The sequence below is a fragment of the Megascapheus bottae genome, chromosome 2 (genome assembly GCF_031878675.1).
Source record: "Megascapheus bottae isolate mThoBot1 chromosome 2, mThoBot2.hap1, whole genome shotgun sequence".
Classification (NCBI taxonomy): Eukaryota; Metazoa; Chordata; class Mammalia; order Rodentia; family Geomyidae; genus Megascapheus; species Megascapheus bottae.
The window spans coordinates 6,463,633-6,518,326 of NC_143510.1; the positions used below are offsets into that span (position 1 = coordinate 6,463,633).

The window sequence follows — 54,694 nt, forward strand, 5'->3', positions numbered from 1 at the left end:
CTACTTTAAAATGCTGGGGATGAAACTCAGTAGGAGAGAGTGTGCTTTCCATGTGTCAGGTCTTCGGTTTTCTCTGTAGTACTAGAAAAAGTGCATAACACATTAAGTCATATTTTGTTCCTTGCCTAATAACTTTCCTTAAAGTCATTCACAGTGTTTCTCTATATTGTCTGGAATCAGAGTAATCTTTTACCGAATATAGCCTATCACTAATGTTTAGTTAAGGATAGACTATTACATGCCAAGGAAAAGATTAAGAGGAATAAATGTAGTAGGAAATATAAACAAGGCTATCAACTCAAAGAGATAGACAATTGTTACAGGTGAATGATGTACAGAACCTGGGATATAGAAATCAATTTTTTTTCGCCATTCTTGGTGCTTGAACTCAGGGCCTGGCAGTATCCTTGGGCTTTCTCAAGGCTAGGACTCTACCATTTGAGTCACAGTACCATTTCTGGCTTTTTCTGTATATGTGATAGTGAGGAATCGATCCCAGGGTTTCCTGAATGCTAGGCAAGCACTTTACCACTAAGCCACACCCTCAGCCTAGAAATCACTTAGGAAAAATAGTAATAGTATTTTTGGTTGACCCCAGATTCAAAGGGCATTGACTTTGGAATTGACCCCTTCATGTATAGTTTCTGATTACATTGTTATTTGGCACATTATTTTGTCCTTTCATTTTTAATTTCTCTATAATAATAGAGGTTATGCTGTCTTGATGGAGTTCTAATGAAGATAAAGTTAGCAAATGCATGAAAAGCTTCAAATATTGACCCTGGGTCTTCTTTTCTGTGTTTCCTGTAGTTTGCCCTTTCCTCCTGTTTTACTTTTCCTCTCACTGTCTAGATCATTTGCTGTCAATTCCTCCTGGCTCCTTTGTTTCTTTCAATGACTCTTCTGGGTAACAATTAGGATTCTTTTATTCCTTCTAATTTACTGCCACTAGAGGGCGACGTAAGCCGCAGCGTTACTCCCCTGATCACACTGGAAAGTGGAAGATGGGACAATATTCCCTGGGTCAATCAGTTACTCAAAACAGAAGAGACCTTAGAAACACTGCCAGAACTTCTTATTTTAAAAGCTGGAATGATAGACAGTTAAATACTAGCATGTAGTAAACTCATATGCTGAATTGAAAGTTATTTGTGTAACCACTTAAACATAATTTTTAAAAGTCGATTTAAAAATAAGCATGTAGGCCTGACGCCCTGGCTCATGCCTAGAACCATTGGTACATAGGAGTCTGAGATCTGAGGATCATACAAGCTTTGGCAGGAAAGACCCCGGACTCGTAAATCCAAATAACCAGCCAAGAACCAGAAAGAGTGCTGTGGCTCAAGTGGTACAGGGCTAGCCATGAGCAAAGAAGCTTAGGAAAAGCACCTTGGTATTGTGTTCAAGCCACAGGACTGGCATACGTATGCACACAGCAAGCAGGTAATAACGTTTTCTAAATCACTGTCTATTCTCTACAAATCTATACTTAAAAATAGATTTTATTTTCCTTCCCATGATGTGTTTGTTTTGAAAAAAAGATATATAACTACAAAGACTCTGTTTTTACAAAGATTAATTGTGAATATTATAAAATCAAAATGAAATTTACATAGTCATTAAAGTGGCAATACGTTAGGTGCATTCTTTTTACCTTAACTGCCAACAAATTGAATGTTGTCCCAATTAGTCCTCTGAGCTACTTTAAATATTCAATGACTTCACATTAAACAAAGTATATAAACATACACAAAAAGTATGTTTACCTATGAGTAACTAGAAACCATGGAATAGCAATATTTTATAGGATCAAAAGTAGACATATCTATTGTAAACATTTAAAATCGACTTGTAGCACACGATTCAGAAAGAACCTTTATATTTATTAAATTCCCTTTTACACAGATTCTGTATGCTGGGAAGTTTTCTAAGGTTCCTGCTTCTCTTTGCTTCTTGCACTGTTGCGTCATTTGAGCAATGCTGCTGTGATTCCCCTGGGGACCTCCCCACTCCACTGCAGACAGTTACACTTCTGCAGTGCTGCTACTGTGACAGAGCTGTCTATGCCCCAACTATTCAAGAGACAATGGAAGTCTTAGAACAGCACCCTAACATCTCAAAAGTTTGGGAAGGTTCCCCTGTGTTTTCATGTTCAAGTTACACCTTGAGAAAGGCCCATACAATGTTATTTAAGATGCTTAATGTTATTAAGACCTGTGTTTGTGTGTGTGTGTGTGTGTTTGTGTGTGTGTGTGTGTGTGTGTGTGTGTGTGTGTGTGCTGGTTCTGGGGCTTGAGCTTAGCAACTGGGCACTTTCCTTAAACTTTATGTGAAGGCTAGCATTCTACCACTTGAGCCATATCTCCATGTCCAGCTTTGAGTGGTTTATGGGAGATAAAGGTTTCATGAACTTTGCTGGCTGGCTGACTTTGAACCATGATCCGAGCTCAGTCTACAGAGTAGCTAGGATTACAGGTGTGCTCCATGGATTTCCAGCAACATAATTGTGTGTGTGTGTGTGTATGTGTGTGTGTGTCTGTGTGTCTGTGTGTGTGTGTGTGTGTGTCTGTGTGTCTGTGTGTGTGTGTGTGTGTGTGTATGTGTGTGTGTACATAACCAGTGGTGAGGAACAGGTATTGATCAATACAGTTTGGGGTGATAGTATAAAGTGAAAATGGTCAATAAAATTACAATGGTGGTACATGCACATCCTAGTGTTTGCAAGGTTGAGACACGAGGATCATCTACTTGAGATCAGCCTTGTCTATGTAGGGAACCCCTCATTTAGGAAACAAGTGACCCCCATCCCACCCCACAAACACTCATTGCTACAAACACCAATTTTTCATCTCATTCCAAAAAAAAACTTCATCAGACCCAGGTTTCAGATTTCCCTGGGAAATGGAAATTCCCCTGAAAAGTTGAAAGAGTACAGGAAGGAAGAGTGCACACAGCATGAAGAAGTCCTAGGTCTCCAGGACCTACATCCCCTCCTTCCTTAGCATTGTTCTGTCTCCTCTCAAGTCCCCTGTTCTTCTCATGTCCTCTTTCTCTGTCCAGAATGTATGGGGAGGCCTAGTCATGAAGCAGACACTCCACAGTTGTTAGAGCCCTTGGCAGATCTAGATAGTGGTTCAGTTTTTGAATGGTCATCTTCCAGGCAACTTCCCTTTCAGGAACCAGGAGGAAGTGTTGGAACGGCCAAGAGGCCATCATGCCACCTAGCATTTGGGAAGGAGAGCAGTCATCTTAGGTATATGTATGTGGCTCTTTGTCTCTTTCATCTGCTAATACCTCATTTCTTTACTCACTCATTCTGTCATTTATTTCACAAATGTATAATAAGTAAATAGTATTCATAAGAACACTGAGTTCCTTGTCCTCTATCCACTTAGGGTTAGGATCTATAAACGCAAAAAGACATTCCATTCAGAATTATTCTTCCTTCTTCCAGAACCTAACCCAAAAGAGTTGTCTTCTAAGGGATACTGATAAGATTTCATTTATATACTTGATTCTAGTATGTGCATGATTACTGTAACCATATGCCAAGCTTTCTCCTTAACACTTTATAAAAGTAACCTGCTATGAGCTAAGCACTGCTGTTACCTACTAAATCTGTCTGCAGTGAGCTAAGTATTTCTAGTATCTCTGCACTGAAAATAGGAAAAGCCAAACCAGGGTAGCACCTTTGGCTCACACTTGAGTTCCTCACTACTCAGGAAGGTGAGATTTTGAGGATCATCCTTCAAAATCATAGTGTCTGAGAGACTTCACTTTCAGAATAACCAGCAAAAGATGAGCTGGAAGCATAGTTCAAAGTGGTAGAGCACCCACATGTGAAGCCCTGAGATTAAATTGAAGTATAACAGACAAGAAAAGAGAAACCTAAGGTAGAGGGGTAAGGTACAGCACAGTTGAGAAGGCAGCATTCCTAGAAGCCCTCCTCCTCCAGGGCCTGTTTTATAGTGAGTGTGCAAGCCTACATGTGAGGTATGGGGTAGAGGTGCTGCATTTCTTATGTGTTGTATTACTCACTGAGATTGCCTTTTCAATTTGGATTGACCATATTGTTCTTAGCATCAGGACTCAATTGTCATTAGGCTTATTCTGTTAGTACTGAATTTTATACATATCCATTATTGAAACAAAAATAAGTCTGGCAAAGTGGCTTTCCTCTACAATCCCAGCTACTCAGGAGGTAAGGTAGGGGATAAGGTGCAGCCTAGTTCTAGGCAAATGAGGAGAAGCTTACTCTGTAGAATACCCTTAGTACATGTACCCTAATGTTACTTGTGTTATTGTTCACAAAAACCAAGGCATGGAATGAGTGTAAGTGTCTGTTAATATATTTATATATATATATGGATTAAACTATATACACACACACACAAATCCATATATATGGATATGCATAAGCTATGTATAACCACCAAAAATACACATGTACATTTATATTTGCTTTATGTCATATGTAATGATACAAAACATATAACATGTATTATATTAATTACATATATGTATAATATCTATGCACACAAAGAAAGAAATATTTTTTATTGATAAACCCAAAGACATCTTACCATTGACAATAGTGTGGCTGAACCTGGAAGACTTTTTTTAAGTTTTTTTTCTTTTATTTTATCATATTTTATTGTTGGGATAATGTATAGAAGCATTATAGTTACATTTGTCAGGTAGTGGGAGGATTACTTCTCACACACACATTGATACCCCTTCCCCCTTCCTTCCTTCCACCCCTCCCAATCATCTTGTTTGCCCCTTCCCCTCCTTATTTCAAATAAACAAAATACACACACACACACACGCACACACACATATATATATAATATACCAGGTAATAAAGTCAGAAACAGTAACCACATGAGATTAACCAAAAGGAGAAAGAAAGATAAAAGAAATAACTTCACATAGTTTATTAAAGACAATACTCACAAAGATAAACCTCTTGTTTCTATATCCTAGAGGTCATTTCATTTAATGTCATCATGTATGACCATATATACATAGCTTTTGAGCTTTTGTAATCGTTTGCTAAGAGAATTCTAGATGTGTAATTATTACAAATGAGGGAAACCATGGAACCTATGTTCCTTTGAGTCTGGCTTACTTCACTTAATATGTTTTTTTTTTCAAGTCTTTCCATTTCTTTACAAATGGGGCAATGCCATTCTTTCTGATGGCAGCATAGAATTCCATTGTGTATAAATACCACATCATCTTGATCCATTCATCTACTGAGGAACATCTGGGTTGGTTCCATATTGTAGCTATGGTAAATAATGCTGTGATAAACATCGTTGTGCTAGTGGCTTTAGTATGCCCTTGTTTCTGGACATTTGGATAAATTCCAAGTAGTAGGATTTCTGGGCAGTAGGGGAACTCTATGTTTAGTCTTTCATTTTTTTTCAAAATAATTCTTTTTTTAATATTTTTTATTGTAATTAATAAAAGGGCTACATGATATTTGCCATATAGAAGGTACATTAATTCACATACATTGATACCCTTTCACATGTCTTGGTACTCTTTACCCACCCTCCCACCCCCACCCCCATCTTGGTTTTCCCCCCTTCCCTATCAAATTTCAATTAACCAAATACAAATAAATTCAATATATCAGCTAACAAAGTGAGGTACTGTAACAATATGAGATACCCAAGGGACAGCAAAGGAGATGAGAGATAACATAGTACATTAAGGACAACAATTATTCGTTATATGGCTTTTGTTTCAATATCCTGGAGGTCCTTTCAATTAGCTTCATACTATATGGCCTTATGTATCAAGGTTTTGCTCTATTGCAGATCTCTGCTAGTAGAGCCCAAGGTTTCTACTGATTATGACAAATGAGGGAAACCATTGAGCCTATCTTCCTTTGAGTCTGGCTTACTTCACTTAATATAATTTTTTCTAAGTCTTTCCATTTCCTAACAAATGGGTCGATGTTGTTTTTTCTGACAGCAGCGTAGAATTCCATTGTGTACAAATACCACAACTTGTTGATCCACTCATCAACTGAGGGACATCTAGGTTGGTTCCATATCTTTGCTATGGTAAAACAATCTATTTTCTCAAAACAAATTGCAAGTTTAGAAAGAGATGAAGTAAACATACAAACAGTATCAGGACACAGAATAGTTGTTGGGCCTTAAAAAAGTAATAAGGGCCTAGAGTTTGGGCTAGAGATAGCGTGCTAACTTAGCGTACATGAAAACCCTGGTTGGACTCCTCCATACCACATACACAGAAAAGGCAGGAAATGATGCTCTGTCTCCAGTGGTAGAGTGCTAGTCTACCACACTGACCTGGCCCTGAATTCAAACCCAGGACTGGCAAGAAAACAGACCATAAAAAAATATATGAGGATATAATATAATCAGTAGTTTCCAAGAATTTTCTTAGACTTAATATTTTTGAGTGGAAAAAGACCATAAACACCCTATTCAAGTTTTAGTTCCATTTCTTGACGTAAAGGTCATATATATATATATATATATATATATATATTCATGTATTGCTAGTCCTGGCTTGGACTCAGAGCCTAGGCGCTGTTGTTGGATTTCCCACTTGAGCCACAACACCACTTCTGGCATTTTCTATGTATGTGCTACTGAGAAATCAAAGCTGGCTCTTGAAGCATGCTAGTCAAGCTCTCTTCCACTAGGTCAAACTGCTGGCCCCTTTATAAAGGTGTGTTTCTTGCCAGTCCTGACTTGATCTCAAGGCCTGAACTGCCTTTTGGCGTTCTCAAGACTAGAGCTCTACCACTTGAACCACAGCACCTCTTCTGGCTTTTTCTATATATCTGGTAACCAAGGAATTGAACCCTGCCAGGTCTTCCTAGGCAAGCACTTTACCAGTAGACCAAACTCCCAGCCCCAGTACAGGTTTTATTATAGTAAGATCTAGCTCACTGAAAACTTTCTTTTCTGAGAATATGAAGTGTTCTTTGTGCATTTCTGGTTGTTCTTTGTGCTGGTCATGTGGCTTGAACTTGCGCCCAGGGACTGGGCTCTCTCCCTGAGCTTCTTTGCTCCAGGTTAGCACTTCATCACCTGAGCCACAACTCCACTTCTGGGTTTTGGTGGTTAATTGGTGATAGGAGTTTCTCAGACTATTCTTCAACAATTGCCTTTGAATTTTGATCCTCAGATCTCAGACTCCTGAGTATCAAGGATCACAGGAGTGAGCCAGAGTGTGGTCCAGCCATTCACGCATTTCTTAAGTATTACTTGTAAAAGTCTAGGATGTACCTCAACAATAGAGCACTTACTGTCACACTGCAAGTTCTTGAATTGATCTCCAGTGCATGAAAATATGCTTACGACGTTAGAAGAATAGTTTTGAACAGAAATTGACAGCATTCCCTGTCACATTTCTTCTTTGATTGTGTGAGGAGCACTCCCCGTAAAATTATCTATGTGTTGCCTAAAACCAGAGTAATACTTTATCAGACACGGCCCATCCATAGCCTTTAGCTCTAGATACACGCTTACAGGCCCTGAGATAAAGAAAAGGAAGAGTGTTAGGGAAATGTGAAGAAATAAGATGGCTATCTTTCTTACTCAAGGTGTAAAAGAATGGAGGTAGATGGTATATATTGCAGAATTCAGGAAAACAGAAATCACTTTTTTAGGAAAAAGCAGTACCAGTATTTCCATGCTTTTCCCCTCCACACATGTGAGCTACAAACCTGGGAGAAACCAGCAAACCCCACCCCTCACTTCCAGCCTCACAAGAATCCTAAGTAGATGGTCAGGTGGGGAAAGGGTGGGGACCTTGTCATATATTCATGCCCTACTACTCCAGGGATTGATTCAGCAAGAGATTGCAACCCAGTAAGGATACCTTCATAATGGATATATTTAATTATAATATGATTTGACAAATGTAAACAAATAAATGAAAACGTGCATTGAAACACCCAATTCAGCATGAACTCCAGTTTACATCTAGAGAGAGTCCTTATGCCAGGGAAGTGTCCTATTTCTCTTTGCTGCTTGCACTGTTGCCTCATTGGAGCAGCGCTGTAGTGACATCCCCACTCCACTGCAGTCACACCTCTGCAGTGCTGCTGGAGATAACAGAGCTGTCTCTCCCTCACCTGCCCTAGAAACAAGCACACTTCCTGGGCAAAGCCCTAGGCTCAAGTCTGCTCTTCTGCTCAATTTACACTTGGAGAAAAGACATAAAATATTATATAAAATTCATACAGATCACTTTTGTTTCTGGTCCTGGGTTTTGAACTCAGTGCCTTCCCAACCACTTCATCCATATTTCCCAATCTGCTGTTTTGCTGTTTAATTCGAGATAGTCTCTCAGACTTTGCTACCCGGTCTGGTTTTGAAGCTTGACCTTCTCTGTCTCAGCTCCATGGATAGCTAGAATCCCAAGTTGGAGTCTCCAGTATCTCGTTAATTTTTAATAGTCGGCATGTATGCTGTCACTGGTGTTTCATATTTGTTTTATCTGCATGTCTGTTTTACAGCTGAATTCCTGCTGTTGCTTGGTAGTAAGGAAAGTGCAAGGTAGTGGGCTTACAAGGAAGTGGGACAGCTCATGTGGAGACGGATGATTTGGTGGCCACTCTGCCAAATAGAGACCCGGACAATCTTCCTTTGCTAGCTTCTGCTCACTTGAAACTACTTGTGGCTGAAAGGTGAAGTGGCTGTAAAGCACTTGCTCACAAGCGATGATTCCTAAGTCCACACATGATTTTACCCCCAAATGTCCTCTGAACTGAAATTTATCCGTTATTCCTGCTGTTGTGATCGCCACCACTGCCAGGTAACAGACTTCTCATAACTAGGAAACACCAGGTTGTTGGCAAAGCCATTCAGTATCTATCCACCTGAGAAGACACTGGTCTCTATTCTGTTCTTCCTTTAGTTTCTGAATGCAGTCGTGGAATTTATCTGCCAAGGCCACCTGTGGAACATTTATTTCATATCTTTTTCTTTGGTGGAGGGTGGGCAGTTTTGAGACTTGAACTCAAGGCTTGGGCACTATCTGTGAGTTCTTTTGCTCAAGGCTAGCACTCTACCACTTGGACCACAGCACGACTTCCAGACATTTCTGAGTTATTGAAGATGAGAGTCTCATGGACTTTTCTTCTTGGGCTGACTTTCTGAACTGTGATCCTCACTTCTCTCAGTCTCCTGAGTAGCTAGGATTACAGGCATGAGCCACCAGCACCTGGCTAGGGATATATTATATGTAATCATTACCGAGATTTCAAGGAGAGATTAAATATCCATCCACGTTTCTTCATATTGAAGTCTGAATGCCTTTCTAAAACTTTGGTTGTAAAGGTGATATACAGATAGTTTATAGTTCACTCTGTTGAGAGCATGGCTAGTGTGCAGTAGTAAACAAGACGGGACAATTTACACAAAGAATCACCAAGACCACTGAGGCCTTAAGATATGGAAATGAGCCCCCCATATGTGATGGTTCAAAGTGGACACTTCTGGGCTGGGTTTTGCGAATGAACTAGGTACTTGGCAGGTCATGCCTAGAAGATGAACACAGAAAACAAAATAGAGCAACCTAAAACCCATTTGCTAGTCTTCTATAGCAGGGAGGGTCACATACTACTCTCTGTCCAACAAAGCAAGCCATATGGATCCTGCTGAGCCGCCAAAAGCCATTACTCAGTCAACCAGACCCAGGGACTCACAGACCCATGTGTGACTTGACCTCAGACCCAGGGACCTAACAAGTGACCAGTCTTGAGGCAGAGAGGTAGGATGAGTTGGAAGAGAATTGTATTAGGTGTGTAAGTGCTACATCTAATAGATGGTAATGGGATTGCACTGTTTGTGCAAATAAATAATTTAGGCACCCCAATTACAATACTTGCTATGCTGAGTGAGTTAGGTGGGTAACGTCTGTCATCTAGTGGATGGTAATGAAATACCAGTGCTTGTGAAATTCAATATCTCAATTTTCCATGAGTATTGTGCTTGCTACAAGCCCCTCCCTTATTTTCGCCCAGATTTTTCCCTTCCTTCCCCCTTTCTCCCTCCAGTTGATTAGTTCATTTCCTGCATAGTGTCTAGTGAGCATTGCTGTTGAGTTAGTTTACCCTTTTTTCCCATGGTTTCTGTGTTGCTCCTTCCTCTCCTCAAATCACATAAACTTACATCCAAGATAAAGGGTACCAGGTGTGCCCTAAGTTCATGTCTATAATCCTAGCTACTCTGGAGGCTAAAATATGAATATTCCAGTTCAAAATCAACCCAGGCATGAAAGTCCATGAAACTCTTATCCCCAAATAAACCAAAAAACCAGAAGTGGTGCTGTGGCTCAAGGGATAGAGTGATATCCTTTATGTGAAGAGCTCAGTGACAGCGTCCAGACCTAGAGTTCAAGCCCTACAACTGACAAAATAAATACATAAAAAAGATCAAGGGAACATAAATAAAAAACTGTTGACAAATAGGGAAAAATAGGGTGGGGAAACCTGCTAACAGTACAATAAAATTTACAAAACACTTTCTTGTTTCATTTCTTGAAGTTCATATAGCTTTTGAACCCTTGTGATGAAATCTGAATAATTGAGTTACGTTTTTGTGGATCCAGCGGCCTGAAATCAGGGCCTGGCTGCTAACCCTGAACATTTCTGGTCAAGATTAACCCTCTGTCACTTTAACTACAGCTCCAGTCTCTGTTTTGGTGGTTAATTGGAGATTGGGCCTCATAGAAATCCTGCTTCACCTGGCTTCCAAACAGGATCCTCAGATCTCAGCCTCCTGAGTAGTTGAAATGACAAGCATATGTCACCAACTCCAGGTGTCACTTTCATTCTTAAGCAGAAGCCTAGTGTATTTTACATAGCGTGTTTGTACATCAGAGTGGCTTTAAATTGGATTCTCTTCCCTATAGATAAGGAACATCTATTCTTAGTTTTTTGACTTGAAGTCAATCATTTGAAAACCATTACCTGATCCTGCGCACTCCAGTGAACCTGAATTGCTCCAAATCTTTAGATTTTTTAAATATAAAATGCCTAAGGTTTTATTAGAAAAATGATTGTCATGCAAGAAAACATAAATCTCTCAGAGCCTGTAAGAGCTTTAGGACTTCCTGGGTACCTGTGCAGAACTTTAGGGAAAGAATTCTAGTAGTGTCATCCCACATAAGATTCATCCTCTGCAACTTGGGTTGAACTCTGCTGCATCCCACAAGACCTCCACATGAGTTCTTCTCACACTCAGCACGTTCTTCAGCTGATTGTGTTCAAGGTGATGAAAACATTCACAGAAACATTTCAGTCCCTTCATAGAGCCATGGGTGTGTGGAGGGGGCCACAGCCTAGAGTTCCAGGAGCAATCAGAGGTCAGAGGCAACAAGGGGCAGCAGGAGAAGGGCAGGACATGTGGGTGGAATGGAGGACACAGGCAGGAGTGGCATGAGAGAAGTGTCCTCTGAAAACAGGCTGCCTTGGGGAGAGGAGGGAGTGTGTCAGGGCAGTGACACCCAATATTCTGGGCTACTCAGGATTAAGTAGTTGCTAGAAGATTGAGGAAGGACTTGAAAGGTGCTGGAAAAAGTAGACATTGTCTGAAACATGAAAACTTCTGTTGGTGTGATCAATGATATTGTGAGAAATGGCCATTCCTGGCAATGGGTAATAGAACAAAATCTGTCATAGTGAAGGTGATAACTGGCCAACTGTGCTTGAAAACCATCAAGGCCAGAAGCCAACCGATCATTATCGCTTCCTCTTCCAAGAATGTTGGAGAGGAGCTTACAAACAGAAATGAAACTGCCAGAAGTGTGTGTGTGTGTGTGTGTGTGTGTGTGTGTGTGTGTGTGTACATGTGTGTGTCTTGCTCTGTGGAAATCTGAAATACTTCCTGAGAAGTTGGACATGTGCTCTAAATGCTGTATCATCCCCAAACAATGCAGAAATGAGCACCAATGGGATGGATTTAGGAGGTGGGAGTTTGGGGAGGTGATCAGGTAATGAAACCTCAATAATGGGATTTGCACCCTGGTAGAAGAGCTCCAGGGAGCTGCCTCCCCCCTCCCCCATGGAGAGCAAACTGAGGACATGCCATCTGAGAGACAGGGCTTTGTGCATGCTAGCCAAGTAGTCTACCTCTAGGCCATACTAATGGCCCATGTGCTGCCCATTTTCCTATTATCCTGCCACGAGTCCAGAGGATTGGACCAGGCTCGGCTAACAGTAGTCATTCTTGAATTTTTTTTTCCTACTACAGGTAGGGAGGACCATGAACATTAAGATACTATTCCAACTGCCTCTGCATTCAAGGTGCATTCATGAGTAAACCATACAGCCACAATGATAAGTAAAAGAATTAAAATACCTAACGTATCTGTTAGTGTATGTTCACTGATTTTAAATAGTTCCAATAAAAGTTGTGGGGTGTTTTTTTTTAATAAAAGATGACAAACCAGGACTGAGAATATGGCTTAGTGGTAGAGTGCTTGCTGAGCCTGCAGGAAGCCCTGAGTTTGATTCCTCAATACTACATAAACAGAAAAAGCCAGAGGTGGTACAGTGGATCAAGTGATAGTTGGGCTAGTGGTAGAGCTCCAGCCTTGAGCACACAGAGGCTCAGGAACAGAGCCCAGGCTCCAGTTCAGACCCACACATGGAAAAAATAACAAAGGGGTGAGATACTTATGATAAAGTCACACTAGTGGTACATGAGGGAAAGGAAAGAGGTGCATTCTCAGAACATGAGCTTTTCCTTTGCTTCCAGTACTTGCTTTCCTTGACCTGTGTGGCAGAAAGTAACTTGAGTGTTTATTCTTTTTCTCTTCATTTTTTACTGCATTTTGCTTTGTATGTTAGCTTACAGAAAACAAAAGCTACCATCACAGTCATAATTAACTGCATTAGTCTACTTCTTTCTGCTCATCATGGGCAACTGGTGTTGATATGTATGTTGCTATGAACAAAGCTCCTAGATTTATTCTGGTGTGGAAAAAGTATCTGGATACATTGCAATATCCTAGATTGTTTAGAATCTCAGATTCTGGGTGAAAGGAGACCTTCCAACTTTCTTCCTGGTGTCATTTGGAAATATATCAAAAGTCCTTATCATTCAAAATGTTCTTTCCATGGCTTGCTAAGATCAACGCCATTTTTTGTGATGGTGCACAACTCTGATCCTAGCCATGTGGGAGGCTGTAGGAGGACAGCTGCAGAGAGGAGGGTAGAACAAAGGGAGAAAATGATAGCCCCAACCCTAAAAATAGCAAGCTAGTGAGGACTGAGAGTGTGACCTAAGAAGTAGAATGCCTGTCTATCAAGTGATGAAGCCCAGAATCCAAATCCCAGGACTGCAATACACACACACACACACACACACACACACACACACACACAAACGTACATGAGATTAATGCCACCCTCACATCACAAGAGGTCATAAGTTCCTTCTTTAGGTACAAATAGCCAAGGATCCCAAGTAACTAATAAAGCCAAGTATAACCACAGAACAAAATACACCTTTAATGATTCATCTCTTTCCACCTTGAAACCTCAGGGATTTGTATGCACATGCAGCACCCAGGGCCCTTTAACATGTGTCCACCCCAATCACAATTGTAGTTGAGGGGAGGAGCTGATCAATGCTTTATACTGCTGCATTCACTTTCAGATTCTGGAAAGATACTTCCCTTAGGAAGCTCACTTTGGGCAGTGGATAAAGCACAGTACTAGATGATTTGTGAGGCACTATACTATCCCCAGCAAGATAACTTTTCTTTAACGTTTGGCTGTTTGCCTTTTAGTAATTTTTATTGAAAAGGTGATGTACAGAGGAGTTACAGCTACATAGATCAGGGAATGAATATATTTCTTTTTTGAACAGTGTCACTGCTTCTTGGTTTTCTCCCAATATTTTCCCTCATGATCCCCATCTACGACCAGTTGTTCATTTTCAATAAAGCAAGCTTTGTGCTAGATTTGAACAGAAAAAGGTTCAAGGACATCACCCAAGTACTAAGTCAAGCCCAAGGTTGGGAAAAAATTATTACACACAGGCCCGGGAGGAGTTCGAGGGGTTCCGCATTAGCATGGCCACTTGGGATGGGTGGAGGCTTTTGGCCTGCCCTTCATTGAAGCAGCAGGGGCCAGGCTGGGCGAGGGAAGTGGGAAGCAATGGCGGCCCTGGAAATTGCTGGTCCATTCCCGAGGGAATAACAAGGAGCTTAGTCATCACGATGAGATGGAGGTGGACTATGCAGAGGGGAGCAGTTCGGAAGATGAGGACACAGCTCGTCGGTCTCCAAGGATGGAAACACCTCAGAAATGCATGGTGAAGACTGTGAAAGAAGAATGGAATGCTTAGATGAAATATTCAATCTTGAGAAACAGTTTACAGATCTGAATGATCAACTTCATAAAGAACGAGTAAGTCAGGTGGATGCAAAACTACAAGAAGTCAGAGCTGGAAAAGCACCAGAATATTTGGAACCAATGGCATCTTTACAAGAAAATATGCAAATTCATACAAAGGTAGCAGGAATCTACAGAGAGCTCTGCTTGGAATCTGTAAAGAACAAGTATGAATGTGAAATTCAAGCTTCTCGCCAGCATTGTGAGGGTGAAAAGCTTTTGCTGTATGATACAGTTCAAAGTGAGCTGGAGGAGAAAATCAGAAGACTTGAGGATGACAGGCACAGCATTGACATCACCTCAGAGCTGTGGAATGATGAACCTCAGTCACGAAAAAAGAGGAAGGACCGCTGCAGTTCTGATAAGAAGAAGCCAGTTGTTGTTTCAGGTCCATATATACTTTACATGCTGCAAGGTCTTGATATTCTTGAAGACTGGACGACAATGAGAAAGGCAATGGCTACACTGGGTCCACATGGAGTGAAAACAGAATTGCCTGTGAAGCTGGAAAAGCATCTGCACAGTGCCAGGTCCAAAGAGGGGAGACTCTTATTATGACGGCGAGTGGTGTATATGTGGACAAACAATCTGCACTGATAAGAAAGATGAATGTCCTACAAATGCTGTAATTACAATTAACCATGATGAAGTTTGGTTTAAGAGGCCTGATGGAAGCAAATCTAAGCTTTATGTTTCACAGCTACAGAAAGGAAAATATTCAATTAAACATTCGTAATTGTGATTTAAGTGTTATCTAAATCTACCTTATTAGTGTTACCAAGTGTGATGTGCCATGGGTGTTAAAAATGTATTCAGTAACTTAATATTCTATCCAATTATTAGAGAATATGTAGTTCTAGGTAGTACTCTTAGGTAGACCTCATATTTACATAAGTAAAAACACAGCTATAAAAATTTAATCATGATTGTTACATTTATTTGGCTTTTAAGTCCAGTGACCAAGAGGTATATATGTAGGCATTTCTTACCGATTTTTTTCTTTTTAAAGAAACTATATGAATTGTCTCATTTGTATGGAACCATGGGCCAGTTGATCTGTATTTTTTAAAAGCATTGCACATCTTTGTAAATAAGATAGATAAATGTTTCCCATATATGATTCATACTAGTACATTAGTTTAAATCAGAATGAAATTTAAGCATATATATGTGAAAGTGTATACATGTCATCAGCTTATTTAGAACTGATGGCCTGAACCTTACAATCTTGTTTGACCCAAATGAAAGGAAAAAGGAGCACTTTTGTAGAGTAGCTTTCCTTCTCCTCTTCCTTGATTTATGGTGGTGTCCTGTTTTTACAAAGTATGCTTAGTGTTAATTAGTAAGGTATGTGTCAAATGTTACAATGTTTCTACCTGTATTCCTGCAACCCCTTAGAGGGCAGGTGTTTGTGCCTGCATTTATGATGCACTATGTGTGTGGTGAACAGTGATGGCAGTATTGTGGTCTTGCTGGGCTTGTCTCAGCTTTTGAAACAGATATGTAGTAGTATTTTTCAGAGTTAAGCTAAGTCCTTATTCTAATTTTATTCCTAGGCCCAAAATAGCAGGAATGATTTCTCTGAATCTTTCCCAGAATAACACTTTTGTGTTTGGTGTTTTCATACTTTATGGCCATGTGGTACAATTTAGACAGTGTTGGCCTTTCTCCCCTTAGCTCCATTCATGATGAACTCCCAAAGCCTAAGGAACAGTGCAAAGGATTGAAGCCCTTCATAGAGCAGGCTGTGTGCATGGTTAGGGTACAACCAAGTCAAGGATTGCTGGTGGTCTTGTGCACTTTAATCTGGTATAGTTAGACTTAAGGAACAAGGAAGAAATGAACTTAGTAAAGCAGGCTGGCTGCATGATTCCGTTGTTTTTTCTTACTATTTTACCTCTGCAGACCATCCTGTGCAGATTACCACTTGACAGTTGCCAAATTTTCACATGCTGACTTCTGAAATTCACTATCAGCAGTTAGGCTACATTGCTGTGTTTCACATTAACCTTAGCAACTGTACATAATGTCACAATCCAATGGTATTTGACAGTATTTATATATGCGTTTGAGAAGCATTTTTAATGGGATTTGTATTTTTAAAGTTAGTGTGTATTAAAAAGATGTGTTTGAGTGAAAAATTATTATATATACATACATATATGTATATATATATATATATATATATACTGTTATCTGTTATAGAAGCCAGGAGTTCAGCCTAGCATGCACAAAGACCTAGGTTCAATACCTAGGTACCACATAAATAGAAAAGGCTGGAAGTCCTCCTCTTTAATATAGTATTAAAATTCATATCCAGAAGGAAAGGAACGATCATAAAGAAGATCCAAATAGGGAACGAGGAAGTGAAACTTTCCCTGTTTGCAGATGCCATGATTTTGTATTTCAAGAACCCTATAGACCACTCCCAAGTTGCTTGAGCTGAATCGAAAGTTTGGCAAAGTAGCAGGGTATAAAATTGACCCTCAACGGGAGTTTGGCTAATGGTAGACTGCTTGCCTAGCATGCACCAAGACCCGGGTGTGATTCCTCGGTACCACATACATAGAAAAAAGCCAGAAGTGATGCTGTGGCTCTAGTGGTAGAGCTATAGCCTGGAGAAATCCAAGAATAGTACTCAGGCCTTGATTTCGAGACCCAGGACTGGCAAAAAATCAACTGATTCCATGTATGCCAACAACTAAAAGAGTGAAGCAGAAATCAGGAAGGCAATTTCTCTTGCAAGAACCTCAAAGAAAATAAAGTACTTAGGAATTAAGGAAGTATGGGACCTTTATGATGAGAACTTTAAAAATTGAAAAAGCAAATTAAAGCAGAACTGAGGAATTGGAGAAAAAAGAAGAAATTTGAGGAGTAAGTTTAATCTCAGTACACACAAGTGAAAAAAGACTATACAATAAGTGTGAAAAAAAGTTAGTTGTACTTGTTAGATAATACCCAGAATTTATTTGTATTTGGATATTTGAAATTTGATAGGGAAGGGGGAAAAACCAAGACGGGTGGGGAGTTTGGGGGGAAGGGAAATGGGTACCAAGACATGTAAAAGGGTATCAATGTATGTGAATTAATGCACCTTCTATCTGGCAAATATTATGTAACCCTTTTACTAATTACAATAAAAAAATTAAAATAAAAGACTATACTATAAGTGTGAAATAAAGTTAGTTGTACTTGTTAGATAATACCAAGACTTCGTCAGAAACCACACAGACATAACAGGTACAAAGAACAAAGGAAAGTTCATTGCCAGCCAAAGGACCCAGCAAGAACCCTTCTCACACACTCCTGAGAAGAAGCAGTATTGTCTGTGGTAACCTATATACCCTGTGGGGTTTAGGGGGCAGAGAGAAGGTGGAGATCCTGGAGTGGAAGTGAGGACTAGGGGCTTCATCATTGGTGGACTAGGATTTAAGGCTGCTGTCCAAATGTTAGGTAAGGGGCTCAGCAGATGCTCAGACCTGAAGGTCACTGTAGGGGATCCTGTAGCCTTATATGGTTTATAGCCTCCCAGAGGAGTGTCATCCCAAAGTTTAGGGGTGTGAGCTAGCTATTTACTGCCATAATCACAGGGCATGGTGTTGCTTGTGCAGGGCACACTAAGCTTATAGGGGAAAAAGCAGGGAGAAGGGGCCTTGAGCCACCACTGATTATTTCCAGCTTTGACCAAATGGACCTGGGAAGGGTTATGCTAAGCTACAAGCTAAGCTGTGGGAGAGGAAGTCCCTGGGTCTACGCTATCAATATTTTTAAGATATTTGTTTTAGGAAAAATAAAGTAGGTTCAAAGAAATATATCTGTAAATGTGAAACTTTAACAATAAATTCATTGTAAAAAGTATCGAGGATGGCAGGAATGAAATTTTACCATTCACAGTTCGTGCTCTATACCACTTGAGTCACAGGGCCATTCACAGTTTTCTGGTGGTTAATCATTGATAGTGTTGTAAGGAAACTTAGTTGTGAGAAGCAGAGAAACAATCACTTCAAAGGCTAAATTATGAGTCTTTTTTTTTCCAGCAGACCTAGGCCTTGAACTCAGGGCTGAACACTGTCCTTGGGCTTTCTCAAGGCTAAAGGCCATTTCCTTGAGCTAAAGCACCACTTCTAGCTTTTTCTCTGTATGTGGTACCTAGGAGTGGAACCCGGATCTTTGTGCATGGTAGTCAATCACTAGAGAGCCGGAGGACTACTATGTTTTTTTCATTGTATGTTTTTGGCTCCTTTATTTTATTTTATTTTATGTTATTTTATTTCTGGGTCCTCTATTCTGTTCCACTGGTCTTCAGCTCTGTTTTTGAGCCAATACCCGGCTGTTTTTTTTATGATGGCTGCATAGTAGAACTTAATTTCTTTCTTTAGACCTCTACAGTTTTCACTGAGTAGATCCTATAGATAATTAATAAGGTTAATTCCTAAATATTTTACTCTTTCTGTGAATATTGCTCATGGGCTCTTTTTTTGGCATCTTCCTGGTAGTATCCCTGATCTTATTGATTTGAGTCTCCTTTATTCATTAATCTTGCAAGAGTCCTGCCACATTTATTAATTATTTCAAAATACCAGCTTTTAAAATTTTTTGTATATAATCTTTTCTTTAATTTCTTGCTGGGTATGGTGACTCATGTCTGTAATCATTAGCTACTCAGGAGGCTGAGATCTGTGGATTGAGGTTCAAAGCCAGCCCAGGTACTACAAACCTATGAGAATTTGATCTCCAATTAATCACCAGAAAACCGGAAGTGGTGATGAGGCTCAATGGTTAGGGTGGAAGCCTGGAGCTGAAGATCTCAGGGGTAATGCCCAGGCCCACAGTTTTAATCCCATGACAGAAAAAAATAATTTTTTCTTGATTTCTGCCCTAATCTTTGTTGTCGCTCTCCATCTAGTAGCTTTGATTTTAATTTTTTTCTTGTTTTTCTAGCTGTTCTAATTGGATTAGTTGTTTGCTTGGTCTGCTTCTGTTTTCCTTATATGTGTCCTTACAACTATGAACTTTCCCCTCAGCACTGCTTTTACTATATCCCAGAGATTCAATTGAGATATATTTTCATTTTCATTGACGTGTAAGAATATTCTAATACCTTTAATATGTTTTGTGACCCAGCTGTTATTTAGTAGTGTGTTGTTCAACCTCCATGTTTTGAGTAATTCCTGCAGTATGCTTTTTTGTTAAGAAATGTGGTTGATTCCACTATGATATGATAGGATGCAAGGTATTATGTCAATCTTCTTGTATTTGCTTAGATTCTCTGTGTGAACTATATGATTTATTTTAGAGAATGACCCATGTGCTACTGAGAATAATGTACTGAGTTGTTATTGGGTGGAAGACTCTGCAGTATCTGTTAAGTCCATTTGGGTTATGGTGTCATTTAGTTCAGAGGCTTCTTTGCTTATCCTCTGTTTAGGTGACCTGTCCATTGGTGAAAGTGGGGTATTGAAGCTTACCATTACTATTGTGTTTGTGTCTGTCTTGTTCTGTAAGTCTGAGAGTGATTGTTTAATGTAGTCAGGTCCTCCATTGTTTGCTGCTTTTTACTTGATGACTGTGATTTCCTCTTCATGGATTGTTCCTTTTATTGTCATGTAATTACCTTTTTTGTCTTTTTCATTTTATCAGATTCCACTACACTCTGTCTACTCCTGCCTTTTTTTTTGCCTGTCCCTGGCTTGAGTTCAGAGTGTGAACACTGTCCTTGGATCTTCTCAAGGCTAGAGTTCTACTCCTTGAGCCATAGCAGCACTTCTGGTTTCTATCTTTGACTGTGAGATGCATCTCTTGGAGCCAACAAATGGATGAAATGCTTTTTCTGATGCAATCTGCAGTTCTTTTTTCTTTTGATTGGAGAGGTGAGTCTGTTAATGTTTAGTTATAGAGAGCTGTGTAATGTTTCTTGCCATTTTCTTTCTTTCCTGTGTTTTGCTTCTTTCCTTTTCCTGTTCTTACTAAATTGATCTTGTAGTGACTTCATTCTGATGTGGTTCCCTGATTTTAATAATTTTCTTCAGATTGTATTTCTCTTTCCAGTATTTTTTTTGTAGTTCTTGCTTAGTGCCCATGAATTTCTGTAATCTGTGTTGATCATGAAAGGTTTTAGTCTCACCATCAAATGTAAATGCTAGGTTCTCTGAGTAAATGAGTTTGGGTTGGGATTTGTTCATCTTCAGAGCTTGGATGGTCCCTTTCTCGACTGTCCTCGCATTGAGAGTTTGTATGTAAAGGTACCCAGTGATTCTAAATCTTTTTTTCATTTAATATAGCTCCTTCTTTAATTTTGAAGCATTTAAAATCAGTTCCTTGCCTCTCTGCTCTAGTGATTTTACTATGATGTATCTAAAAGTGTTTCTTCTAGGATCCTGTGTACTAGGTTTTCTCTATGCTTCTGCTGTGAGGGTGAGATTTTCTCTCTTAACACTGGGGAAGTTTTCTGTAATAATCTTTAATGAATGAATGTTGCATCCCTCTATTGTGGTACTCCTCCCACACACAGATTCCAGTTATACGTGCATTTGATGTTGGCTTTTGGGTTTGGTTGCAGTCTTGACTGTCCATAGAGCTTGTAATCTTTCTTGGTGATCTACCTATTTAGGTTCAGGAAATGTAAGGACTGGGGCCCAAGCTCTGCCTATTGGTGTCCAACAGGTTGCAGACTTTCCTTGACCTAGGCTTGTGCCTGCTGGGTGGCCTAACCCTATGGCTAATGTGCTTTGTCACTTGGCAGCTCCTGGTAGTGGGGGAGCTCTTCCAGCAGCTGGAGAAGGCACACTATTCCCAGCTCCAGTTAAGGGCCAGAAGCCTAGGCAGCTTGAGTTCCCACTTGTGATGCACTTGATGGCATATCCCAGTGGGTAGAGGATACTCCTCCAGTTGCCAGAGCTTGTGTGTGATTCATGGCTTCACCTGGACCTGTGGGTCAGGCTGTTTGAATTCCCAACCACAGCCAGTTGGCTTGGGTGTTTCCAGTGAGTGGGGCATGCTCCATCGGCCTGGTTCCATGGAGACTGCTGGAGCTTGCTGGAGTTTCCTGGTATCAGTAGGACCAGTGGCCAAGGTGCTTAGAATTCCCACCATGAGCAAGTTGGCTTGGGAAGTGCCAGCGGGTGGTATGCTCCTCCACTGGGCTGCTGTGGTGCACTGGTGTTTTGCAGTTTCAGTAGGGTTGGTGGCCCAGGTGGTTTGAAATCCCATGTAGAGGAGAGCTGGTTTTGGAGGTGTCAGCAGGTGTGGCATGCTCCACTGGCTGCTGGGGCACACAGACCTTTGCGGGGTGGATCTCTGCAAGGGCGTGGCTTCTAGTCCTTGCTTTCCCTCCTGGTAGCCCATACTGTGGGGAATTCTGGGTCCTGTGGCCTTCCAGGCCAGCAGGTGTGGTGTGCGGTGTGAGGAAGCATTCTGTCTGCTTTGGCCTCCACAAATGTGCTGTTCCTTCTGGGGTGGGAGTGGGAAGGGCCCAGGTCAAGCTCTTTAGCTCACTGCCAGCTCTGTTTCCCGTGGGTGTTGGGGGAGGTTCTGCAGCCTGGTTCTCACTGTTTCTGGGCCTGGTTAATGGCTGTCCAGTGATGCTGTGGCAGATTTCTGTACCTATGATCTGGAGATTCCTGATTGCCAGGCTGACGCCATACTGTGTTGGACTGATTGTGGACTGAGCAGTGTGGAAGTGGGAATTCTCCAGGTCTGGTTTCAGGGTTCCTATGGTCCTTGTCTCTTGTCTGTGCTGTCCAGGTCTGGCATGGTGAGAATTTCCTCTGTTTGGGTTCTGTGGTCCACTGATGTTTCCAAAGTCCAAGGTGACAGCAGGCTGCTTTCACAGCTTAGCAGTGGTGACCAAGGGAAGGGGGAGGGGGTATTTGCAATTCACTCTTTGGATGTGCAGATTCTGAGGGTTGGTTTTTTTTTTTCTCTTTTACTTCATTCCTTTGATTTTTTGCTTGCTAGGATTTTATTGTCTATTTCTAAGGAAAACTGCATGTTGGAACCCCAAGTCTTTTTACTTGGAGAAAGCTAGGGAATTTCCCTACTTTTGCAGCACCATCTTGAATATGCAGCCTGATTTTGAAGACAACATTTTGCTTTTTCTTCTCCTGAAGCCTGAGTTCACATAGAAAATGTTTACACTCTAATGAAAATTTTTCTATATGCAAAAATTACAAGTACTTGCTCTGTGTCCCAAAATCTCAGAGTATCTTTCTAAAATGCATACAACTGTAAAATAGCATTGCAATCAAATTACTTCACAGATTAAAATTTTTAGGTAACTTGTTCAATCGAATTACCTCTGACTGATGGAGAGATTTTTTTTTTTAATCGGGCATGGGATTTGAACTCTGGAACTGGGTGTTGTCCCTGAGCTTTTTAGATCAAGGTTCCCACCCTACCCCATGAGTCATAGTACCACTTCTGCTTTTCTGGTCGTTAACTGAGGACAAGAGCCTCACGGACTTTAATGTCTGGGCTGGCTTTGAAGCGCAATCCTCAGATATTAGCCTCCTGTGTAGCTAGGATTACAGGTGTTGTGCCCAGATTTTGGGGTCCCTAAAGACCACCAAGGATCCGAATCTGATGTAAGAGCACGAGATTCTTTATTGCAAGCTCGAACGTGGACTCACAGCCAACACCGACACAGCAGGTCTGAGTTGAGAGAGTACCGACTTCCTGTTGTACAATGTTTTTATAGGGTTAGCTCAAAGGGTTGATGTATTATGAATTGATTGGCTAGTGTTAGAGGATACGTGTGCAGTTCATGCTTAGGGAATACATGGCAAGCTCTCAGGCAGCTGGAGGACAGCTGGTCAGGATATCTCAATGGTTATTTTATCCTAGGGCCTCAAATCACTGAGAGTAGTCTGTAATTTATTACTTTCTTTGAAACTGCTACCTCTGCTGGTTTAGAGTTAGTTCAGAGTTACCTTCTGGCAGGGCCTGCTTAAAAATAACTTTTTACTGAAGTTCATCTTCAAAATTAATTTAGGCTTTCCAGTGTGAGCCACTGTGTCTGGCCTTGATGAAGAGATTTTTTAAGACATAGATATTTGGCAGTAAATTGTGAAATACAAGAAGGTATGTACAGTGATGGACAGTTCTGTCTGCATTCTTTATTCTCCATTTGAATTCTGAGATCCCATCCCCTGAACTTTGGTCATGAGAATCTGCAGAACAAGATGGTCTAGGGCAGAGGCCTGAAACTGACATCCCAGGATCCTAAGTGACTGGAACTATGTGATGGAGGTCATGGCCATTAACAGACCCCAGTAGAGCTGTGCAGGCTGCCAGGTAGAGGTGGTCCCTAACTGACCCCATGTGGGAGGGACTGCCTAGGAGAGGTTCAGATGCAACTGTCAGTGGGCCTTTAGCATTCTGCCTGCATCACAAAATTCTGGCCACACCTCCAATTTTTCATGTTGCTCTGACCAATGGGATACAAGAATTGAGGCCCCGCCCACATTCCATGCTGCCCAGTAACACCAGGATTCCCTCTATTAGCTCACACCACTACAGGAGTTGAGGGATGTAGAGGTGCTGAGTGGTGAGTGAGTGAATCGAGGTGACATTGCAGATAGCGTTGGAGGTAGACAGAGTTATTGGTGATTGTGAGAAGTGAGTGGAGTTTAGAGCCTGGGAATGTGGCCGCCCCACCTTCGCCGTCCCAGTGCTGGGATGTCTGAGCAGACGAGAAGAAAAAAGGTAGCTGCAGGAAGGAAAATACTGCAGGAATACCAGCAGAGAAATCATCCTGATAGACCTGCAGCATCCAAGAACAAGAAGAACACTAGACTGGGAGGTAAACCCAAGACAAACACCTCTGGAGACTGTCCTGTACTCAAGGGGGCAGCCCAATACCACACATGCCCTGAGCCTCCCCCTCCAATGGGCACTGTCACATCTGCCAGCGGGAAGGGGGGTCACAGGTCATAGTCACACCGAGGACCTGGAAAGGCAATGCCAGCACCTGGTGCTTGCCCTGGACTCCAGCACCACACACATCCATCAGCTGTATAGAGACATCCAACAACTGAACCAGGAGAAGGAAGACCTGCAAGATCAACAGAGGGAGGAGAACCAGAAGATGGCCTGTGTGCAGGAAGCCCTGAGAGCAGAGCTGGAGCAACAGAAGCTATGCATACAGATGCTGAGCTCAGAGAAATGGGATTTGCAGTCTGCCCTGGCCCACATGCAGCAGGTGACCAGTGAAAGAGCACTGGCGCAGGAGAGTCTCACCAGCCGCCTGCAGGCTGCAGAGCAGCATGTGGCAGAGCTAGAGATGACCTCGTCGGCAGACTGCACCAAGCAGATGGAGGCCGAGCAGAACAACATAGAGCTCTTGAAAGCCCTGAACCGTGTGAAGCTGCAGCTCCAGGGGAAGGCAAATCTCTGTGAAGACCTGGAGGACGAGAACACAGTGCTACAGGAGAGGCTGGAAGAACTCCTGACCGAGAAGGCCGCCATGAAGATCCAAGTGCACGAGGGCCAGCAGGCACTAGAGGAGCGGGCAGCATTGGAAAGTCAACTCAACCACATGAGAGAGATGGTGAGAGCATTGCAGTTGGAGAGAGACACCTTTGCAGAGGACCTGAGGGTGGAGAGGTACACGGGGCAGGAGAAGGTCCAGGAGCTGGCAGAACAGGTGAGCCAACTGAGAGAGGAGAAGGAGCAGGGGCTGGGGCAGGTTGGGGAGCTGGAGAGCAGGCTGGTGGAGCTGAGAAAGCAGCTGTCAGAGCTGCAGCCCCCGCCGTCCCCCGCAAGCCCATGTGAGGCTGAGCAGCAGCTGCAAGCCCAGGCCTTGCAGTGGCAGCAGGAGCTCAAGACCGTGCAGGAGCAGCTTCACATGCAGGTTGAGGAGAACCAGAGCCTCAGTCTCCAGTACCTAGAGCAGCAGCAGCGGCTGTGGATCCTGGAGAAGAAGGCTGAGGAGTAGGATCAGCACGCTGAGGATCGGCGCAAGATCCTGGAGAGGATGGAAAAGGAGCACGAGACCATGAGATGCACCCTGGTGCTCAACCGAGAGCTCAAGGAACAGCTGGGCCAGCTGCAGGATGCCTTGCAGAGGCTGAGCGCTGAGAAGGGGGAGCTGGCCAGCCTCCTGCACTCAGCGCAGCAGGAGAAGACAACCCTGCAGGAGAAGCTGGCCAAGCTGGAGGAGAAGTTGAGAGAAGACAAAGAGATGGTTGGGTCACAGAGCGAAGTGGCTGAGGAGCTGCAGGATCTGCGTGACAAGAACCTGGCCCAGATGCAGGAGCTCATAGCCACTCGGGAGCAGCACAGAGCCTCCAGCCAGCAGCTGAGCTCCGAGAAGGAGGCCCTGCAGCAGCACCTGCTGAGGCAGACCCACCTGCTGGAGCAGCTGCAGCAGGAGCAGGTGCAGAGCAAGATGCTGGCCCAGATGGAGAGGGACAAGTTCCAGGACACTCTGCAGTGCCTGGAAGCCACCAGACATGAGAATGCGCAGCTGCGGGCCCAACTGAGCTCCCTGGCTTTTCCCAGGGAAGGAGGAGGCCTGCGCAGAGAAGAAGACAAGAAGACAAGGGTGAGGAGGCGACTGCCCCCAATGGGACTGTCCCCGAGGACGTGGACAACCTCCAAAGCATGTGTGATTTTTAGGAGGAAGCACTGTGCATTGCAGAGTGCAAGAAGGCGAGGCTCTGCAGGCAGCTGCAGGAGTAGCAGGCCCGCTGTGGTTGCCTGAGTCAGCTGGCAGCCCAGTGGCAGAGAAATCTGGAGGGCCAGGCCCTCTTCCCCAAGCGCTGGATCCATGGCTTGTTTGGGAAGAGGAAGGAGGAAGCGCAGGCGCCCAAGAAGCTGAATATCTGCTTCCACGAAGACCTGGCTGCCCAGGTGGATGGCCAGAGTGCAATGGATGACCTCCAGCATCGCTGCAGCCCGCTGGCACAGCAAGTGAGCACCCTGGAAGAGACCATCGTTTCTTACAAAGAGCAGATGGGAGTCCTGGAGAAGCTGTGTCAGGAAAAAGACGAGTGTGTGAGCCAGCTGTCCCAGGAGAAGAGGAAGAAGAAGAAGGAGCTGCAGGAGCTGCTGCTGTGCCTTGCAGGGGAGGGCACAGAGTGCCAGGACAAGATGCTGGCAGCCTCCCAGGCCCCTGCTGCCCAGGCCCCCTCACACCTCTCGGGGCCCCTGAAGATGGAAGTCAGGAAGGTCCAGCAAGAGTTGGAAGTCGTGTGTCTTGAAGAAAACTTGGCACCTGTCCATGGAGAGGCTGGGGCCCCTGGGCCCCTGGAGAACCCCACTGCAGAGCCTCCTGTGCAGCTGCTGCCTGCTGTGCAAGCCCACGGAGACCCCGCGGGCTTGGGCCAAGAGTTTTGCCTCCCTTTCTTCTACAAGGCTGAAGCAAAGGATGTGTTTGACATAATCACCATCTAGATACTGCAAAGATATATTGGGCATGAGAGTTTAATGGACTGGTCAGGAAAGGGGAGTTAACCACAGGTCAGATAGAGCAGAGGCTGCTGGGAGGTGTCCATATCAAGGCAGGTCTTAAGACTTTATGGGTTCCAGGGACCGGGCCCTAGTCAGGATTATTATAAGAGGTGAATCCTTTACAAAGGAAGCTGGGAGCAATGACCTTGCTTCATATTAATATTAAATGACACTGATATTAATTAATAATTGGAATGGTTTATAATGTAGTAATATCTTGACTTCATACCATGATATTATCTATTTTTCAAAAAACCTATACATGACAGTATTATATACATGATTTTAATCATTTAATGTACTAAGTTGGTACATTTACTGTATAGTTAGGCACATTTTCATAATGTACTAAGCTATAAGAGTAATGGAAATAGTCTTGTTTGAATATTATAATGCCATGAGGAAGATATTGAGATGACCAAATAGTAAAAACTGTATGAGCGAGAGAGAGAGAGAAAGAGAGAGACAAAGTTCTTAATGGTACATATTTAGAAAACTGACAAACTCTGAGTTTAAAAATTATAGACGTGCTGTAATTGAAAACACTTTCCAAATTGTTTGCAGAATTATAATCCTAAATGGAAAATATAGAATTTTAGAAGTCCTATAGAAGAATATCTCATATGTCAGTGTTTTAATAAACCATACAGCAATATGTTCTATATTATTTCTTGAATAAGTAACATTTTCTCTTGCTTTTGTTTTTAATTTTTTGAGTTCACTACATTTACAATTACACATTATACCAGCAACAATGTATTTTCTTGTTTGAATATTAAAATGCCACAATGGGTTTTTTGAGATGAGTAATTAGCAAAAACTATAGAAAAGAAGGAAAGGTTCTTAACATTGAGTATTTGTGAAAGATAAATACTATGAGTAGAAAATGAACTCTTGGGCCGGGAGTTTGGCCTAGTGGTTAAAGTGCTTGTCTAGCATGCATGAAGACCCGTGTTCGATTCCTTGGTACCACATACATAGAAAAAAAAAGCCAGAAGTGGTGCTGAGTCTCAAGTGGTAGAGCTCTAGCCTTGAGAAAGTCCAAGGACAGTGCTCAGGCCTTGAGCTCAAGCCCAGGACTGGCAAAAAAAAAAAAAAAAGAAAATGATCTCTTATCAAATGGAGAAAAGAACTGTAATATGAAAAGAATATGGAATTATGAATTTTTTAAATATTACATATCTCAATATGTTTTAGTGAAACATATTGTAGTGATACTCTTTTTTTTTTGCCAGTCCTGGGTTTGAGCTTGAGCTTAGAGATTGAGTACTGTCCTTGGACTTTCTCAAGGCTAGAAGCTTTATCATTGAGCCTCAGCACCTCTTCTGGCTATTTTTTTCTATGTATGTAGTACTAAGGAATCGAACCTGGGCCTTCATTCATGCTAGGCAAGCCCTCTGCCACTAGGCCAAACTCCCAGCACTGTAATGATTATTTCTTGAATAAAATATCCACTCTAGTTTCTCCTGTTTTCATCTTCCTGATTTAAGGCACATAAAAATTGAAAGTTATTTCTGGAACCCCTTTTGTCACAGAGTCTGTTTTTGGGAAATTCTGCTCTTTCCTATATGGAGATATATATATATATATATATATATATATATATATATGTGTGTGTGTGTGTGTGTGTATATATATATATATTCATTAACAGGCTCCTGCAAGAGTTTGAATCAAGTTACACTTAACATCAGAATGAAACTGATCAGGACTGTTTTTTCTAGCTCTTTGCAAGCTCTCAAGTACACAGTCACAGTAGCCTACTGAAGTTCAAATGGGCCCCACACCCTCTTTTTTGGCTCAGTGGAGCCCTAAGAATTAAATGCTGAATTCCTATATTTTCCTGAGATGTGACTGAAACAAGAACTTTAGAAAGGTGCTATTCAGTCCTATTTGGGCAGGTACTGGAATCTTGACCTCCCTGGGCCTTTTTGCCTCCACTTTCAGCCTTTTGCTAGCTATTTGGAGACAAGTGTCTGTTGGATTGGTTCACCATGGCTGGTTTTGATCTGACACCCTCAGGTCTCAACTTGCTGAGTAGGCAGACTTACAAGTATGAGCTTCTGGCTCCTGACAGTGGAAACTGAATATTGTCAGAAGCAGCAGATGAAGCCAGGCACAAATAGACCTGAGACCCTTATCTCCAATTAACCTGTAGAATACAGGAAGTGGGGCTTGGTTCAAGGGTAGGACTGTAGCCTTGAGCTGAAGTGCTCAGGGACAGCACCCAGGCAGAGATGAAAGACTGTGCAAAAGAGAAGATACATAATACACCATCTATGGTTACTTCACAATTTGAAATCATTTTAACCAAATGTCTTTTACTTTGAACCTTAGTAAATCAGGAGGCTAGAATCTGAAGATGGGGTTTCAAAGCAAGAAAAGTCCTTGGGATATATATCTCCAACTAGCCACCCACCAAAAAATATTAAATAGAGCTGTAGCTCAATTGGTAAAAAGATAGGCTTGAGTTTAAAGGAAAAAAAAAACTCTAGAACATTGGCGAGGCCTGAGTTCAACTTTAATGAGAGGCACATATCCATAAAAAAATAAATCATTTAAAAATATTTTCACATGGGCCGGGAGCATACCCTAGTGGTAGAGTGCTTGCCTAGCATGCATGAGTGCATGAGGCTCTGGGTTTGATTCCTCAGTACCACATACACAGAAAAAGCTGGAAGTGGCACTGTGACTCAAGTGGCAGGGCACTAGCCTTAAGCAAAACTTGTCCAAGGACTGTACATAGGTCCACAACTGGCAAAATAAATAATCATATATATATATATGTATATATATATATATATATATATATATAGAGAGAGAGAGAGAGAGAGATGTTGTTTTACATATGTGCAATACATATTCATGAAAAATTGCCACTGAAGCTGGGCCACGGTGGCTCATACCTGAAATCCTACCTACTCAGGAGGCTGAGATCTGAGGATTTCAGTTCAAAGTCAGCCCAGGCAGGAAAGTCTATGAGACTCTTATTTCCAGTTAACTACCAGAAAACCAGAAGAGTTGCTGTAGCTCAAATTGGTAGAGTACTGGCCTTGAGCTGAAGAGCTCAGGGTCAGTGTCCTGGCCCAGAGGTAAAGCCCTACAACCGATCAAAAGTAAAAATGCTTCTACTGAGCGAATAAAATGCAGAAGCTCAACTAACTCAAGCACTGTTCAGGTTGTTTTAGGATTTTCAGCACAGATGGAGTTTGTCTAGTGTTGAATTCTTTTTTGGTGGTTCTTTCAGTATGATTTGAACATTTTATCTTAAGTGGCTAAAGAAAGAGCTTAGGTCTAAATAAGACTGCCACCAATAGGAAGTATTAAGACCTAAGTTAGTGTAAGTATCAGCTTGGAATACCACAGGGACACACAGAAAGAAAAGATTGTCAGCTGCAGCTGACAGGGTAGCTTTCCTGGGATAGAGACTACAACATGCTCTCGGCAGGGAAGATAGTCATATAATACCACGGAGACTGAAGGCAAGAGAAGGGGACTGGAGCAGGAAATCTTTGTAGTCACAGCTGGACACTGGAGAGAGCAGACAGCCAGGGCAGGACATTCTATTGCCGACGTGTAGCCAGGAAAAAACCTATATCTTGCACGTAGCTGAAACAATACATATTTCGCAGCTAGACATTAGACATAGTGTGCGACTGGGAATGAGCACCCGCATTAAGGCAGCAGCATGTTGCTGTTGCAGTTGGAGCTGGGGGTACATGCAATTTGGGTGGGAATGAGCAATTGGGGCCGGACTGGCTGGTGGATGACCCAAGATGAAGGCTATCAACACAGAATGGGGATGAATACGCCAACAGTTTGGAAAGCATATTCTCTCACAAAACTTGATAACACCTAAGTCCATGCAGAAATATTCATTGGTTTCAACAGTCCTTGGCAGGAAGTAGAAAAACAATGTACCGTGTTTAATGTAGAAGTCGAATGCAACATTTCTTTCATGAGATGTAAGAGAAGTAAGAAGCTTTAGATCAACTGTACACCTAAAGGGTAGAAGTACAATGCCCTTCAGCTGCTACAGGATGAGATGCAGAGCGAATCATTTTCCACGGTGGGTTTGTGACAATGCACTGTGATCATGATTAGAGAGGGGAGTGTCTTCCCTGTGAGGAGGTGGTGAGCTTGACCTTTCCTTGTTTTGCCTCTGAGGAAATAAAGCGTCAAGGATTCCCTGTAAACCAGGATCTTAAAACGGAGTCTTGGCAAAGTGAGATTAGAACCCACAATTATAATTCTGTTTCTAGAATTTGCTGCTTTTCTGGAACTTGTTAACACAGGTTTTTCTAAAAATGCAGAATTTATTTGTTTGTTTGTTTGTTTGTTTTTTGGTTCTGGGGCTTGAACTCAGGTCCTGGGCACTGTATTTGACCTCTTTTGCTCAAGGCTAGTGCTCTGCCACTTTGAGCCCCAGCACCACTTCTGATTTTTGAGTGGTTGATTAGAGATAAAAGTCTCCTGGAGATCTTTGAACCTCAATCTTCAGATCTCAGCCTCCTGAACAGCTAGGGAGCCACAAGCTCCAGGCTTAAAACAGCATTTGAGTGGCCCATGAGTATTTCCAGTCTTCTTCCATAACTTTCATTTGGCGATCCTGTGGTTTTGACCTCAGCACATCCAAGTCACTTGCCAGTTTGGATGGTACCTACCCCAGGGAGGAAGAAGAAGGAGCCGGGCTGGGCAGGCTGGCGGGTGTGCAGAGGGTGCTCCAGGTGGGCTGCTGGAGCCAGCCTCGCCTGCTGCCGGCCCAGCCCCGGAAGTGGTGGAAGGGCTCCAGAACACCTCCCTGAAGAAGTGGCTGCTGCTGCGAAAGGACGCCCCAAGTGTGGCAGCTGATGGCGACAGTGACTCCCCATCTGTTGGTGGAGACCCAGGAGCACAACTTGACCCAGTTTAGCACGTGGACCAGGCGCACGCCCACTCATGACAGCTGAAGACGGAACTGGGGGAATGATGTGTACTTCAAGAGCCCGAGTTTTGGTCACCAAAACCTTAGGAAAACCCTTAAACCACGCACTTTCTTCACAGGTGAAATAAAGCAGGCTGGGGACAGGAATTGGCCAGTCCAGCTAGATCTGCTCATGGAAAGTTTTTACTCTTTTAGGTTTTTCTTTGAGGAGACAGATTTGTTGGTCTGGGCAGGAGGTGTCAGTGTGTTGCTTGAGGAGGTCTTGAGGAGCTGTGAGGACAGATGTGAGCCACCACGTGAACACGGAAGATTATGGCTGCTGTGCATCCCTGCTCTCAGTTCTTTCTCCCAACAGGTCGTCCTGCCGCTACCTGCAGCTGATCTGCTCAGACAGAGTGAGGATCAAACATACCATGCGAACTGAGAGCTGGTGCTCACGCCTGTAATCCCAGCTACTCTGGAGACAGATATCAGAGAACTGTGGTTTGAAGCCAGCCCAAGCAGGAAAGGGAAACCTTTATGTCCAATAAACCACGAAAAAAGCCAGAAGTGGAGCTGGGAATCAAATGGTAGAGAGCGAACCTTGTTCAAAAAGCTCAAGGATGGCATCTGGGCCCTAAGTTCAACAACCAGAATCTACACACACACACACACACACACACACACACACACACACACAAATTGCACCTAGAGCCTCACAGTGTGCTAGAGAAATTCTCCACCACTGACTCACAAACAGCCCCCACACTGAAAATCTAAATGCTGTGTGTGTCTGTACATAGGAGGACTAGTGTAAAATAAAACAAAGTTAAAACAGAGGTATGCAAAATCATGCCTATATTATCCAACTAAAAATCAGAAAGTAAGCCAGGCAGTTGCTCATGTCTTCAATCCTAGCTGTTTGAGAGACAGAGATCAGAAAGATTGAGGCTCAAGGCCAGCTGGAACAAAAAGAGTTCACAAAAGTGCCAGGAGTCTGGCCTAGTGATAGAGTGCTTGCCTAGCATATACAAAGACGCGGGTTTGTTTCCTTGGTACCACATATATATAGAAAAAGCTGGAAATAGTAGTGTGGCTGAAGTGGTAGTGCTCTAGCCTTGAAAAAGTCCAAGGACCATACTTAGGCCCTGAGTTCAAGGTCAAGGACTGGCAAAATCAATAGTTCAGACATGCCCATACATTCAATGCGAGGCATGTTGGGACATTCCTGCCATTCTACCTTTGTGAGAAATGTAGCAGTATGGCAGTCCTGGCAGCCGAGGCATAACTCAAGAAAGTAATTACAGAGAAAAGGGCTGGAAGTATGGTTCAAGACATAGAGTGCCTGCCTAGCAATTTGAAAGTCCTGAGTGAAACTCAAATACTGAAAAAGAAGAGAACAAAAAAGAAAAAGAAAATAAAGACAAACTATAAAGCAATCGATAAAAACTACCTGTGGTTTCAAAGATGGAGCTTATTCAATTACATTTGAATATCATTTAGCTGGATATTTTTTAGAGACATAAATGATTATAGATCTTTGTGTAAAAAGAATTTGTTGGCATTTGTGTTGGTTTGGGACATGAACTTGGGACCTGGGCTCTGTACCTGAGCATCTTTTGCTCAAGGATATTGCTCTACCACTTGATCCACAGTGCTACTTTGGTTTTCAAGTGGTTATGGGGAGATAAGAGTCTTACTTGGAATTTGAACTGTGATCCTAAGATCTCAGCCTCCTGAGTAGCTAGGATTACAGACATGAGCCATGAACCTGGTTTGGTTGTCATATTTCTAAGCTCTTTTTAAGAAGCATTTTTATTTTTTGCCTGACCTGGGCTCTTGAACTCAGGACCAGAGCACTGTCCTTGGACTTTCTCAAGGATAGAACTCTACCTCTTGAGCCTCAGCACTTCCAGCTTTTTTCTAGGTATATGGTACCAAGTAATCAAACTCAGTCTTCATGCATGCTAGGCAAGCACTCTACCACTAGGCCAAACTCCCAGCCCCAAGAAGAAATATTTTCTAAGTACAGGCCAGAAATAATTTTATTTAATTCCCAGAAAAATTTAATATCATATATAGTAAGATAAAATCTAATAATACAGCATTTTATAAAATCTGGTAATACAGTACAAAAATGTGCTCTGAGTGCTCAAGAATTTCTTTACAGGAAACTTACTTCTTTACCAAAAAAAAAAAAACCTCTGCATTTACAACAGTCAACTGAGAACATTTCAGTTTTATGCCATTTCTTTTTCAAGTTTACAAGAGGTTTTAAACTTACTGGAAGGTAATGATAGTAGCAAATAATCATACTGATGAGGATCAAATGGGCTGTGGTCAGTTTTTGTCCTAAGCAATATACGAATATGAAGCCACCACATTTGTGCAGCAACGCTTTGAAGCACACAAAGCAATTTGTTTTGCAGCTGAGACCACGGGGCCCAAGGCTATACAGGTAACTTCTGGCTGGACTCTTCATCCACTCTACATATCAACACTGAGCAAAGTGAACGTAGCCTTCTAAGCCAGATACAGTTTAGAAACCTGGCATGCTTTTTCCAGATCCTGATCTCCCCTGGATGGCAGCAAATTTACAAAGAGGACAGAAGGAAGTAGCTGATTACTCTTTTTAGATTCACTGTGATCCTTTTGTCCTTTGCAATGCATTTGCAATGTGACCCCTGATTCCATATCATCCTTATAGGGTGTGAGACTTCCGGGCCCTGATGCTCCAGAAACGCGTGCAGGACTTTGGACCCCTTGGCCACCTTAACCCTGGTTACCTCAGTGCCTGCCGGCCTCGGCGCCATAGTGGACTCTGACGCCGGTGGAGATGGAGCTGCCGCCATGGTCACAGTCACCGCCAACCCGAGACTCTGCTCTCACTGGTGAGGACACAGACAGGGAGAGCCATGGGCGGGAACCTGAGCAGAAATGATGGAGGCCATCGTTTTGCACCCAGGAAGACTTGGGCTGAGGCCCTGCTGGTCCACCACACTGGTGGGGGTGGGGAGGGGGTGGGAGAGGAGAGACAGGTGCAGCACTTCCGGTCCTGCGCAGTGACACTGGTCCCGCCCCGTGGAGCCAGATAGAAGTAGAGGAGTGGTGGTTTCTGTTTAGTGTGGAAGCTTCATCGGTGGCCGGGAAGCGTTGACCTGACAGGACTAGACTGCTTGTGTCTGCTGAGCAGCCTGCTGGCACATCATTTTCCCGGGCTGCTCATCTGGGAGCAGAGCGGAGTCCTTTCCTCAGGTGGTGCAGGTGCCGGGGAGAGGCCTCTCTCCACTGTCCACAGCTCCCGTCCAGGCCCCAGTCCGGGAACAACGTGGCCTCAGGAACCTGAAGCCCTAATGAGTCCAGAGACCTGCACGACCCAGCCTCGCCTCCTCACACCGGGCCCCTGGTCCAGTCTTGTGGTCTCCATCCTCCCAGTTCCAGGGCACAGCCACATTTCAGAAGGTCACCAGTCTGCCAGGGCCAGATATGGTAGAGACAGATGCTGAAAGGACCTACAGAGATCGGGAGGTGAGTGATCCCTGCCTCAGTGGCCATCCTTGTCACACATCCAGTGGACAAAGCATCATGCCACAAACTTGTATGTACTTTAATTTATCAAGACAGTAGGAAACAAGACGCAAATGAACTGAGTTGGGCAGTAATTTTAACTAGTCATGGAATTGGTCATCTAAAGGCTGGCTTTGTGCAATGACAATCAGTTATTAATGCATTTGTTTCACTGCAAATACAATGATAAAAGGAAAGATTTGTTTTTATCCCTCAGAAATTATGTTTTGATGAAGGATTCAAGTATTATCTATATAGATAAGCAAATCATTATAGATTGCAATAATTGCAAAAAGGGAAAAAAATAAGGTATTCTAAAGGAAGGGATAGGTATCTTAAAAGTAGTGTAGACAGTTCAGTCTTATGAGGTGTAGAAACTAAGAAGAGAAAGAACTCCAGGAATGTGTTTCCTAATAAAAGGAATGAGATAAATTTGTCAAGATTTCATAGGGCTGAATGAAGTAAGAAATATAAAAGAGATTATATGTTGTGGGTCCTGGGTCCTGAACTCAGGGCTTGGTTTTTCTGTTCAAGACTAGTGGTCTACCAGCTCTACCACTTGAGCTACAGCTCCTCTGGTTGGTTGAAGATGGGACTCTGATGGACTTTCCTGCTAGGCCTGAGTTTGAACCTTGATTCCAGAGCTCAGCCTCCTGAGTAGCTAGGATTACAGGCAGGAGCCACAGATTGACATCAAGTCATGTAATTTTAAAGTAAACGGTCACAAAATAATTCTGGTTAGAGTTCCTTAGTACACATTTGTGGACAAATAATGTGTGTGGTGGGGTTTGAAAGGTGACTATTCCTTGCTAGCTAATAGAATGCTGCGTAAGAGTGAAATTAAATTTCAGGTCCACACAATGATGGGTCATTACTATGCAGAAGGAAGGGGAGTTAGGTAATGTAGAGAGACAAAATAGATACGAAATGGCAGATGAGTTCTATTTCTAGTTGAACAGGAAGGTGTTTCTATTTCTGTCATTGAGGAAGAGAGAAATCACTCTAGCCAGTTTTGAAAAGAAATATGTAACTGCGTCTTTTAATATATAAGGGACAAAAATTTATTTTGCACTATCATATGTCATCTGATGACAGTCTTCTTGCTGTATCCTCAAGTGTCAGAGGCTGAAAGGGCATCCAAATTTTGGATGTATTTGTCTATGTTGTAGTTTTGATGAATATTAAGAATTTCCTTAAAACCTTCCCAGACCATCCACAAAATCATAGATCAGGTTAGACTTCAATTCTATCCATTTCTTCATTGAAGGAATGGAAACAAAAGTTTTCCCTAATAATCAATTGTTTAGGTAGAGCAAGAAATAGGAGAGAGTATCTATGATGAATAGTGATTTTTTTGTTTTGTTTTGTTTTGTTTTGCCAGTCCTGGGCTTCAGCTCAAGGCCTGAGCACTGTCCTTGAACTTTATCAAGGCTAGAGCTCTACCACTTGAGCCTCAACACCACTTCCGGCTTTCTTCTATGTATGTGGTACCAAGGAATCAAACCCGGGTCTTTGGGCCTGCAAGGCAAGCACTCTACCACTAGGCCAAACTCCCGGGCCAATAGTGATTTTTTTAACAAAAAAAATGTGCACTTTGCTGGGTACCGGTGTCTCGGGCCTGTAATCCTAGCTACTCAGGAGGCTGAGATCTGAGGATCACATTTCCAAGCTAGCCTAGGCATTAAAGTCTGTGAAACTCTTTTCTCCAATTAGCCACCAGAAAACCAGAAGTGGTGCTATGGCTCAAGTAGTAGAGTGCTAGCCTTTAGCTGAAGAACTCAGGGACAGTGTCCAGGCCCAGAGTTCAAGCCCAACACCCAACAGAAAAAACAAAAAAAGTACACTTTATGGTATCTTAAAATTGTTACATGTTTAATGATGTTCCTTGTAAAAAATGTAATTTTCCAGTGGTTCTATGGAAAATCAAAATGTACAGGTGCTTGTGTCTATGCTTAACTGGATTTTATTAAGTAAATAAATACTGAAAGTAAGGGAAGTTTCTTCTGCACCTGTAAGGATGGCAGGAAAATGTACATGAAGCTGCTTTCAAACAGTTGAGTGTCACTACGCTTGTTTTTAAACATTCTGTAGATAGCAGTTTATGTGTGCATGTGCACGTGTGCAGATGAGTGTATGCCCACCTGCCCCACTGGGGCTCCAATGCAGGGCCTAGCCTAGTGCATTTACTCTCAAGGCTGCAACTCTGCCACTTGAGCCACATGTCCACTTCGATAGACGGGAGTTTAAATAGATTGGCTTTGGGGCTCAGTAGAATGCCTTTAGTAACCAACAGGATTTTATTTACATTTGTATCCCTTGCATTGATCAGATTATTAAAGGCCTTCTGAACTAGGTCTATCATTCATATGTGTGGATGCAAAACACCTGCCTTACTTATTGAGGTTGTGGCATCCTTTAAAAACTGGACATTGAACATCAGCGTACTTCCTTAATCTTTGTAACACCCCAATATAACTTCCACATTCATGATACTGGGCATTACATAAATTCCAAACAAGATTAAGAAGCATTGCTATCCAAAGCTTTCATTGTTTCATTTCAGGGAGTTTGTTTCTTGATGATAGAATGATCTACTTACAGAGAATGGATAGATAGGACTGGGAATCTCAATGATAGGTGAATAGTTTTTTGAGGGGAAAGCAGGCAAACAGAAAAAATAGCCAAAGGAAGATAGCAGCATCACATATATAAATCTGAGGTTCAGCAGTTCAAGCAGTTCTAGAAGATTAAAGATTTAACTGGGATTGTGGAAGTACATGGCTGTGTAGATAAAGATGGATATTGTTAGAAACTGAGTTGCTAGCCCAGTGGCTCACACATGTGAAATCCTACTTACCCAGGAGAACAAGAAGATCATTTTTCAAGGCCAGCCTAGGAAGAAAAAACAAAGAGCACTTACCTCAGAATTAACCATCAAAACCAGCTTGAGGTATGGTTCCAGTGGCATATCACCACCCTAGCAAGGGGGAGGCCTTTGGTTCAAACCTCAGTACAGCCCAGAGAAAAGGGGGAAATGGAGGATGAAAGTGCTAGGTAATAGAATTTGAAAACCTAAATCTGGGAAATAGGGATACAACTCAGTGGGAGTTGCTCAATGTGTAGTTCTGAACATTGATACTAAAGAGCAATGAAGCTGGCAGATGTTTAGCATCTGCACTGCTCAAGAAAGCATTAAATAAAAGCATTTGAACAGCAGACATTTTGGCATGCCTCTCTAGTCCCAGGTACCGGAGAAGCAGGAGCATCTATGCAGCACTGGAGCTTGAGGCCAGCCTGAGAAACATAGCATGTTGTGGATGGGGAGATTGGAGAGAAAAACTGGGAAAGAGTAAGGAAAGGAGTGATATTGTCCAAAAAGGAGTATACTTTTATCTGACTTACAAAACTGTAACCCCTTTGTACATAACCTTTATAATAACAGTTAAAACTTAAATGACAAAAGGAAATATAACAAGGCCCCATTTAAAAAACAGCAACAACACCTGAATGTGCTTGGGAAGAAACAGGCACAGCTATCCAGCATCCCTGTGAGGAATACCACTGTCTATTAGGAGAGAGACCTGGGTAATAATGACGAATTATTATTAAAGAGAAAGTTACCATTATTAGTCAACAACCTATTTCCTCAAAATAAATTACAAATTTTGTGAAAAGATGAGAGAAATATACCAATAGCAGCAAAAGACAGCATAGTTGTTGGTCCTTCAAAGGTTATTAAATGAGTAAATAATATATTGAGAACATAATATAAAGAACTTCAACAGTGTTTTTGTACTAAATAATAGTTTTCAGAAAAAAATGCCCTATACAGTTTAATTCAAATATTCATGTGGAGGTTTTTTATAATTTTTTATTGTGATTAATAGAAGGGTTACATTATATTCACCAGAGAGAAGGTGCATAACTTCACAAACATTGATACCCTTTCTCATGACATGGTCCCCATTTCCCTCCCACCCTTCCCCCGCTTATCTTAATTTCCCCCCTTCCCTATCCTATTTCAAATAACCAATTAAGCACGTATAAAATATATCAGATAACAAGGTGAAAAATTGTAACACTATGAGATAACCAAGGAATGACAAAAGAGATGAGCGATAACATAGTATATTAAGGACAACAATCAGCACATGGCTTTTGCTTCTGTATCCTGGAGGTCCTTATATTTAGTGTTGTACTATTTGGTCTAATGTCTCTAAATTTTGTTCTATTGTAAATCTTTGCTAGAAGAGCCCAAGGTTTCTACTGATTATGACAAATGAGGGAGACTATTTGGCCTATGTTCCTTTGAGTCTGGCTTACTTCACTTAATATGATTTTTTAGAGGTTTTGATAGTGAGAACTACCTTTAATATGTTGTGTGTGTGTGTGTGTGTGTGTGTGTGTGGTGTGATTGTGACTGTGTCTGTGACTGTCCTGCAGCTTGAACTCAGCCTGGATACTGCCTTTGACCTTCTCTCCTCAAAGCTAGTACTCTACCACTTGAGCCAGAGCTCCATTTCTGACTTTTTGGTGGGTAATGAGTGATAAGAGTTTCAAGTACTTTCCTGTCCCCAGCTGGCATTAAAAGATGACCCTCAATTCTCAACCTCCTGAGTAGCTAGGTTTATATGAGTCAGCTACCAATGCCCAGTCTTTTTCAAAAAATTTTTAAGTTTCTATTACTTTATTAAAATATTAAGAGGTTGGCCAGAAGTTTGGCTTAGGGGTGGAGGTTTGCCTAGGCTGAGGTCAACCAGTTGTCCCTCCAAGGCTTAAGGTTCACTACTTGGCTAGAGATGTCATGAAGTTGACCAGTTATGCCTAGTTTTTTATGCACTTTTAAGTATTACTTTAAAACACTGGGGATATACCTGAGTAGTAGAGGGTGGGCTTTCCATGTGCCAGGTCTTGGGTTTGCTCTCCAGCACCAGAAAAAATGCATAACACATTAGAAGTTTTCAAAAGAAATTGACAATATTTAGAAATTAACAGGAATTCTCTGTCATATCTTGTTCCTTGCCTAAGAACTTTCCTTAAAGTCATTCACAGTGTTTCTCTATATTGCCTGGAATCAGAGTAATGTTTTACCAAACATAGCCTATTACTGATCTTTCGTTCAAGATAGACTATTACATGCCAAGGAAAAGATTAAAAGGGAAAAAGGTAGTAGGAAGTGTACACAAGGCTATCAACTCAAGGGGATAGAGAATTGTTACAGGTGAATGGTGTGCAGAACCTGGGATATAGAAATCACTTCTTTCTTATGTTTGCCAGTCTTGGTGCTTGAACTCAGGGCCTGGGCACTCACTGTCCTTGGGCTTTCTCAAGGCTAGGACTTGAGTCACAATAACTTGTGTTTTTCTATATATGTGATACTGAGGAACTGAACCCAGAGCTTCCTGAATGCTAGGCAAGCACTTTATCACTAGGCCATACTCCCAGCCTAGAAATCATTTCTTTAGGAAAAATCGTAATAGTATTTTTGGATTGCCCCAGCTCATTTGATTTAATGAATTCTAGAATGAGCTACAAACCTTGGAGGCCACAGTAAAGTCCACCCCTCATTCTAGCTTCCACAATGAGCATAAGTAGGTGGCTAGATGTGCCATAGAATGGTGGCACTGTCACACTCATCATGCCTGATCCAGGGGGGACTGACACTGAATGAAAAAAAAAAAAAGGACGACATCATTCCAACAACTCTTCAAAGCTTCCAACTTCATTTATAAGCTGAAATTAATAGGGCATTGACTTTGGAATTAACCACTTCATGTATAGTTTCTGATTGCATTATTTGGCACACTATTTTGTCCTTTCATTTTTAATTTCTCGATAACAATAGATGTTATGTTGTCTTGATGGAGTTCTTATGAAGATTAAGTTAGAAAATACATGAAATGCTCAGGAAATATTGACCCTGCATCTTCTTATCGGTGTTGCCTGTAGTTTGCCCCTTCCTCCTGTTTTAGTTTTCCTCTCACTGTCTAGATCATTTGCTGTCGATTCCTATTGCCTGTTTTGTTTCTTTCAGTGACTCTTTGGGTAACAAGTAAGATTGTTTTATTCCTTCTAATTTACTGCCACTAGAGGGCGATGAGAGATGCAGCACTAGTCACCTGATCACACTGCAAACTGGAAGATGGGACCACATTACCTGGGTGAAATCAGTCATTCAAAACTGTAACATAGTACATTAAGGACAACAATCACTCAGTACATGGCTTTTGTTTTTATATCCTGGAGGTCTTTTCATTTAGCGTCATCCTATATGGCCTGACGTGTCTAGGTTTTGCTCTATTATAAATCTCTGCTACGAGAGCCCAAGGTTTCTACTGATTATGACAAATGAGGGATACCACTGAGCCTATGTTCCTTTGAGTCTGGCTTACTTTACTTGCTATGACTTTTTCTAGGTCTTTCCATTTCCTTACAAATGGGGCGATGTCATTCTTTCTGACAGCAGCATGTTACTGTTTATTTGTATGATTTACCTGTAATTTAATATGAGGATGTTTTTTTAACAAGTCCTCTAGGTGCAGATTTGAATATTCACTTGTTGTCCATTCACATATTTGCTCATTTATTTCTAATTCAGGTACTGTGCTCATTCCTGAGGATGTGAAACAGGACAAGGCTACTACATTCCCTTTTGTGGAGTTTACGTGCCATTTTCTCTCCCCCTTCTTGCCAATGGAGAGAATAAACTGAGCAAATTTTGAGATTATTTCTGTTGATGTTGATAAGAATTTGTTAATTAGATATGAATGGAGGGAAAGTTTTTGAGAATGTGTGGATGAACTCAGGGCCTATGTACTGTCTCTGTTAATTTTTCTGCTCAAGTCTAGAGCTTTATTACCTGAGCCATAGATCCACTGCTGGATATTTGGTGATGATATTTGAATTTAAGAGTCTCATGGACTTGCTTTCCTCCCCTGGTTTCAAACTATGATACTCAGATCTCAGCCTATTGAGTAGCTAGGGTTCCAGGTGTTACTCATCTGTGCCAGTGCAGCAAGAACTTTGACCAGTGTATGCGGTGCTGGGAGATGACTTAGAGCAAGGCCGTTGCACATGCTATGCTGGTTCCTTAACCATGGCCAGCCAGCCCAGGAGCAGTCTTAAAATTAAGGAAGAGCAAAACCTTTGTGGTCACCTATTTTCTATGATTGTCTGTTGGGAGCCAGAGTGGAATCAAACTGTACCTTGATTTGCATCAGACAATGGCTTTATTGTCTTATTGTTTTCTGGCCTTATTCTGTTTAAATGACCTGAGATTTACCATATGAATGTAACACCTGGAAGTTCCCTGGTTTCAAGGAGGGAGGGAAGCCTGGAGTTGACAATAAACGAGGCGGCAGTTTTTATCTGGGCTGCAGACCTCCCTTGACCCAATGTGTTTGTCTCTCTTCTATTTTTTTCCAGTCCCTGCCCCCTATTTCAGGAACCCCAATTTGCTGCCGGTAGGCCCCGGCAATTGTCGACACGGATTACAGCACAGAGAGGCAGCCCACAGCCCACATGGACGTCTTCTGAAGTTCTGCTGCCTTTCCAGCTCTGGCATGGGTGCTTTCCTCTTGGACACAAAGACAAGTTGAACAATCGGGTATTTATTTTTCTTACTTTTCAGAATTCTTTTCTCTTTGTTGTACACTACTGGAGTCTAAACTATAGGCTTTGTGCCTTCAACGCAAGCACTGTACTTGGTGAACCAGGTCTCTAGTCCTGGTCTTTTTGAGGTAGAGTCTCACTAACTTTGCCTTGGCTGAGGTCAAACCATGATTGCCCGGTGTGAATTTCTGATATGGGCATGCACCGCCCTGCTAGGCTGGTGAATTACTGTCAGAAGGCACTCCCTCTATAGCCTCCACATCTTTATATTTACGATTTCTGTGCTGGAAAGGAAAATATAAGGGAAGACAAATGACTACACTTCCATGGCACTAAACATGGTGTTTTAACATCTTCAATAGCTGACTTCTAACATATTTAAAAGGTTGAACTACCTCAGTTCTGTTATCTTTTGGGGAGTTTATGCAGAAGCTGAGTCAGGGACAGTCAAGTAAGTGAAAATATTCAGATATGTGCAGAGTATCAGGAGAGATTGCTAACTGAGGTATCATGCAGGAGAGAGCTTGGAATGATGTGATGTTGGTCTGACTTGGCTTTAGAGAGGACAGGACTCGGTTCTCAGTAGAGCCGGGGAGACCAAGGCAGCTTTTCCACAGACATGCTGTGCCCCACCATCCCTGCTCCTTCACTGCCATTGGCACCACTGACAAAACGTCTGCCTGATGTGCCATTTATGTCAGAAATCGCAAAGATGATTACAGTTTAAAAGACGAAACATTGAGTCATTTGTTTCCTTAGCTGTGTTTTAACATGATTGATATCTTCTCATAAGGAAAACAAACTTTTTATTTAGTAATATTTGCCAAAACAATAAGCATGCTACTTCTGAGAAATGACCCCCTCTTTCGTTTTTTTTTTTTTTTTTGCTGCTGTCCCTGGAGTTTGACCTGTGGGCATTGAGCTGCTGTTGGGCTACTTGCCCATGGCTGGCACTCTACACTTGTGTAAGCTTTTTTGCTGATTATTTTGAGATAGAATTTCTCAGACTTTTCTGCCTGGCCTGGTTTCGGGAGCTCTATCATCTAGGTCTCATCCACATGCAGAGCTAGAATTATAGGTTTGAGTCGACAGGAATTGGTTTACTTTTTCACATTCAGCCTATACCCTGTCGTGGTGGTTTGTACTTTGTTTTTAGCTTTGTTTCTTTCCCACAGCTGAACTCTTACTGCTTTAGTCTGCCTTGTACTAAGTCGGGACACTGCAGGGTGGGTCTATGACACAGGACAGAAGGACACACAGCACAAGTAAGGAGACTGATGATCTAGTGGCATCTCAGGCCACATGGAGACCTGAACAATCTTCTTCCTCACTTAAAAGTGCCTGTGGCCAAAGGTGAGGTTAAAGTGAGTAGAGCACTTGCTCACAAATGAGAATTCCTGAGTACAAACCAGAATATTACCCTCCAAAAAGTACTTTGAATTGAAACCTATGAGTTGTTCCTGCATTTTGATGAAGGTCTCTACATAGCAGGCTTTTCATGAGCAGCACACAATATTTATTCACCTGAGTCTCTGGTCTCTATTTTATTCTGCCCTTAGTTTCTGGATGTTTGTTTAGAGTCCATGTGCTTAGTCCAGCTGTGGGAACATTTTATTTCTTACATTTTTAAGTTTTAATATTAATTTTATTGTGAAGGTGATGTACAGAGGGGTTACAATGACATAAGTCAGGTAATGAGGATATTTTCTTTAGAACAGTGTCACCCTTCCCTTATTCTCTCACAAACACTGGTAAGTGAGCAGGAGAATAGAGCTGTGTGAGGTGTATGAGGGTAATTCACCCCCCAGGAGTCCATGTACTTGTGCAAAGGTGTAGGGAGATATTGCATGTAATTATTTTGAGAGTCGAGTAGAGAATGTATAGTCACCTATTTTTCCTCATAACAAAATCTGAATTTCTTTTTTCTTTTGTTCCTTGAATTTTTTTGCCAGTCCCAGGGCTTGAACTCAGGGCCTGAGCACTGTCCTTGAGCTTTTTCGAGGCTAGTGCTCTATCGCCTGAGCCATAGCACCACTTCTGGCTTTTTCTATGTATGTGGTACCAGGGAATTGAACCCAGGGCTTCATGCTAGGCAAGTACTCTACCACTAGGCCATGCTCCTGGCCCTTCCCTTGGCTTTTTTTTGCTCAAGGCTAGACCTTTATCATTTGAAGCACTGTTCCACTTTCTGCTTTTTGGTTTAGTTAATTGGAGATAAGAAGTCTCCAGAGGTTTTTGCTTTGGGATAGCTTTGAACCATGATTTCCTGCTCTCAGTTTCCTGGGTATCTAGGATTACAGGTAGGAGCCACCCATATCAGGCTCACTGGAGTTTATTTAATGATGGAGTCACCCTCTATCTTCCTGCCTTTACTTCCTTCCTACTTCAGCTGTGATTATAGAAATGAATCACCATATGGTATTTCATTCTGTGTATCATTTTATTGTTATTATTTAATTTTATATTTCTTTCCTGTTCAGATGGAGCTGGTTATCTGTTTGTGACTGGCTTTCCTGAAGACCTGAACCACAGTCTAATGACATGGACCAAGTGCTGCTGGAGGCTGAGGACTGCTGGAAGAATGGCACGAAGCAGGTAAGAACTTGCCCATGGAGGGTTCCAGTGGGCACCTGAGGATCCTTCACAAAGGTGACAGGTCAGGAGCCACAGCTTGGCACCTCAAAGGGAATTTCACACTTCCATAACTGGTACATGAATTGCGTGTGAGAGGCATGTTCACATCTGAGGTGTCCTTGCTCTTCCATCGATGTTCCAGGATCCTATGTAGTCCGTGTCCATAAAGACAAGGCACAGGGGAGCTTTAACCTCCGTGAATGAAACTGAAATCTCATATTCCAAAATTAATTCCTCAATGAAGGCTTTTAAAAATCATGCTTGGATATTAGTTTTGAGTATAAGTTTTGCACTGAAAATACCATGTGATTAGTTTAACATAGATTAAATTGCCAATGTGGATTAAAATGAATACATTTAATTAAACAATGGCAAGTTTTTAAAAATTCCTTAATTTATTGTGTTCTTCCACTTGCCATGTCATAGTTATTTTTTAAATTGTAATGTATAGAGAGGTTACAGTTATGTTCGCTAGATAGAAGGTGCATTACTTCTCACACATTGGTACCCCCTCTCATGTTTTTGTCCCCATTTCTCTCCCCCCACCCCTCCCAATCATCTTGTTTTCCCCCCTTCCCTTTCCTCCTTCAAATAAACAAATGTATATACAATATACCAGATAATAAGGTCAGATACTGTAACAATATGAGATTTACCAGAGGACAACAAAGGAGAAGAGAAATACTACATCGCACAATATAAAGCTCTTGTTTCCATATCTTAGAAATCCTTTCATTTAGCCTCATCCTATATGACCTTATGTATCTAGGATTTGTGATATTGTAATCCTCTGCTAGGAGAGTCCTAGATGTGTATTAATTATTACAAATGAGGGAAACCATTGAGCCTATGTTCTTTTGGGACTGACTTACTTCACTTCAGATGATTTTTTTCCAAGTGTTTCCATTTCCTTACAAATGGGGCGATGTCATTTTTTTTTCTGATGGAAGCATAGAATTCCATTGTGTATTAGTAACACATCTTCTTGATCCAGTCATCTACTTATGGGCATCTGGGTTGGTTCCATATCTTGGCTATGGTAAATAGTGCTGCAATGAACATCATTGTGTTAGTGACTTTGGTATGTCCTTGTTTCTGGACCATTGGGTAGATGCCAAGGAGTGGAATTGCTGGGTCATTGGGGAGCTCTATGTTTAATCTGTTGAGGAACTGCCATACTGCTTTCCCTAGTGGTTGAACAAGTTTACAATCCCCCAACTTTGTAGTAGTGTTCCCTCCTGGCCACATGCCCACCAGCATCTGTTGTTATTAGATTTCTTGATTATGGCCATTTTAACTAGAGTGAGGTGGAATCTCAGAATTGTTTTGCTTTGCATTTCTTTTATGGCCAGATGTTGAGTATTTCCTCATGTGTCTATAGGCCATTGTTATTTTCTCTTCAGAGAAGTCTCTCTTTAAGTCTTTGGTCCATCTTTTAATGGGATGGTTGTTTCCCTGCAGATTAGTTTTGGAGTGATTCAATTTTTTTAGCTGTTGATATAGTTTAGATATGAGGCCTTTGTCTGTTGTATTGTTAGTGAAGATCTTCTCCTACTCTCTGGGCTTTCTATTTACCTTGCTAGCTATGTCCTTTGCCATAGAGAAGCTCTGCAACTTTATGTGGTCCCATTTCTCTAAACTTTTAAATTTGTTGTATTTCTGGGTCTTTATTAAGAAATTTTTGACCTGTGCCAAGGAGACCTAGTGTATCTCCTATTCCTTCTTGTAAAGTTTTCAGTGTATGGGCTTTTATCTCAAGGTCTTTGATCCATTTGGAATTAATCCTGGTGCAGGGTGACATAGAAGGATCCAACTTTAGTTATCGCAGGTGCTTAATCAGTTCTGCCTGCACCACTTGTTGAAGAGTCTGTCTTTCTTCCATTCTATTTTTTGGCTCAAAGATTAGGTTAAATAATGGCAAGTTTTTGAACATTATCACAGGAACACAAACAACCATTCCAGAAATTTTACCTTTGGTTAACAGTGGAGATAATGGAATAGAGATGTTCTCTGTTATTACTGCTTGTTTAATGTGGAGGTAACGCTCACTCCCACCTTCAGATCTGCCTTCATTTTTTATAGATCTGAAGTTTACACTACCATGTGCACACTTACATGTTTACTATTGGTGTTGTTACTGTTTTATGGCTTGAAGTTTATAAACATAGGGATGTTATAAAAATTATGAGTTCAATATTGAGTAAATTCATTCTGAATCATGACTAGTGAAAGGAGAAAGATGAAATACATTCAAGACAAAGTCATGCCTCATAGATAAAACAGGAACACCAGGAATAGAGGCAGCACAGAGCTGCTTCTCATGTTGTGGGCAAGGTGGTCACTGAACAACCGGGGTGGGTGTTGGAAGGTCTTCTCACGTGGACTATTTAGTGAAAGGCAGTCTTGGAGGTAGCTGTTCCATGAGAGAACCCTGATTTTAAGATCAACTAACTCTGTCTGCTGAATGAATTCAACCTCATTTCCTGGAGAAAATACTCCCAGGAGGAGAAATGACTCTGTGTTGGGAAGGAATTTGAAATTTTTTCACATGGTATTGTACGGCACGAGTAAATATGAATGTCTTGGATCTGCTTTTCATCTGAGGTTCACTAGCTGTCATCGCAGAAGTGGGAAAGTTTTCTAGGAAACTTAGGAAGCCTTAGAAAGTTTGCCTAATGACACAAAAATGTGGGTCTTCTCATAGAATTTAGGGCTAGTGGTGCTCAAATCCAGCTGCACAGGAATTGAGTGTGGGTTAGCAATCTTGGTGAGCTTGTGCAGTTTCTTTCTGTATTATAATTCTCTTATCTCCCTTTCCTCATAGAACTTGAAGGCTGAAATGTAGTAAGACGTGAAGAAAACTCACATTTCAGCTTTAGGTACACTGTAACTCTCAATAATTTACTGGCTTTGCTTTGTTGATGAAAATCTACTTAAGCAACTCTTGAGAAGTTCAGTTGCGGGGGGCAGTAATCAGAGTTTTTTTACTTGAAGTATATTTGGGAACTTTTCACAGTTCTTTGGAACCAGCACTAAGGATCACTCTGAGTTCACTTAGAAAACCCCTAGGTTATTGTAGCTGTATTCTCCTCACCAGAGGAGACCCTTCTCTCCCTGTGGTCCTTCCTGGAAGTCGCCCTGCCAAAGAACAGCCAGTATGTGGCCCCATGCTGGAGAAAGAGAAATGGGGAAAGATTATATCTCCATAGTCAATGTTTATGAATTGTTTTTACATTTTTCCATTATTAACAAATTCAGGGAAAAAAATATTCAACTGGCCAGGTACTGGTGGCTCACTGTAATCATAACTACTCAGGAGGCTAAGATCTGAGAATCACGGTTCAAAGCCATCCCAGGCAGGAAAGGCCATGAAATTCTTATCTCTAATTAACCACCAGAAAACTGGAAGTGGCCCTGTGGCTCAAGTGGTAACACCCAGTGTTAAAGCCCCACAACCAATAACAAGAAAAAAAGTTCAACGGTATTGGGAAGTTGTCATACAAAGGCCCCTGGGCTGAGAATTTAGAGTGGTCATCTTCTACATTATTTACTTTAGTCTGGGTTAAACCAGGAAATGGTTTGTTTTTCAGGTTTGATATTTGTGAAATAGCTTTAGTTATAGTTTGGTTACAGTGTTGTGAGAGTGAGATGTTATGAATTTACAGGTCTGGAACAGCAGTTAGCACACAGAAATTAGTAGTAATAGTTCATCATGTGAAGCAGTGAGAAAGTTCTAGTCAGCTTACATTTCCTAGACGACAGGATGCCACAGGCTCTGTTTGGCAGAATTTCTAATACCTATCCTGGCAAAGTAACACCTAGGAAAAGTGTCATGGGGGTGCAATTTCTGCTAGTCACTTTTTCTATGTGAAACAAAGACCAAAAGGAGGGAAAACGAGTTTTGAGGTAAACAAAGGAAGGGATAGTTAATTTTGGCTTCAGGTTTCAGAAGTTTCAGGCTATGGCTATGGAACTCCATATCTTTGAAAGTTCTGATGAGGCAAAGGACTCTGTTGGAAGGCATGGCTGACTGGCACTGCCCAGTGCATTGTGGCTGAGAAAGGGGTTAAGGTAGTTGTTGAAATAAGAGGTAGCGGTAGGGATCAGAGAGAGAAAAGAGAAGAGGAGAGAAAGAAAAGGAGAGAGAGGAAGGGAGATTGGAGGAAGATACCCTCTTGAAAACATGCCCCAGTGACCTATTTCTCCATCTAGGTTCATTTATCTGTCATCTGTCGAGGATTAATCAGCTAGTGATACACAATTTAATAGCACCAACTGCTGAATGGCTAACATTCAGTAATAGTTTCAATTTAAACATAAAATAACTTGACATCACTTTTCAAAACAATGTAAAATTTGATTTTGGGACAAACAGGAATTCTGCTCATGGGGTGAGATGTTTATAAACATGAAGACTGCAGCCACAGCCGCAGTAGAGCTGAATGCAGGGATTTTAGAACAGCTATCTCTCTGATCCATTGTTTGGCATTTGGCGACTCTTAGTTGTGATCATTGAAAAAAGTCTTAGGCTAAACATATTCACATTTTTAAAGTGCTGTGATGATTTAAAATTTTTAATACATTTTTGCTCAATAATTTTTAGCACATTTCACATTGTAAACAACATAATTTGCAAATTCTTTAGTCTAAGGAAACGTTTTCTTACTGGCAGTGATTGATAGCTAGTGGGAAATTTATCATGGATTGGGGAAGTCTTCCTGACTCGCATGAAGAGATGTGGTGCTGAAGTATTTCTAATGGATTTTGTCAGCATGTTTTTATATTTCCAAAGATACAGGTTGCATTTGAAATCAAAAGACTTTTTCTTTTTCCCACTTTAAACTCATATGACTTGGCATAACTCAATGAACCAAAGTCATTATAGTCAATATAATGACTATAACTCACAGTGTTGATATCTGGCCAGTGCAGTGTCAGCCTGAAGGCTAAAAGGCAGGAGGTATATGCAGAGCAGGTAGCCTTAGTGAAGGCTAAACAGACTTTAAATTGATTGAATGGAAAGATCGCCTAAATCTCTAAACCCTGGTCCCCAGATGCTGACCTCTTGTGACCCACCAGCAGAGCACTTCATCAGCTCCAGCCATTTCCCTCCTCACCCCGCTCCAAGTTCCAGTCTGAGAAAATCGTCCCTGGGCTTCTTTTGCTCAAGGTTAGTACTCTTACCACTTGGGCCACAGTGCCACTTCTGGACTTTTCTGATCATATGGTACTGAGGAATTGAATCCAGGGCTTCATGCATTCTACATAAGCACTCTAACACTAAGACACATTTCCAGCACCAGAATAAGTTTTGTCTCTGCATTCTGTTTTTCTGTCATTTTGTGATTTCTGGGGACCTATCCAGTTGGAACTGTTGGGAAAGGAGAGCCAATATGTTCAAGAACCCCTAGTCAGGCCTCAATGATTAGTGAGGACAGGATTTGGGGGTACGGAGGAGATCTAGTGTTCACCAGATCTCCAAGAAGGATTTTTTTTAGTGTTTCTGTTTCATTTGGTCTGTTTTAGCAAAGTGGAACTTTATTTTCTGTGTCTCCATCTGGTGGAAATCAGAGTTCTAGAAAAATGGCTAAGTCCACTAGCCTTAGGCTGTGGCCCCTTCTTGTGGTGACACTTGGAAGTGAGGCCACCACAGCCTTGGTTGGGACATCTAATCAAGCTTGGCAGTGTAAAAATTATAAAGCGCTCCTGCCTAAGATTGGTAAAAGACAGTTTACCAGCTGGGCTAAGAGATGGCTTCCCTTCTCACTCAAAGGTGTTCAAAGGTCAATTGGTATGTTCATGTGCCTTGCCACCAAGCAAGCCCTGGAGAAATGGGGCTGGGCATGGGAAGGTGATCTGTTACGTGGATAAAAAATTTTGTTTTAAATTTTGGTTATCCATAAGAGTAATATTGGCAAAAGTATCTCTTGCCACTAAAGTTCCAGAAACTGTGTGGCTGATACACATCTTTGCACACTTGAAGATCCTTGTGAACACGTATGTATGTGTATGAATAAGCATGTTCAAGAAAACATTTTAATGGTATTTTAACACATAGAGCAATTTGCATTGTAATCAAGAACCGGTATATTCACAAGTGGCAACCAGGAAAGTATTGGGAGACTTCATGGAAATAAGGCTCCCACCTCAGGTTAAGTTAAGTTGCAGGCAGCTCAGCAGAAGGTGTGCAATTTGTCTGGGAGATGATGCTACATGTTGCTTATGGACCAGCCTGGATCCAGCCCATTCCTCCCAACTTAGAGATTCCCAGCCATCGACTTTGTCATCCTGACCACCCCACCATGGTGAAAGTAGGTGGGACCCCTGCCTGACTCCAGCACATGCAGCTGCTCCTGATGGAAGACTGCTTTGGATCTACTAGAACTTGGACTTTTGGTTTGTGACATTCTTTCTGTGCCTCACAGATCTGTAAACTTTATCCAGCTGGACCTGGAAAAGCATGTTCAAAGTCTCTTCACTGTATGTGTTTCCATCATATGGTACCAGCTTTAATTGCTGGAGAATTCTTGAATTACAGGTGGGAAAAGCCAAGGCAAAAATTAAAGGGGAGTTCTGGACAGCCTTAGGAAAAACCTGCTGTTTTACAGGAGAGACTCCTCTGTAAATTTTAGTGAAAGTAACTTGGTCAGACTCTTGACAAGAAGACATGACAATAAATTGAATTTCAGAAATGATCATGAAGGCTATTTGTAGAACCTATTTTTATTTATATTTTTTAATGTTAAATTTCTGATCATGTGAAAAAAGTCTTGCAGAAAACTAAGAGCTAACTTACTTTGGTTTTCTAGAAAGTTACTACATATCATAGCTGATAACCTTTTAGGACTTCTGATGAGATTTTTTTCCTTTGATAAACTTGTAGTACTGTGTGAATGTCTTTATTTATGCTCCAAAATTACCAAAGAATCTGAACAGAGTGGAGCTCATATAGAAATACTATATTCAAATAGGAAAGATTTTGTTAACCCTGTTTGGGTTCAGTTCCATTATTGTGCTGATACCATGGAAGCAAAGAAGGAGAACAGGTCAGAGGGTTGTCATTAGAGCGACTGGATTGATAATGTCACATCAAATTATCTTATTTACCCAAGAATCAAGCAGTCTTTAGTTACTCAATATTTTAATTGTAAATTGACCTTTCAAGGTTTTGGCGCTACAGTTGAGAAATAATATAATGACTTAATGTTTATTCTGTTAATTGATAGGATTACAGATCCTCAGTTCCAAACCTTAAGTGACGATTTTTGTGTAGGAATGTCTTTCCTAAGAGCAAAGAATTATATACAAGTATTATGCATATCTACAAAAGCTTTTATAAATGTGCTGCTAGTAACTCCACCAAGTACCAGTGAGGCCATTCTAGTGTCCTCCCATCCTCTTGTCTTTGTATGTTCAAGGATTTGGTGAGCCCTTATGTGTTAGAGTCCATCTCTGCTTTTCTAGTTTGGGTCATGCGGCCTGGTACTTAGAAAATTTGAACTCAACCAACTGATCTTTCTAATGATAGCTGTCTTTATTTTAAAACAAGATGCCCCCTAAAACCCCGTAACATCCTCAAGGGTTTATGAGATTTTCCAGCTTCAGCTCATGTCATTTTTAAAGGGATTTTAATCAGCAGAAGACCATTACTATGGAGACATTACCTCTGAAGTGTAAAAAAATGCAGAATAGAGAAGATAACCACTTTGCCGCAACCATGATTAGTTCCTGTTTTATTTAAAAAATTACTCTTTTTAAAAAGGAGCATATTTAAAAAGGAGTATAATGTGAAGAAACTGCAATATTCTTTTGTTGAAGCATGCTAATTCTAGTTTGGAATATATTGTGAATTCAGATTGACTGAAAGGAAGATTGAGATTAATATAATGGAGATGAATTAACCAAAATCCTTCTTATTGCATAATAAGAACATCTTTTCAGAGAGAACATGAAAATAGTTATAATTCTCAGCAATAGATAGGTCATTTGGGACAGTTTGCTTGTGTAGCATCTCATTTTACCCTGGTGTTGAGTGAGTGATTCACAATCTAGTGGGAATTCACCTCACTGAAGCATTTCTAAGTGCCTATCTAAAAGCAATTAAAGACTGTGTCTGCCCTTTGGAAACTAGGAATTTCATTTGAGTACCCTTGAGAGTCTTTTGTCTGTTGCCTGTTTTCTATGTTTCAGGTGAATCATTTTGAATCATTTAATTGAAATGACAAAACTATTTAATCAACTGGGTATTATGACATTTTCTTTAAGTTAGACGCTAATTGAAATTAAGAGTTTTATTCGTAAACTTTGTGTTTGGGTTTTCTGAGTATACAGAAAGCTTGTACAGTTTAGATTTCTTGGTTCCCTGATTTAATGTAGACTTTGACTTTTTTTAAAATTAAAACACCTTTGTATTAAAGCAAGTTATGATGCTTTTCTTTTATGCATTTATTGACATAGTTTTAAAAGTCTAAATATATTGAAGCATCAAGTTGTCTGAAAATAGAAAATCATCACTTACAAGTCAACCACTTTGAAACCTATAGTTGGTTTAATAATCTCGTTAGTTTCATGGAAATACCAAATGTGAACTGTTGAAAAATGGTCTTTGGTTGCTAAAGTTTAAGATAGAGTTCATTTCCAAAACAGCATATGGGTTTTCACACCTATGTAACTTTGTGTGGTCACTCAGAAATTCTTAAATATTTTGAAGTATTTTAGAGTACAAAAATTCTTAAATATTTAAAAAGTATTTTAGTATATAAAACCCCTATACAACCAATCAGTCTGTCCTAGTAGAAGGAATCTCAATTAAGTTGAGATTTATTTAGTTATTGTGTGAGCACCCCCACATGCATGTGAATGCGCATGCACTTGCATGCCCACGTACCGGAGCTTGAACTCAGAGTTTCCCATTCTTGCTTAGCTTTTTCACTCTAGTTTTCCCTTTTGGGCCACACCTCCACTTCTGGCTTTTTGCTAATTGGTGATAAGAAGCTCAAGGACTTTTCTGCCCAGAGAAGTCTAGAACAGTGATCTTCTACTCTCAGTCTCCTGAATAGCTAGAGTTACATGTGTGAGCCCTCCATGAAGATGTCTAATTTCCCTGGTTTTACAGATGATTAGTAAAG

At 41.5% G+C, this 54,694-nt stretch overlaps 1 protein-coding gene and 2 pseudogenes across 1 annotated transcript; all 3 read left to right on the top strand.

The window, feature by feature from the left end:
• Nucleotides 1–15,361, top strand: part of LOC150066309 (breast cancer metastasis-suppressor 1-like protein pseudogene) — a 17,541-nt pseudogene extending 2,180 nt beyond the window's left edge.
• Nucleotides 15,362–23,963: 8,602 nt separating this feature from the next.
• Nucleotides 23,964–26,953, top strand: LOC150066310 (golgin subfamily A member 2 pseudogene; annotated as a pseudogene).
• A 7,645-nt stretch (nt 26,954–34,598) lies between these two features.
• On the top strand, nt 34,599–51,853 carry LOC150066311 (uncharacterized). The gene is made up of 7 exons (XM_090319981.1): nt 34,599–34,645; nt 35,190–35,282; nt 38,183–38,271; nt 42,747–42,927; nt 44,108–44,285; nt 45,413–45,527; nt 50,621–51,853. Exons 2-5 carry the CDS (start codon nt 35,241–35,243, stop codon nt 44,168–44,170), a joined length of 375 nt encoding a protein of 124 aa, XP_090176107.1. The 5' UTR covers nt 34,599–34,645; nt 35,190–35,240; the 3' UTR covers nt 44,171–44,285; nt 45,413–45,527; nt 50,621–51,853.
• The last annotated feature ends 2,841 nt before the right edge of the window (nt 51,854–54,694 follow it).

Bases quoted from the DNA above. Each gene is read 5' to 3' on its own strand.
- LOC150066311 (XM_090319981.1), top strand. From the start codon at position 35,241: ATGGTAGAGACAGATGCTGAAAGGACCTACAGAGATCGGGAG. The intron at 38,272-42,746 runs GTATGGTTCCAG...ATTTTTTTCCAG, and splicing joins ACCATCAAAACCAGCTTGAG to TCCCTGCCCCCTATTTCAGG. The intron at 42,928-44,107 runs GTATTTATTTTT...TCTTTCCCACAG, and splicing joins AAGACAAGTTGAACAATCGG to CTGAACTCTTACTGCTTTAG.